Genomic DNA, 72,089 nt, shown 5'->3' with positions numbered 1-72,089 from the left:
AATTGGCTTTGAGTATAAATGCACGAATTTATGGAATCGATTCAAATTAAAGTTAGACAAACCTTGAACGATTGGAGAGGATTCTTGGTGCCTTAGGGCTCAAAAGTGATTGAGAATCGTTCAATGATGCTCAGGGAACGAATTGGGATCAATCAAATGCCTTGAATCTCTTTGTAATAAAGAATTGAAGTTTGAGTTTTCTTGAATTCTCTTGACTCGGGTTAGGGTTCTCTTGAGGCTGCCAAACGTGACCTAGGGATCTGGAAGGCTTGTGTTTATATAGTGGAACAGTTTAGGTTAACAAATTTGAGAGAAATCCACTTGAATCTTTGATTGGTAATTTTGCAAATTTGATTGAAATTTGATTTATATTCTTTCTAATTTTGGCCTTGAATGATCCAATCTCTCTCCATTTACCATGTGCACGCAATTTGATTGAGTTTTGGAGTAAATATAGATTGGATTTGATACCAAACAAATTTCTTTCAAATCTTTTTGATTTTCTTTAATTTTATTGAACTTTTAATGAATAAAAAAATTCTATAAAATTAATTTAAACCAAATAAATTCGTGGCCAATGATTTATGGGCCCCTAATATCATAAGGAAGAAGTTTGGATCTCAAAAATATGGGCCCAATTGCAAAAGGTTTCAAGTTTTCTTCACATTTTCCCTCCAAAATAGTCCAACTTTGACAAGGTCAATTTCTCTCAATTTTTGAGGTATGAGGGTGTTTTAAGACTTTTTGGAAACCTTAGAGAGTCCTCTAACCAGTGTCTTTGGTCTCATATCAAAATTATTTTCCATACTCCTTATATGTCCTTTTGAAAATAATGTCTTTTGGTTGACTTTCGAAAAGGACCTGTAATGTTTTGGTCCATATCTCTCAAATGAAGCATTTTTAGACTTGGCATGTGAGAGACAAAGTTGTAGAGAATCAATTTTCCTTCAAGATGAGCTTTGGATGGAAAATTTTGGATGTTCCATGTGAAAGTTATGGCTGGTCAAAGTTAAGTTGACTTTTCCAATACAAAACCCTAATTTAGAAACTTTTTGATTTGTTGATTTTTGATCTTTCCCTAATGAACCATGATCAATTCTTGATCAAATGGTGAATGATACTTCAATATGAGGATCTTGACAAAAAATCAGGAGTTTTGACTTTACTTTGACCATAGTTGACTTTTAGGTTAACCTAGTCGACTGTTGACTTTTTGAACAATTGAGTGACCAATCTTTTGAGATGAGACTTGATATTTGTCATGGAGATGATGTGAGATATATTGAGCCATATGAGATGCCGTGGAGCCATTGATTCACTGTTTTTCCTTTTAACAAACCAAACCCTAGTTCTCTGATCTTTGCTTAGGAGAGTGTGTCTAGGAGCTTTAGGTATTGATTTGAATTTGAGCAAGAGAAATAGTATGGGCAAATTTTGGGGTATGACAGAGACAAAGAACAATGACAACCACAATAAAAGGCCTTCAGCAATAATAACTAATAAAATAATGAATTAACTTGATAAAAAAGATAAAAGAAGGCGAAAAACACAAAATTTATTTACCCAGTTCAATCAAATGATCTACGTATGAAACATAATTGCATTATTGTAATGTATTATGCTTATTTTGGTTAAAGAAATAATAATGTTCTACTAAAATATCTCTTTTCTTTGTGACTGTAAAAGGTAATGATGAGTCTAGAGTAAAATCGATGAATTTAAAGCCTCAGCACAAAGACTCAAGGGTGCTACCACAAATGTCACAGGAGTATGAATAAAGCATTTAAAACCCATATTACAAAGCACTCACACAAATAAAGTTGGAAAAACTGACCCACCCCTTCTTAGTAGCTAGACACCGACTTCTGTTTCAAAGTTTATTAGTGGTTCGATATCTCAACTCTCTGATGATGGTGATCAACTTGAAGGCATATTAAGCCTCATCAAACTAGAAGATTTAAGGTTCTCATGTAATGCAAAAGTCGAAGATAACGATGACAAAACTTGAAACTTCAAAGTGATGAAAGAGAGAAAGTGTGAAAGCTCGCATGGTTGTGTTTGCTTGAGTGATCGGTGTCTGTAAGAGACAGGGGTATTTCTGTAAATACGAAGGAAAAACCACACACACCTAAAAACCTTGGAGAATCCTTTCTTATTTTGGCAAAACCACCTGAATTCTTTTTAAGGTCTAGTCAATAAGGTAAGGTCTAGCTAATGTTCGGCTCAACCTGAATAATTCTCTGGTGTCTTCTATATAACCCTTATCTTTTAATTTTTGCTATTTACTTTATCACTTTTACTTTTCTGTCGCTTTTTATTCTAATATTAAAACACTAACATATTTTGGTTCTTAAATAAGAAAAACTCAAAATTAATTGCAGACTTGAATACCACAACTCACCCTTTTTCCTGTGCTTGGAATCATTTATCCACCATGACCCACATCAAGAAAAGACCTTTCGAGGTTACCTTCGCGAGCGAAAATCGAAGTGGTCACCGAAATTTTAGTATCTACCTTGACATCTAAAGTATCTTCCTTTGTTTTTCGATTCATGGTGGCTACCATTTCAATTAGTCAAGAAGATAACCTGTTGCAAAAGAATGCGATGACAAAAAACCCAAAGGTAACGATCAATGAAGCCTTAGAGCTATTTCCGAAGATCCTGCGACATCTTACAAAAAGGAAGAAAGTAAGAACTACTGACGGTCTAGATTTTGTAATATCTTACAGAAAGGAAGTTAGCATTACCCACGGTCCAAATTTTCTTAAAAAGATACTCAAGTACTCTAGTCCCCAAAGGTCATCACGATGAAACAAATGGAAAAACATCAAGAGCACGAAGCACATTTAAGGAGCAAGTGCTTCCCCATGACAATGACCGAAAAAAGAAGGAAAGCACGTCAAAGTCCTCACCCTTTAGAGCAGGGGCAAGGTCTTGGAGGGAAACTATTTTGGACCGTCCATAGAACCTAATAACAACGACTTAAATAGAAAAATAACTCACTGAGTCAAACAACTGATAAATGCACTATCCTGGGCAAGAAAGCAGATAATCTCAACCCAAAAATCAATCGATCAAATTCCCGCATCTCACAGATAAATTAGCGAACTGTTATAGTCACCTTACTATATAAAGGGTTAATGCATCATTTCTCAAGTAATTCAAATTTAAATCTCATTCACTTTCCATCGTAATGAAAGCTCGGGTCCACCATTAAAACCCACATTCATCCATCGTTTATTAATTAATTTGAATTCATGCACAAAGCATATATCAAAACATAAATAATTTTATCTTCAAATCACTTTTAACAAAAAAATAAATAAATAAATTTTATACCTTTAATTTATTACTGCAAAAACAAAAGCATAGTCACTTCAGTTTCTTCCTATCCTCATTTTCAATAGAGTTATGCCCAAACTCTAAAGGAGGGTTTCTTCCTATCCTCATTTTCAATGTTTGTTCCCTAAGTTACTTGTCTTCCTCGGTTTTCCGTGTCCTTTCATCGTTTAACAAGTGTTAAATCCAACAATTATTAACACTTAACACAAGGACCAAAACTATTAAAGCCCCATGAAAGCAATTCTAAATGGACCAATAATGTAAAATAGTAACACCCTCTCGCCCAAGTAACACGAAACACATTTAATCTATGCCAACGACACTTACCAAAACTGGATATTTTTCATTCCAACTACTAGGTGTCACCAAATTTGGACAAAGAAAATCGTTATTAAATGCGTTTTCGTTTCATAGCGGCTTCAACTTTATCTGAATGTAAGACAAAATTTTATTGTGCAAGACATGTCAATGTTCTTCCCGGAGACGTGGACAAGGGATGAAAGAAACAAGAGACAAAGAAAGGTGCAGCATATATGTGTGTTGTGGCAGGAAATAGATTCTAGTATTACATGTTAGCTATTTAATTGTTGCGTCTTTGACAGGGAAATGATAATGAGAATGGAATCGCAGGTCAAGTATGAAGAGATATCGTCTTAAATTCTGTTGTCTATTTGTGTGGAGAGTCATTTTAGCTAAAGGAATTCATTATGTAATCTTCACAAAGAGATGTGAAGCTAAGAATAGTCAGCCGACTCAGCCCTAATGAATAATATTTGAACTTTAAATTATTTTATAAATAAAAATTGCATAAATGAGTTAATGAAGGAAATATATATAAAAAAATTAACAAAAATAAGATGAGTGAAACCAAGTCCATCATTATGAAACCATCCTTTGCGCAAATAAAAAAAATATTCTCACCAAATCTCATGTTAAATGTAAAATCTTGCTTGTTATACCATCAATATAATTATTATCTTCACATAAGTGTGAGACCGATTTGGATTCTCGACAGCTAGAATAGTTGCAGCCAATTTTGCAACAGCATAATAATGCAATATTTTATTTTACAAATTTATCAATACTAATTTTATATAAAAAAAATATTGTTTAATATATTTAAATTTCAAAATATTTTTACTAGAATTCAAAATTAAATATTAATTTTAAAATAATAAAATATATTAAGTAAAAAACAACAGTATTTTTTTTTATTAAAAATGTGTTTGGTTGGTACTCGACACATATTAGTATTTTATGATCTCATGCATTTTCAATAAATATTAAGTAAATAATATGAATGAGAAAAATTTAAAAACAGGAAAAATATTTTAATAAAAAGATACTAAATAAAATTGGGTAGCTATAATATATTAATCAATAATTTATTTTTTCTATAAAGCTAATGAGTAAATTTGTAATAAAAATTAAATAACATTATAAATAAATAATATTTAACCAATTACATTTTAAATAAATAATAAAAAAGATAAGAAGAAAAATGAATAAATAAATTAGGAAGAATATTTTAATAAAAATATATTAAATAAAACTGAATAGTTATGATATATTAATCAATAATTTTAATTTTAAAAAATTAGTTATGAATAAATTTGTAAAATAAAAAATTGCATTGCAAATCAATAATATTTTATTAATTCATTATAGGTAATAATAATTAAAGAAATAAAAGATAACTTTAGAATATAAATGATTGGATTTCAAATTCAATAATTTTAACCACTCCAATGGTTATTATGTTGTTGCAAAAATGGCTGCTTATATCCGAGAATTCAAATTTGTGTGAGACATATTTTTCATTTGGATATTGTTCTGGGCCGACCAAGTGCTAAAATGATTAAGACTCAATGCATCTCAAATTCACTCTACTTGATCTAAGGTATAAAATCATTTTACATCCATAGAGCAATGTACATTTTGTGATTTCCACTTTTCACTATACTCATCTTGAATCTTGATCTGACTTGGGCGTTGGAGTGCTAACCATACAGGTCCACCCCGTATCACCATAACGGAGATCAACACCATTGTTTCAAGGTCATCAATTCTTCAATCACATCCATTTCTTGTTCTTGAACGGAACAATGACGCCATATGTGGAAAATAACTTTTGATTTCTGCGATTTCCACGAATTCGCGTTCACTTTCCAACTCCATTATTTGCAACCTTCTCAGATCGCAAAATCAAGAGCGTTCAAAAGAGAACACTGATATATATCGTAGTCGATTCAATCAATCATCATTTCAAATAATATTCATTGGATTTTAGGTCTTTGATTCCCTCTAGAACTCCACAAAGTAACAAAAGAAAGGATCCTATATATAGATCCAGGTCTACACTAGAGACTAAATGCAATTTCCATGAAGATCATGTCGAAAGTTTACGATCCATCTTCCGATCTAATATCACATGCACTTTCCATCGCTAGCGTAGTACTCATCATGCCAATGTCAAAGATACATCGAGTTCATAATTAACGTTGGACACAAATCAATTATCAGGGCACCTTTTGTAGGTACCAAATGATCTCTGACTGGTGGACGAGCCTTCCTCAGATCAAATTAGATGTTTTCCTCATCGCTTTGTCCATTCCTTACTAGGAGGGTCGGCCTGGGGGTATCACATAGGGAATAGAGACGTCCAGAAAGTGTAGAAGTTCCACCGGGGCCGGGGTCCATATGAGGTGGCTCGTAAAAAGAATCCCTTGAGCGGCATCACCCAGCCTAAATAAGCTGACAATCAAATCCTTGTGGTCGGCCCAAAAAAAGTGAACAAGACTCGTCGACTATAAGCTCGGAGAAAAGGCACCCAAGATTTTGGCTGTGCAGAAATTGGTCGGCAACTACTAGATTTTCCACTCAAAAGCAAAGACTAGACAGAAATAACGATCTAAGCCCCAACAAGAGGTCTAGGAGGCAGGTCTCTCAAGGAATTTTGTCCACACCCGACCATTCTCCTGGGTCCAAGGGGAGCTGACCATAAGGCCGAATCTCTTATAGCCATATTACCAGCCACCTGTTGACAACTTAAGGTAAATACCCACTCTGGTGTAAGACAGGAGCCAATATTTTTTGTCCCGGTAGTCAAAATACACATCACCGAGGCATTCAACTAAGGAAGCTCCAGGGCCCTAAAGTTTCAACGGCCGTCCATAAACTATGTCCTCTATGAAGCGGGGCACAGATAAAACAAGATATTGTGATGTCTTGTTCGATCGAAAGAGATACCGTAAAAAAGAGAAGTGCACCCCAAAGGCCTGAGGGAGGTCAAGTACCCAAGACTCTAGACATCTTCCTCCCACAATGGGGTTACTTTTGAAGGTCTATTTATCTTGCCAATCCATTATTTCTTTGTAAGGAATTCAGCTCATTATGAATGTAAATATTCGTACATTTTCCTTTTCTTCTATTGCGTGCTTCCTTGTCTCTCTTTCTTTTATAACACTTAAAGAGAGGGATAGCAAAGACTAAATGCATTTCTGCATATCTGATACGGAATTAAATGCATTCCTCACATGACTGCATACTCGATACATACTAAATGCATTTAAGCATATCTGATACGCATTCCTCGCGTGACTGCGTACCTGATATAGATTAAACATATGTCTGTGTATCTGATACGACTTAAATGCATTCCTCACATGACTTCTAATGTGATACATACTACTTCTGAAGCGGCAAGCAAAAAAGTTTTAAAAATATTTATCAGGAAAATTATCATCTCCACATAAATTAGTGGTACTAAATTGCCATTTGATAAGTCTCGCGTTTATGAATTTGATTTTGAATTAGTTAAATTAAAAATGTATGAACAAGAAAATAAATGTATTCTTTGGAGAGGAGAAACTTATCAAGCATGAATTTAAACTACTCGTCACAAACTTAAACCTATCGATCAAATGCACTGAACCTACAATACTCGTCATTACCATTACGTATCTCTCACATCATCGTTCATATCTGAAGCACCAACGAGACGTATCACAACCGAGGTTATCTCTAATGCAAAGTTGTGAGAATATCCGTATTCTCGCGTCGGCGATCTCTCGCGCGCAACTCGAAAACGGAAGCATTAAGCTCCAATACCTACAATGATTATTAGCTCTAAATCTATCTCTAGAATATAGAAACTAATAGATATTCATCCCTAATCAATATTTGTGAGGTATATATCTATAACAACCCAAATCCAAACATAAAGCAAAAAGATTAAGGGAGACAACAATAACGATTTGTAAAGTAAGTTTTATTCAACACCATGAGCGATAAATATACATATGTTCAGAGAAAATATACAAAAAACCCAACAAAAGAGAAATACACAAAGAGGAAGAGAGATAAACCAAACATCTCGCGGGTTGTCGGCTCAGATTGATGAGAAATTCACCTCTGATCATCCATATGCAAGACCCAATGTTGTTTTCTAAGCTAATCTATCAAAGAATGTTGGGTGATGGAAGTGGGAGCAAAAAATCTCCAAACTATAACCTGAAAATATGTGTTTTTTTCCCCTTTTAATGAGTTTCAAAACCGCCCAGATGGCGCTTAGCGCGCTAAGTCCGCTTAGTCTACTAAATAGAAACTTGAAATCTTATTTTGGCCATAACTTGAGAACCGTAACTCCGATTTGTACCCGGTTCGAAGAATTGGAAAGCTTATTCAATGCTCTATACAAAAATGACTAAATATAAATGAAATTTATGATTTTTATCATATTTGTTTTGAGCTTTATTCGTTGATGAATTGCTCAAAATCGCACGTTTGAAGCGGTGTCTTCGACACTTTATTGCTCATGCTCCAAATACGCATCAATACCTACAAAATCAATAGAAAATTAGCAAACGATACAATATTTATCGAACGATTATTTACACAAAATTCGGGGTTTTATTATAAAAATCACAAGAACAAAGTCAATAAGTGCCACAAAACAATTGCGAAAATAACATTATTTTGGCACTTATCAACTGCGTAGGTGGCGCACCCCCTTAGGATCTCGTTAGTTTAAGGGGGTTAGGGGGTAGATCTCAGAGACGTACACCTCAATCTGAGCCAAGCCTCGGGAGCACGGACGGGGATCCTACCCTTGTGTGGAAAATGATCATCAAGTCACAGTGCAATACAAATATACGACCACAACATTCCGGTTTCGCAGGTCCCAAGCTAATTGCTAAATACAGGGAACAAATGTAGCAACCAAATATTGTGGTTTACATTATCGATGTGCTAAGTCGCCAATCCCAAAGGTATGTTGGAGCACATCAATTACTTAGCTGCAATAAAACATACAACAATTAGGGTTATCGAAGCCAAAGCAGGTGGTATGTTAGCGCCATGTGTTATTCGAGGCAACCTAACTTTGCATTGTAGAGTAAAAGAGAAAGCCTCAAAGTTACAACAGTTCTTGAACAACCAAAATTTTCATCAAAACGATAATGATAAAATGAAGCCAAACACAAAGCTCTGTTGGACTTGAGACTTCACACACAAGAGGGGGGTGAATTGTGTGGTTTGGAAAAACTTGGTTTTGAATTTTTTTGGAAAATTAACTTAAATCAGAGTTTTAAAAACATTTTCAAATATTAAGCAGCGGAAAATAAATAGCATAAAGTAAAAGATAAGGGAAGAAGGAGGACATAGAAAATTATAGAGGTTCGGTCAAAACTAAAGGACCCACTCATCTCCCTAAGACTTGGTCTTGAGAGTTTCCAGTAATACTTGAGAGGTTTTAGTATGAAAGACGATGGATAAGGTTGATCTTCAACCAAATATTACAAGAATGACTATGGTTGATCTCCAACCAAATATTACAAGACGATGGATATAGACGTTTGCATCTTTTCTCCAATAAATTGTTAAGAGTGAACTGGCCATTCTTCCTTCCCACCTGCGAATTGAAGCGGTTAGTCTCCTTTCTACAAACACGGGCCTTGTAGCGGTTATTATTCAAGTTTCAAATATATGAGCTCAGATTTGGTTTAACATGATAACATAATAACCTCTGAGATTTTAACCGGGCTAATCTCAAAAAAAGGAAGATTTTTAATATCGACTAATCTTCAACCAATCTTAGTTTTACCGGCTAATCAAGAATCAAGGAAAATTATCAAAGCTAGATAATCTTTAATTTATATAGGAATTGATCACATAATCCCCAACCAAAGCTTTTATCAGGTTTAGCTTCACATATTTTATCCCTAAATGGATTGTATTCAACCAAGGTGTTTATACAACATTTCTTTGGTGAACTTTACAATTCTACCTTCCATTATTACATTGATATGCTCACTCAGAAAACATTTTTCTCATACAATGATTTGGCTATAACATCTAATGAAAGAAAGTTAAACAAAACTTTAGGGGAGAGAGAGAGAGAGAGAGAGAGAGAGAGAGAGAGAGAGAGAGAGAGAGAGAATGAGACAGGGAAGTGTCAAAACACGTTTATGGATGTTTTGAAATGAGAAATGAGGTTTATATTTATGGGCAAGAGGAATGCCCAAAACAGAATTATCGCTTAATTATTTTAATCGTTGTCTAATCGATTAGCACCTTGGCCTAATCGATTAGATGATAAGAAACAGTCGTTGTTGGTCATTCAAAAAGGAAAGGGGATCTTGCTAGTTGTTGCACATCATTGAGGCACTGTCTAAATAGCTAGGGGCTTAAGTTTGAACTGATCTAATCGATTAGCATAAAGGCCTAATCAATTAGATTGATCAATTATTTCCCTTTAGCAATTCCCGCTGCTCCTAAGTCACCTAACACAACTTAAAGACACTTTTGAAAGTGTCTTCTCTTGGTTAAGGTGTTTGAAAAAAGGATTTACTGTGTGTATGTGCTTATAGCTATATACTTTTACGGAAAAACCATTTTCTTTTACAAAAGGTCACTTACTTACTAACTTAGAAGATTAACTCCTACTACAATCCCTTTGCCAAATATTATCTTATGTGTTAACAATGCTTGAGATCTTTTGAGGCTTTAGATAAATCACTTTGTTTTCCATCTTAAATTCATCACAACCATATACCTTTAATTTGTATCTATACAGGTTTAAGTATTATGCTTGACTTAACATTAGTTGTCTTTATGGTTAACTTTATGATTGACCTTTATTGATGATTTTACAATTATCTTTATAGTTGTCATTATAATTGTCAACATCGTTGTCATCATCAAAACACAATACATTGGTTAAAGATATATTATATGCAAAACAAGGTTCCATAAGCTCAAGGCTAAATAATACCCAAATCAGTAAGGTAAAACCATTTTCATAAGTATTAATAATTGTTACACCCATGATGCAAAAGCCCGAAGAGCATTGTATGAAATAAATAATACAAAGAGAAAAGGAAAAAAATAAGTGGGATCCTCAACCGAGAATAAGGCATCGGGATTGTTGGAACATTATGTCTATATTCCAATATAGGGAGATGAATTAAAAAAAATTCATTAAGTCAAGTCCCACATTGTATGTTAGTTGGAAAAATTCCTTAGTCCCACATCGCTTAGATTATAAATCTTGGCTACTTTATTTCATTATATAAGGAAGTCACTTGTTTCATTTCAAAACACACCAAAAACTTATTTTGAGTTTTTCCTTCCTCATTCTCATAACTCTGCGTCTTTCGAATTGTCGAAGCGCCAACTTCTCCCCCTTTCTTTCTACTTGTTGAATTTTTCGAGTACTTTCTTGAATTCTCCTTAGATAATAATGTTAATTTCTCCTCGTTTGAGTTGAGAAATTATCAAGTCTAATTTTTTCTTGGATTCTCTTTAGAGAATTATTGAAATTTCTCTTGGTTTGAGAAATTACTACGATTGGTCGTTATACCAGATACTAAGATGGTATGTATACCATATTTGAATGGTCTCAGTACCATCTAAGGGTGTATTTCTGGACCGATTATCTACCGTGCAAGTAGTAATCGTATAGTATAGAACTGGGCTGTTTTATCCTGGAGGCGTCGTGGTTATTAAGAGTTGCTTTGCATAATTTGGACAATATCGCGAAATGTCTTAAAGAAAGCGTACCGATCCGCGACTCGACCCGGTAATTTCTTCGGTGGCAAATTTGTTAAAATCGTAATCCAATAATTTTAAGACGTTTCGAATTGCCATGGCTACTGAAGAAATTATTGGCGGATACTTTCTTTGACAAACCGTTCATGTTTGAGAGATGTCACTTCAAATGTTGGCAACAAATGATGATTTTCTTCTTAATGTTGAAAAAGATAGCTAACATTTTGACCGAGGACATTTTGTTGCTCCTTTTGGATCAACCGAACAAAATAACGGTAAGAAATATGAGGATCAAAAGGAACATGTAATAGTGTTGAAGCTGAATCTGTTGCACAGGTTAAAGCGGACAATTTACAGCTTAGGAAAGAAATCACCTTATAGAAAGAATGATTATAACATTCTGAATGGAATCACAAATAATCTGTATGACTATTACAGTAACTGTGATACTTCAAAATATGTTTAAGAGGCTCTGAAAAACAAGTATGACATTGAAGAAGCTGAAGAACAGAAGAATGATTTTAGCAGCTACGTGAAGTACCAGATGGTAGTTGAAAGGTCCATAGAAACTCAAAGTCACGAACTTCAAAAGATTGCTCATAAGGTATGTATTTATAAGAAATTAGAATTTCTTTTATTATTGACAAACTGCCCCTAGTTTGAAAGTTTTTAAGAATTATGTTTTGTTACAAAATAAAATAATTTTTTTTGAGAGACTGATTATTCTCATTAAAGAAGAATATCAGAGACATGATTAAATAGAAAAGTCTTGGTTGTTTTAAACAAAAAAAAAAAAAGAAATTCGGTGTGGTTCTGAAGCCATATTGCAAACCATTAAAGAATTAGAACTGCAATATTGAGAACCGAATTAAGAATGGGAACCCTTCTATGGACCTAGTTGCTCCAATTAGACAACAACCACCACCTCAAAGAAATGACGTTATTTTCCTTTTGTTTCAATTGTGGAAAACTAAGTCATATGGCTAAGAAATGTATCTTGTAATGCTTGAACTTAGTGTAGCCCGTAATGCACGGGTTAACCTGGCTAATGAAAAATTTATTCATATGATCATTGAAATCAACATGGTTGATAGATCTGATTGTTGGTGGATAAACACAGGCGTCTCTCGTCGTGTTTGTTATGATCGTGTTATGTTTAAAACATGCACGAATACTAAAGATAAGAAAGTGTTGTTGGGAGATATCCACACCACTAATGTTGTCGATATTGGAGAAGTGGAACAAGGTCCACCTGTGAAAAGACTTCAATTTTGAAGGATGTCATGTATGCTCTTGAGATTAAAAAGAATCATGTTTATGTTTTTTTTCCTTCTTCTAAATAAGACAAGATTTAGTCAGTTTATTGGGGTAGTTTTGTACACCATCATCAGAAAGAATGATATTTTTGTGAATGAAATTGATAAGTTTTTAAAATTTGTAAAGAATTTTAAAATAATTCAGTAATAATTTGTAGTGATAGGTAATATGTATGATTCTAGTTTATTTAATAATTTTTATAAACATGGAACTGTACATGAAACGAATGCTCCATATTCCCCTAAAATAAATGGTAAAGCAGAAAGAAAGAATATAACTTTTACTGAACTTGTTATTGCAATTATGATGAATTCTGGTGCTGCACCTCACTAGTGGGGGGAATTTTATTGACTGTTTGTTATGTCCTGAATAGAGTTCCCAAGTCAAAAAGTAATATCTATCCTTATGAGATATTAAAGAAAAGACAACCAAACTTGTCTTATTTGAGAACTTGGGGATGTCTAGCTTATGTCAGAATTCTGGCCAAAACGAGTTAAACTCGCTAGTAGAGCATATGAATGTGTACTCATCGGGTATGCAGCAAACAGTAAGGCATATAGGTTTTATGACCTAAATGCAAAAGTGATCATATAATCAAATGATGTTGATTTCTATGAAGACAAATTTCCCTTCAAATCGAGAAATAGTGGGGGCACTCAATCGAGTCACATTCCTGTGATAAGAAGCACAGAAAGCAACAACAATGTAGAAACAAAACTTCGACAAAGTAAAAGAGTAAGAGTTTCTAAATACTATGAGCCTGATTATGCTGCCTATAGTATAGAAGAAGATCTAATAAATCTTCAAGAAGCACTGTCATCTATGGATGCAGACTTATGGCAATAAGCTATTAATGATGAGATAGATTCTCCGGAATCTAACAAGACCTGGCACTTAGTAGACTTGGTTCTTGGTTGCAAACCACTCGGTTGTAAATGGGTTTTGAAAAAGAAACTAAAACCTGATGGAACTATTGATAAATACAAGGCTCGCCTTGTAGCCAAGTGTTTTAGACAACGAGAAAATGTAGATTTCTTCGATACCTTTTCTCTAGTCACTAGAATAACATCCATTAGGGTACTTATTTCAATTGCTGCTATTTATAATTTAATAGTACACCAAATGGATGTTAAAACTGCTTTGTTAAACAGTGACTTAAAAGAAGAAATCTATATGGAACAACTAGAAGGGTTTGTGATCCATGGACAAGAAAATAAGGTCTGTAAGTTAGACAAATCTCTGTATGGATTAGAGCAAGCTCCTAAACAATGGCATGAAAAGTTTGATAACTTAATGATATTTAATGAGTATAAAGTGAATGAAAGTGACAAATGCGTTTATTACAAATCTGATAATCGCATTTGCACTATCATATGTCTATACGTAGACTATCTACTCATATTTGGATCAAACATTCACGCCGTTAATGCTATGAAATCATTGTTGTGCAACAACTTTGATATGAAAGACCTCGGAGAAGCGAGTGCGATTCTTGGCATCAAGATCACAAAATCTGAACGAGGAATTTCTTTGGATCAATCACATTACGTGGAAAAGATCTTAAAGAAATATAAATACTTTGATTGTAAACCTGTATGCACACCATATGATCCAAGTGTGAAACTATTTAAGAACACTGGTGAAAGTGTGAGACAAACTAAATATGCGAGCATCATTGGCAGCCTTTGATATGCCACTGATTGTATTAGACCCGACATTGTATATGTCGTAGGATTGTTAAGCACATTTACGAGTAGACCGAGTAACGAGCACTAATAAGCTATTGAGCGAGTCATGAGATACCTTAAAAGGACCATAGAACTCGGCCTACCTTATCAGAAATTTCTTGTTGTACTTGAAGGATACAGTGATGCAGATTGGAATACCTTGTCAGGTGATTCCAAAGCTAGTAGTGGCTATGTATTCAACATAGTTAGAGGAGCTGTATCTTGGAAATTAAAGAAACAGACTATCCTGGCTCATTCCACGATGGAGTCTGAAATGATAGCATTAGCAAATGCTAGTGAAGAAGCAAGTTGGTTAAGATGCTTGCTAGTTGAGATTCCCTTATGGGAAAAACCAATGCCAGTTGTGTTGATCCACTGCGATAGTACCGCGGCTATTGCAAAAATTGAGAACCGTTATTATAATGGTAAAAGACGTCAAATAAGAAGAAAGCACAACACCTTTAGAGATTGTATCCCTAAAGGAGCTGTAAGAGTGGATCATGTACGCACTGATGAAAACTTAGCAAATCCTTTGACGAAAGGATTAACTAGAGAGAAAGTCCATAATACATCTAAAAAGATGGGACTAATGCCTATACAGAAATGAGTTGCTCATGATGGTAACCCAACCTAAATGACTGGAGATCCCAAGAAATAGGTTCAATGGGTAATAACAAGTTGTGAGTAATATGAGGCGATCATGCTAGAGTAAATAAAAGAAGCATGAATCCTGAAGTAATAAGAGGATGAGATAATAGAAACTCTTAATGAGATCTATACTTTGTATGAGGGAGTACCTAGGCTACATGAGTACTCTTAATAGACTCACCTATGTGATTGTGGAACTGAGGCCGATTCCTATGGAATTTTGAGGCAGAATTCCTAGAGCCTTCACTAAACCGGGATACACGTGCATGGCCATTAAAAGCACGGGCTATTAAGAATACACCTTAAGAAAAGGTTGTGTGCGAGTTTGATGTCTGAGATAGAGTTCAAGACAATAGTGTCACTCTTGTTGAATCGGAATCCTACTGGCTACGCAAAGGTTCAAGTCGTAAACACCTCTGTTTATGCACAATCTTAGAAATGTCTAACGTTATTTCTGAAACACTTTTTTAATTTCAAGTGGGGGATTGTTGGAACATTATGTCTATATTCCAATATAGGGAGATGAATTGAAAAAAAATCATTAAGTCAAGTCCCACATTGTATGTTAGTTGGAAAAATTCCTTAGTCCCACATCGCTTAGATTATAAATCTTGGCTACTTTATTTCATTATATAAGGATGTCACTTGTTTCATTCCAAAACACACCAAAAACTTATTTTGAGTTTTTCCTTCCTCATTCTCATAACTCTGCGTCTTTCGAATTGTCGAAGCGCCAACTTTTCCCCCTTTCTTTCTATTCGTTGAATTTTCCGAGTACTTTCTTGAATTCTCCTTAGAGAATAATGTTAATTTCTCCTCGTTTGAGTTGAGAAATTATCAAGTCTAATTTTTTCTTGGATTCTCTTTAGAGAATTATTGAAATTTCTCTTGGTTTGAGAAATTACTACGACTGGTCGTTATACCAGATACTAAGATGGTATGTATACCATATTTGAATGGTCTCAGTACCATCTGAGGGTGTATTTCTGGACCGATTATCTACCGTGCAAGTAGTAATCGTATAGTATAGAACTGGGCTGTTTTATCCTAGAGGCGTCGTGGTTATTAAGAGCTGCTTTGCATAATTTGGGCAGTACCGCGAAACGTCTGAAAGAAAACGTACCGATCCGCGACTCGACCCGGTAATTTCTTCGGTGGCAAATTTGTTAAAATCGTAATCCAACAGGACAAAACCTGCTCGCTTGCTCTATGACCTGATCACGAACACAGTGCACGCTCTGCATAGTCCATTGAAGGGAACTACCTAGCGTCTTCTTTAGACGAATCAATCCATTTCAATGCCCATTCAACTTTCTTAGCAATGCAAGAAATAGTTTTAGTGACATGAAACAAACGATTCTTCTCAGTTTTACCACCAATATACGTTTCAATAAGGTTACTATACATCTTAGAATGAATATTCTCTATTGCGATCTGGAATCCGTAGAAAGCACATGCTTCTGAAATGATTCTTATGAGAGATCGACTTCTTCTGCTATCTGAAAAAAAGCTTATGCTTTTTTATCATTTCTCAAATTTTATAGTTATTGAATTGGGAACATACAAAAGTGATTTGGGTTTGGTGTTAGGAGTAGTTCTTCTAAAAAAGCATGCATCGTTTATAAATATTGCAATGTTGTTGAAGTTTTTTTTGAGATTTTAATAAAGATTAGTGAATATGATAACGAAGGTAAAGATTAATAAAAGGAAGACGATAAAAAATATGAAAATATATATAATATCATTTCTATATTTTAATTTTTTAAAACTTAATCATAATTGTTAATTAATAATTATTAATTTATTATATAAAAAATTTAAAATCTTTTTTAAATATTTTAAAGCATAATCCTTTATAATATTATTAAATAATATTATAAATATTGATTAATAATATTTTTTTATTTTTTATTCCGATTAATATTACCACAACATTAAAAATTATTTTTTATCCTTTTTATTACTATCACATGTGCAAAAGAGAAGAAGGGGCAAAGAAATCTCAAAAGAAGTAGAGTCGAGGAAAAAAAATTAAATTTAATAATTGCCCATTAAAACACGATAATATTTTTGAGTAAATTAAATATAAATTTAATAATTTCTGAAAAAGGCCCACTGAACTGGGCAAGTAGTTGCGAGAACAACGTGGCAATATTGTTAATAAACACAAGATGGCAGGCTATATGAACAAAAAAGAAAACGGATAACGACAAATAATGATCAATGTGATACACTATCTCTACCTATATTGCGTGCGTCTCTCTCGTCCTCTATAAAAATAGCCACCAGTTATTCCCAAAGAAAACCCCGAATTTCCCATACAAATTCCCCATCAATTTTCTCTCTCATAACCTCCAACTCCAATCCTTCAATGGAACTTGTTTCCGTTCCCTCCTCCCTCCACCGCCGAACCACCTTGTAGTATAGTTTCGAATTCCCTCCCCTCTTTCCGTTTCCTTCTCATCCAAATTCCAATATACACCAAAGAGGAAAGCCGGATGAGGTATTTATTGGAGTTCGTTTCTTGTTGCGCTACGCCGATGATACGCGAGCGGGAAACTTCGGTGCCTGTGGAGGATGACGGTAGGTTGCTGGTTCCGGCGCCGGTAGTTTCTGCTACAGCTTCCACTTCTTCTAACCGTCGGTATCGTAAGAAGCATAAAAAGAGTGGCTCGCAGGATTGGAAGCCTTCGTTGGGACCGATCTCGGAAGATCTCGTTGTTCAGCCGAAAGGTACGGTGGCTTGTGCGGGTTGTGCGGGAAAGGAGGTTAAGAAGAAGACGATTCCCCGTGGTGCTGGTAAGGTGCATCACCGGAGCTACAGCGACAGTTATCACGGGTCAGTTAAAAGAAATAACGTTGAATTTCTTTAATATCTTCATTTTAAAGAAATTTTTAACAAAATTCAAGATTATTACTGTAATCTATTCATGCACATAACAATTTTTTTTCAACGTGAATAGATTATATTATAACTGTGTGATCATTAATTATTTCTGATTTTAATTATAACTATTTATGAAATCATATGATTAGTTGTAATTTAGTCACATTTTTATGCATTTTAAACTAAAAGTATATCAAAATTATATTTGGAAATCTTATGTTAAAAAATGGTGTGACAACTATTAAGAAAGATATAATGGATGAAAGAAAATATGATATGGACCAGTGCATCTTATAATAGTACAAAACACTGGCTATTTTGAAAGTGATTATATAAAAATAAATAAATGAATAAATAAAATATAAGTAGATATATATATTCTTATTGCTTCAACAATGCATTATTTTGCTTATTCATTATGCAGTTGACTTATTATAAGAAATTATACACGAGTTTGTTTCAGCAAAAATTAATAAATAAAAATAACACAAAATTTTTAGTTAATAATATCAAGTTAATGATTAGATCATGTATGAATGAAGATTTGATTAGAAAATAATAATTTCGACAAAATAAAATTTTTAAATTTGATTTGTCATTTGTTAAGTGGAGCATCATTGGTCAATCTAATATTGAATAGTGTTATATGTATGAAAATGAAATAATGTGTAAACTATATGAATGATTTGTTGGAATGTATTTGTCATTAACTGACTTGATTTTTGGTATTAAATTGCAGGCCTATGATTATGCCAGCATTCTCTGCATCGCCATTCATGTTTTGAAATTTTAAATGTGATGTGTAATGTATATATATTAAATGCTAGTAGAGTGTGCTACAGGTAAAAAAAATTGCTAAGGGGCACCCACCTTGACCTTGTAATTAAATTAAAGTAATCATCTATCACTTTTTCTTCTAAATCAACAAATCATTGCATCATAACATTATTTTCAAATTTTCCCATGATAAACCTTTTTTAATAGTATTCCCCTTCTGCAAAATAACAGTATTACAATAACTTCCATTCCAAGAAAAGATGAACGTGTAAAATTAAAACAAAAAATGAAACCAAATTATGGTAAAGTAAAGAAAAATAGACCTATAATTGCAAGTATTCCTCATACTGTAGTGTTATCATCAGTGTCAAAAAAATTTTCCATGTCCGCCTCCATTCCAGTTAGTGTATCATAGAGTGGTTGGTTTAGCGTCTCTGGCAAACAAAATGCAAAAAGACCACCAACGATTCCACATAGAGCGAATAAAGCAAATGGCCATGATCCACCCAAAACGACGATAACGGGGGCCAATATTGCACCCAGTTGTGCTGCCTGTGTAGCACTTCCAAGTGCAGCATTTCTAACAACAGTTGGAAACAACTCTGCGGTGTAAATAAAGAGCAAATTATAAGTCCCTGCCATCCCAAATATTCCTAAAATTCCACATACCATTTTCACTCCTTTCCATATTCCCTTATTTGTCATCAAACTCCCAACAAAACAGAAAAATCCACTGAACCACAATGTCCCTATTGTTAATGGCTTCCTTCCTAACTTATCCAACAACATCGCCGTTATCATGAATGCTGGCATCTCTGCCACTGAGTTGAGTATTACGTTGAGGTAAAGGTTTGTTTCGAGGTTTACTACGTTTAGGCTTAGACCATAGTATACCACTGAGCATAACAAGTTGATGATTATTGCTAAAACCAATCGTGTCCTTGTTATTGGTGAACGGATCACGTCCACGAGAGAGCCTGACACTGCATCTTTGTCATCTGTAGTGCTATGAAACGACGATGATAATGATGATTCTTCGTCGAGTGCGAGAGAAACTTTGTCTGAAAGTTCGTTGCCATTAGAGGTGGCTATATTGGACATGATTTTCATAGCTTCTTGTCATACCCCAATTTTTGACCCTAAGATCACACATCATTTGCATACCAATCATCAATCAAGAAATTTAAACCTAGATCTCTGCTTGCAATGTTGTGCTCAATTCATCTGCAAAGGAATCATCGAGCACCCATGTTTTAGTTTGTGTATATTGTTTTACTAACCAAAATACCAAAAATATTGCCTTGTGCTCTTGTATGTTTGTGTTTTGTAGGTACCAAGTCAAAATACCCATCAAAGGAGCATTTTTCAACATTTTCACTGTGCAAATCGATTTGCATAAGGTGTAAATCGATTTACACAACTGTTTCTGCACTAGATTTGCTTCTGCCATCAGTGCAAATCGATTTGCATAAGACAGCAATCGATTTGCATAACTGTTTTTGCCCCAGATTTTGCCTTTTTTCAGCCATGTAAATAGATTTGCATAATGTGCAAATCGATTGCACCAGCACGAATTTGGAAAAATGAAGGCAAATTTCAGCTTTTTGAAGTGTTGACATCATTTGCAAGCATGGGAAGCATGACTTGGTTCTTACATTTGATTTCCTACATCATCTAATCATGTACCCTCATGTGATTGCATCAAGACCATTGGATTTCATTTTTGGCTCCAAATCACTTTTCCAAGCCTAATTCTATTTTCCAATCCTAACTCCAAGCCACAAAATTTCCCAAGCCTAAGTGCTATAAATTGAGGCACTCCCCTCTTCATTTTTCAAGCTTTGATAGCCAAGAAACTTATTGCAAATTCTCTCCTCACCTCTTCCAAACCCATCACTCAAAGCTCTTTCTCTTCCACACAAATTAGTGAGTCACATCTTGAACCTCACTAATTTAGAGCTAAACCTCAACATAAACACTACTTTTCTTCATCAATTGTGATAGATCAAGGCTTGTGGTTGTGTGTTCTTGAAGAAGATTCAAAGTTTGTGAAAGATTTGGTAAAATTCTAGATCCAATCCATAATTCAAGATGTGATCCATTGTTGTTTATGCTTGATGCACCTTTGGTGCTACATTGATGAGATTTGCTTGCTTAATTGATACATTTTCGTGCACAAATTGATCCAAGATCACAAGGTGTTTGGTTTTATGTTTAAACAAGTTTTCTTCTCTTTATTTGCTGTTTTTTTGAAAACTGTGTTGTGCAAATCGATTTACATCTTGTGCAAATCGATTTACATAACTGAAAACTGCGCAGATTTTGAAAACAGAGTTATGCAAATCGATTTACACTCTGTGCAAATCGATTTACATCTGGGCAGAATGCTTATTTTCGTGGTTTTTGACTTGTTTTTGGTTCTAACTCATCTTCTACTCCATTCTTTTGATATTTTCTTTGAATCACAAGTTAGAGGCCTAATTTCTCTCTAATTTCAATGGACTTAGGGCGTTGATAGGATGAGAATCCAAATCCGCAATATTAAGTGATTGAAATTATGGATGAAAGGAGCTTTTAATGTGGTTCCATCTTTTACTTCTTTTTATTTTGGTCGATGAAAGTCTTAATGCCTTGAGAATTCTTATGGATTCTTGGTAAAGACTAGATCACTCACCTATTTTCTTTTCGTGCGGTATTGCTTTCGGAAAACGATCTACATATCGTTCTTCTCGCATGCATTAGCACATAAAGTTTTGACCGGCCTCGTTGTAGGGTGATTTCTATATAAATCACTTGGCGATCTGCTTAACATAGCGCAATATTTCGTGTCCCGAATAAAAAAAGATCAAATATGGAAGAGAATTGTATGCGGTTGATTTAAGACTTGTGGAGGTTTTTATCGTGTAGTCGCTATGATTTTATCAAGCTTCTGATAAGCCCCATTGACTTTAAATCCGAGTACATCATTCACTCACCATTGATCTCCTACTAACTTTGATAACATACTTGACAAGCTTCAAGATGGTTATCTTTAACATTTAACAACTAACTTTAATTTCCGCACCTTTACTATATCGTTCTTTATATTACCGCTCTTTATATTACCGCTCTTTATATTTTTCGCTTTATCGCTTTACTTTATCATTTCATCATATTTACTTTCTGTCATTTTCTCTTTGTCCACTTGGACCATACTCTATTTTTCTTGCTAAAACACTAATAAATAACCAAAATCTAAAAAATACATAAGGTTCTCTTTGGACTATCAGTTACTATCCCTAGCAATTTGGAGATTCGGACTTATGGACCTAGTACCTTTGGACTCATTCTATTACTATCCTGTGATTGTTCTGTCTGTCTGGCATTGTTCTGTTGTATGTTTATGTGTGCAGGTATTTCCTTGAAAGCCCTTGATGGTTAATTCCAAGGCATTGAGATAAGGATTTTACCCAAAAACAGCCGTTACTCTGCCCAATTTTTGTCAGAATCTTAATGTGCTTAATGAAAAATGGTGCTAAGATAATAAGTTCATCTGGATCCCCAAGTGTTAATGTGTTGGTATTGATAAATCCAAAGGATGGGAAAATTACCTTGGCTCTTAATGTCAAGTGTTGGCTTCTTATTCGGTTAGACCGTTTCTTTCCTTAGCTTTTATTTTATGCATTAGGTTAGCCTCTTCATCTCCTCCCATTCTTAAATTTTCAAAATCTTCTCCCTTTTTCCAAAATATTCTTATGTTTGCAAACCTTTTCAAAACCTTTTTTATAAAAAATATCTTTCGCCCTTAGTGGCTTTTCTTCAAAAGTTTAGACACCGTTAATTGTCGAAACGAGTGGTTATACCCCACGATTTTGAAATTGATTGATAATAACGAGATCTTTTCCGCGTGAGAGAGCTAGTGGCATACTCGTTGATTTTATCCGAGTTGGAGCCCTTCTTTCATTTGCGATGCAAAGAACTTGTTTGTTCTCATGCTCAAAATCAATGGCTGAGTATTTCTCTCTAACGACACCAAAGTGTTTATTCGTTTTTAAAACGTTTTTCCCAAAAGCGGAACTACATTAGCTCTGACTTCTCCATTGCACCGAGGAGGTATGTAGGCACAAGGCTTAACGCTTTGCCGAGCTTATTTTAAAAATAAAACAAACCGTTTTTTAGCACACACACAACACAGATTTTCAAAAAGGTTCCTGTGGAGTACCACAGATATGAGGGGTGCTTTAAACCTTCCCCTCATATAATCAACACCCGTACCTGAGATCTCTTTCTTGTTTTAAAAACAAAACTTTGGGTTTTACGTTCTTTTCCCTTTTCCTTTGAAAAAATAAAGCGCGGTGGCGATTTCAAACGGAATATTGATTCGAGTCAATCCCATGGCTTCGATATCAGATTTTCCCCGCTACAGAAAAATGGCGACTTCACTGGGGACCCAGTTTTAAGTGTGTTAAGCCTATTTTTGTTTATCTGTGTGTTTTGTATTTGTATATATTATTGTGTGCTTTGTTTGTTTATTTTCTTTTTTTTCTTTCTTTTTGGTGCTCGATGGTTCCTCTGTGATGAGATAAAGTTCTAAATCGGACTTTGGTGAGTAACTTGAGATAGGAGGTGGTAAGACCAATAGTCGCATGTCAGGAGCAATCCTTACCATGAGCGTCATATGGTGGAACCCCAATCAGTGGAGGCCTCATGGAAGGTAGTAGAGGTTGTTACGAACCATCGTGATAACGCTATTACTTTCAATAGTGAGTGTCCGTAGAAGCTGAATGGCCTAGAACCCTTTTTAACCAATCTAAGCCTTTTTAGGATGTAGTGCAGAAACAAGATCAAGTACCAATTTGAGCTTGTTGTCATGCGATACTACGCTCAGACGAGGTCTTTTTAGGCATATTATTGGCGCCCATGAGCAATTGTGCGTGCCGGTAATATCCGATAGAAGATTGAAAACTCTGGGAACCTTTGTAGAACCCGATTGGCAGGTACAAACTTCCCTAGATCACTCCTTGTGGGATGGGTAGACCCATGGCTCCATGCTCGTGACGTCGAACCTTTGAACCTGGACTGTATGATTTTGTGTGATTTGATGTGATCTTGTGTGCTCTTGATTGTGATTGGTGCATAAACCATGCATTCATGCATTCATAAAAAATAACATTCACAAATGGTTTTCAAGGAACTTAGAGACATTTTTTGTAAACATAACAGGTACCATGGATCAAAAGAGAAGCATCAAGAAGTACACTTTCAGAAATTCAAGTGCAAAGGAATTGAAAGAGCTAGCAACTTTGGTTCCTAATCTTGACAACTTCAAAAGTCGTTATGGGAAATTGATTTCTATTTTGAAGACTAAAGTGGAAAAAGGGATTCTTGAGACTCTTGTGCAGTTTTATGACCCGGTTTATCATTGTTTCACCTTTCCTGATTATCAGCTTATGCCCACTTTGGAGGAGTATTCTTATTGGATTGGTTTACCGGTTACGGATGACATACCGTTTAGTGGTTTGGAGAAAGAGCCTCAGGTTGATGAGATAGCAGAACTCCTTCATTTAAAAATATCAGATGTAAAAGCAAACATGACCAAAAAAGGAGGAATTTGGGGGTTGACTTCTAAGTTCTTGATTGGAAAGGCTTCTATGTTGGCTAGTAAAGGAAGTATGATTGCTTTTGAGACATTTCTGGCCTTGCTCATCTATGGTTTGATACTCTTTCCCAACATTGACCATTTTGTCGATGTTAATGCTATTCGGATTTTCATGATTGGGAATCCTGTGCCTACTTTGCTTGGGGATACTTATCATTCCATTCACCATAGGAATGATAAGAAAGGTGGACTTATCAATTGTTGCACTCCTTTGCTCTATAAGTGGTTTATTTCTCACTTACCTCAAGCTAAGAGTTTCCTGAACAATCCTGATGGTCTCTCATGGTCTCAGAAAATCATGCCTCTTACTAATGGGAATATCCATTGGTACAATCCTGCTTATGACATTGGTGAGATTATTGATAGTTGTGGAGAATTCCCTAATGTACCTCTTCTTGGTATACAAGGAGGAATTACCTACAACCCCATTCTTGCAAGGCGTCAATTTTGTTACCCCATGAAGGAGCGACCTGCTAGCATCCTTGTGTCAGGAATCTTCTATCTTAATCAAGATGGAAATTCGGATATGAGAAATCGGTTTGTGCGTGCTTGGCACCATGTTGATAGGAAGAGACATTTGGGAACGAAACAATGTGTTGCTCTCAAAGACTACACTGATTGGGTTCAAGCTAGAGCTCATACTTTTCAGATGCCTTATTTACTCGAAGAGCCTTCTCTACCCATTGCTCCACCATTGTCTCTCACTACTCCTGTTGAAAGTAGTGAAGAACATCTAGAGCTCGTGGCTAAGTTGAGAGCGGAAAGAGATGCTTTGGAGTTTGAGAACAAAGAGTTGAAGATACACTTGAAAGAAAAAGATGAAATGCTTGATATCCAAGATGGTTGGTTGATGGAAAAGGAAGATCAGATTCGTCATCAAGAAGAGTTGCTTCAACAACATGGTGAAAAGCGAAAGAGACCACAAGAAGATTCAGTTGCATGGAAAGAAGTTGCTGATAAGCTGCTGGTCGAGAATGCTCATTTGAAAGCCTTTTATGAAGATGAATTGGAGAAGCTCCGTAGGAAGCTGCAGAGAGGAGTTGGATCTTCGTCAGAAGTGTTCCCTTCTAGTTTTTAGCTTTTTCCTTTGTTTTGTAATTTTGGATCTCTGAATCCTTTTGTATGCTTTTCCATGATTAATGAAAGAATATTGTTATGTTTTATGATGTTTTTTACTAATGTTTACAATTAATGTCTTAAAAGTTCCTGGAAAACCAAAATAAAGATCATTTGCATTGCATTTCATGCATCATTCTGCATTTTGGTCCTGCTTCCGAAAGTATTCCCGAGGTCTTATTCAGTGTTCTTCATACAGAATCAAGCTGTCTCACCGGTATAATACTCGAGCTAACTGCAAGAAGAAGATGGAAGGTCTTGAACAAGAGAATCGTGAGCTACGTGAAGAGGTTGTTACTTTGAGATCTGGTGTGGATCGTCTCACTGCTCTGGTTGAGACATTGATGGCTGCTCAGAATCAAACTCAGAATCAGAATCAGGTTCTTCCTCCCAATGCCCAAGCTCAGGGTCAGACCACTGTGATTTCTGACATTGCTGCTACAACCATTCCTGCTATTCCTGTTGGTGCTACTCAGCAACGAATGCCTAATGGATATCCCTGGGGCATGCCTGAAGGTTATTTGTCTGTTCCTGAGATGACTCGCCCGTTGACTCCTGTTATGGTCAACACCTCTCCTATTGTTCATACTGGTCCTTTTGTCCCAGAGCCCATTTATGATGCTGCTCCAAGTGAAATTCATGATAGAATGGATGGTTTCCAAGATCAGTTTGAAGAACTGCAAAAAGAGATGAAAGCCTTGCGTGGGAAAGAACTGTTTGGAAAGAATGTGCATGATCTTTGCCTTGTTCCTAATGTGAAAGTACCTGCTAAGTTCAAGCTTCCTGAATTTGAGAAGTACAAAGGAAACTCCTGTCCTCAGGCGCACCTGGTGATGTATATAAGGAAGATGTCCACTCATACTGATGATCAACGTCTGTTGATCCATTATTTCCAAGACAGTTTGACTGGAGCTGCTTCTAAGTGGTATATGGGCCTTGATAGCACCCATATTCGCACTTTCAATGACTTGGCTGAAGCGTTTGTGAAGCAATACAAATATAATGTGGACATGGCTCCTGATAGGGATCAATTGCGAGCTATGATGCAGAAAGAGAAGGAATCCTTCAAGGAATATGCTCAGAGATGGCGTGAGGTTGCCGCCCAAGTGATTCCTCCGATGGAAGAAAAAGAGATGACTAAGATTTTTCTGAAGACTCTTGGTCCGTTTTATTATGAGAAGATGATTGCTAGTGCTCCTGTAGACTTCACCGAAATGGTGGGTATGGGTGTCAGATTAGAAGAAGCTGTGCGAGAAGGTCGTTTGGTTCGAAATGAAAATTCATCTGGTGGTGCGAAGAAGTACGGTTCTTCATTCCAAAAGAAGAAAGAGTCAGATGCCAATGCTGTTTCTCATGGGAGGAATAGTCGAGTCAGGAATCAATCTCAACAAGTGGCGTCAGTAACTCCTGTTGTGAATTCAGTGCCTGTAGCTCCTGTTAATCAACAACCAGCAAGGCGGAATCCGTATCCTCGAGTTAATGTTGATCCTATTCCTATGACATACACTGAACTGTATCCTGCTCTAATTCATAAGAAGCTGATTCAACCAAGGTCACCACCTCCTGTTCCAGAGAAACTCCCTTGGTGGTACAAGGCTGATGCCACTTGTGCTTTTCATCAGAATGCTCCTGGGCATGATTTGGAAAACTGTTGGCCCCTGAAGAATGAAGTTCAGAGATTGGTCCGTTCTGGAATGCTTTCTTTCCGTGATATTGGTCCAAATGTGAAGAACAATCCGTTGCCAACTCATGAAGCGTCTGCTGTGAATATGGTATATGGATGCCCTGGGAAGTATAAGATTTATCGTGTGGAACACATCAGAGGATCATTGGTAGAGATGCATGCCACTCTGTGTGAATACAGTCATTATGAGCATAATCATACTGCTTGTAGGATTTGTTCAGTCAATCCTCGAGGATGTTATATTGTGAGAAGAGACTTGCAAGAGATGATAGATCAAAGGCTTATTGAGATTCTGAGGGACAGAGATGAAGATGATGTCAATGTGATTGAACCATGCTTTGAAATCCCGGAATGTGTAGAGATTGGTTATTATGGCAAAGCTGTTGTGGAACCTCTTGTGATATGTTTGCCTGGATATGTACCTTATAGTTCTGATAAAGCTGTACCCTACAGATACAATGCCACCATGCTGGAAGCTGGAAAAGAAGTTGAGATTAAGCCTCTGTCTTCTGTTGAGAATATAGCAGATGTCAGTAGAGTGACTAGAAGTGGACGAGTTTTTACTCAACCCCAAACAATTGTGGATGTCCAGAGGAATTCTACTCCAGTGCCTGTGAACAATAATGATGTGACAAAAGTGAATGCTGGGTCATCCTCAGAAAAGGAGATGGATGAGATTTTAAAGCTTATCAAGATGAGTGATTATAAGATCGTGGATCAGCTGCATCGCACTCCGTACAAGATTTCTATAATGGAGCTGCTGGCGAATTCTCCTGCTCATAGGGATTCTCTGATGAAAATACTTGATCAAGCCTTTGTGGATCATGATGTGACGCTGGATCAGTTTAATGGGGTTGTGAGCAATATCACTGCATGTAACAATTTGAGCTTCAGTGATGAAGATTTGCCTGAGGAAGGAAGAAATCATAATTTGGCTTTGCACATCTCTGTCAGTTGCAAAGAGGATTCAATGTCCAATGTGTTGATCGATACTGGATCATCTCTGAATGTCATGCCAAAATCCACTCTTGCCAAGCTGTCTTATGGTGGCACACCAATGAGATTTAGCAATGTGATCGTCAAGGCTTTTGATGGATCGAAGAAATCAGTGGTTGGAGAGGTTGATCTGCCTATTGGTATTGGACCATTTGTCTTCAAGATTACTTTTCAAGTGATGGATATTTTCCCTGCATACAGTTGCCTATTGGGACGCCCGTGGATCCATGAGGCTGGGGCAGTCACTTCAACTCTTCACCAAAAGTTGAAATTTGTGAAAGATGGAAAGATGGTCGTTGTGAATGGAGAACAAGCTTTGCTGATTAGTCATCTCTCTTCGTTCCGTACCATAGAAGCTGATGAAGTGGTCATTGGAACTGCATTCCAAGCCCTGTCTGTTAATGATGAATTCAAAAAGGATGAAGCTTCCATTGCCTCCTTCAAAGATGCTCAACTGGTGGTTCAGAATGGACATTCAGGAGTCTGGGGACAAGTGGTGAGTCTACAAGAGAACAAGAATAGAGCTGGCCTGGGATTTTCTGCCTCAGACAAGTCTGTGATGAAGTCTGAATCTGCTTTTCGTCCTTATCAAGAGATGTTTCATAGTGCTGGGTTTCTACATCCGACTCTTCCAGAGGTGAACGCTATTGTTGAAGATGAACCAGAGCCAGAAGTGCCAAGCTTTGTGACCCATGGAAAGATGATTAAGAACTGGATCACCATTGACATTCCTGAGTGTACTCATGTCTCAAAGTAATTTGCTTTTATGTTTTTCAAAATCCTTTCATTCTGCCCAAGATGAAAGTGAAGTTGTTGGGGCTGTTTTCTGTTTGTTTTAAACATTAAAATCATCAATAAAAGTCATTTTGTTTCTGCATATAAATGCTTTTTATCTTTTTGCTTTTTCTGGAAAGTGGTAACACAAAAAACCTTAAAAAATGTTTTCATTTTCATAATCTGCACGATTACATGTTGCATATATCTTTCCTTTTCCTGAAATAATAATCACTTGTGCAGATTAATCAATAAAACCGTTGAAAGTAATGACCCTGCGCCCTCTCCTAACTTCGAGTGTCCTGTGTATGAGGCGGAAGAAGAGAGTGATGAATGTATTCCTGATGAGATTTCCCGACTGCTTGAGCACGAGGAAGACACCATTCAGCCGTATAAAGAGCCATTAGAAGTCATCAACTTGGGTTCTGAAGAGGATAAAAAGGAAGTCAAGATTGGGGCACTGCTTGGTCAAGATGTTAAGAAGAGGATGGTAGAGCTTCTTAAAGAGTATGTTGACATTTTTGCATGGTCCTACCAAGATATGCCTGGGTTGGACACAGATATTGTGGAGCATCGTTTGCCGTTGAAACCTGAATGTCCTCCTGTCAAGCAAAAGTTAAGGAGAAGTCATCCTGATATGGCAGAAAAGATTAAGAATGAGGTCTTGAAACAGATAGATGCAGGTTTCCTTGTCACTTCTGTATATCCTCAATGGATTGCCAATATCGTGCCCGTTCCGAAGAAAGACGGAAAAGTTCGCATGTGTGTGGATTACAGAGATTTGAATAAAGCCAGTCCGAAAGATGATTTTCCTCTACCTCACATTGATATGTTGGTAGATAGCACTGCAAAGTTTGAAGTTTTCTCCTTTATGGATGGTTTTTCAGGATATAACCAGATTAAGATGGCACCTGAAGACATGGAAAAAACAACTTTTATCACGCCATGGGGGACATTCTGTTACAAAGTGATGCCTTTTGGGTTGAAGAATGCTGGTGCGACATATCAGAGGGCCATGACTACTCTTTTTCATGATATGATGCACAAAGAAATTGAGGTTTATGTGGATGACATGATTGCCAAGTCCCAATCAGAGGAGGGGCACATGGAGGATCTTTTAAAGTTGTTTCAGCGTTTGAGAAAGTATCGTCTCCGCTTAAATCCAAACAAATGCACTTTTGGTGTCCGTTCTGGAAAGTTATTGGGTTTTGTTGTCAGTCAGAGAGGAATTGAAGTAGATCCTGATAAAGTCAAAGCAATTCAGGAAATGCCAGCACCAAAGACTGAAAAACAAGTGAGAGGTTTCCTCGGACGTCTGAATTATATCTCCAGGTTCATTTCCAATATGACTGCTACCTGTGAGCCGATTTTCAAGCTTTTAAAGAAAAATCAGGGATGTGTGTGGAATGAAGATTGTCAGAAAGCTTTTGACAACATCAAAGAATATCTGCTTGAACCTCCCATTTTGCTCCCTCCAGTTGAGGGAAGACCTCTAATTATGTACCTCACAGTGCTTGAAAACTCAATGGGATGTGTGTTGGGTCAGCATGACGAGTCTGGTCGAAAAGAGTATGCAATATACTACCTTAGCAAAAAGTTTACCGAGTGCGAAACAAGATACTCGCTGCTTGAGAAAACTTGCTGTGCTTTGGTGTGGGCTGCTCGCCGACTAAGACAGTATATGTTGAACCACACCACCCTATTGATCTCCAAAATGGATCCAATTAAGTATGTATTTGAGAAACCTGCATTAACTGGAAGGATTGCTCGCTGGCAAATGTTGCTATCAGAATATGATATTGAATATCGAGCTCAGAAAGCTGTGAAAGGAAGTGTGTTGGCAGAGTACCTCGCTCACCAACCAATTGATGAGCATCAGTCTATCAAGATGGACTTCCCAGATGAAGATATAATGTATTTGAGATCTCAAGATTGGGATGAACCATTGCCAGAAGAAGGGCCGGATCCTGAATCCAAATGGGGTTTGATTTTTGATGGAGCTTCTAATATTCATGGCCATGGAATTGGCGCCATTATCATCACTCCACATGGATCACATGTTCCTTTTACTGCAAGGATATGTTTTGACTGTACAAACAATATTGCTGAGTATGAAGCTTGCATCATGGGACTTGAAGAGGCCATTAATCTGAGAATTAAGATTCTTGATGTTTATGGAGACTCTGCGCTTGTGATTAATCAGATTAAAGGAGAATGGGAAACTCGTCATCCTGGTTTAATTCCTTACAAAGATTACGCCAGAAGGCTATTGACATTCTTCAACAAAGTTGAATTCCACCACATCCCTCGAGATGAGAATCAGATGGCTGATGCATTAGCCACATTGTCTTCCATGTACAAAGTGAATTTCCATAATGAGGAACCTCAGATTACAATCAGGCGTCTTGATAGACCTGCTCATGTATTTGTAGTTGAGGAAGCAACAGATGAAAAGCCTTGGTATTTCGATATTAAGCACTTCCTTCAGACTCAAGAGTACCCACTTGGGGCATCAAATAAAGACAAGAAAACTTTGAGGAGATTGGCTGGTAGTTTCTTCATCAATGCTGATGTTTTGTATAAAAGAAATTATGACATGGTTTTGCTCAGATGCGTGGATAGACACGAAGCAGACATGTTGATGCATGAAATTCATGAAGGTTCTTTTGGTACCCATGCCAATGGACATTCGATGGCTAAAAAGATGCTTAGAGCAGGTTACTATTGGTTGACAATGGAATCTGATTGCTACAAGTTTGTAAAGAAGTGTCACAAATGTCAAGTGTATGCTGACAAGATTCATGTGCCTCCGACACTTCTCAATGTTATTTCCTCTCCATGGCCTTTCTCTATGTGGGGTATTGATATGATTGGCATGATTGAACCCAAGGCTTCGAATGGACATCGATTCATCCTGGTAGCAATCGATTACTTCACCAAGTGGGTAGAAGCTGCTTCATATGCTAATGTAACAAAGCAAGTTGTGGTCAGATTTATCAAGAACAACATCATCTGCAGATACGGTGTACCGAGCAAGATCATTACTGATAATGGCTCGAATCTGAACAATAGCATGATGAGAGAATTGTGTGAAAGCTTCAAGATTGAACATCACAACTCTTCGCCTTATAGGCCAAAGATGAATGGAGCTGTTGAAGCAGCAAATAAGAACATTAAGAAAATAGTGCAAAAGATGGTTGTCACGTACAAGGACTGGCATGAGATGCTCCCATTTGCTTTGCATGGGTACCGTACATCTGTCCGTACTTCAACAGGGGCAACTCCCTTTTCTTTGGTTTATGGTATGGAAGCAGTGCTCCCTATTGAGGTTGAGATTCCATCATTGAGAGTTTTAATGGAAACCAAGTTATCTGAGGCTGAATGGTGTCAGAGTAGGTTTGATCAATTGAATTTGATAGAAGAAAAGAGAATGACGGCTTTATGCCATGGTCAGTTATATCAGAAAAGAATGAAGAAAGCATTTGATAAGAAGGTTCGACCTCGTGTATTCAGAGAAGGCGACCTCGTGCTCAAAAGGATCTTGTCTTTCACCTCTGATTCAAGGGGCAAGTGGACTCCTAATTTTGAAGGACCATATGTTGTTAAGAAAGCCTTCTCTGGCGGTGCATTAATTCTTGCAACTATGGATGGAGAGGAGCTCCCACGTCCCGTGAATGCTGATGTAGTCAAGAAATACTTCGCCTAAATAATAAAAGAACAGCTCGCTAAGTTGAAAACCCGAAAGGGCGGCTTAGGCAAAAAAGAGCGTCTCGGTGGATTGAAAACCCGAAAGGGCGGTCCAGGCAAAAATTAGAGACATAAACAGAATAAAATACCCGGTGGACTGAAAACCCGAAAGGGCGGTCCAGGCAAAAGTTAGGGATTCATGGCAAGTAACTACATCAGACAAGACTTGATCATCAGCAGTCATCTGTTTATCATGAAGAAGTCCAACACTTTTCAACGGAAGCCTTTGCTCAGGAATTCCCAGTTGAGAGAGAGGATGGGGTCATTACATTTCAATGTACCTTTTCCATAAAATTACCACTTTCCAAACTTTGTATTAATCCATGGGGTCTTGCCTTTTGCAGGCTACCATTCTATTAAGAAAGTTTGAGCCTTTACCTTTTCATTTGGCAATCTTATTTCTTCCATATCTCTCAAAATGTCATTTATTGTTGATAGTAATTTTTGAAACAAAGAGAAAATTGATTTCAACAAAATCCTTTTGAAAATTATAAAAGAATTTTTACTTTGATTCATGAGTGCATTACAAGGAATGGATATGTTGATGTATTCATATGCAGAAGAACGTATTACACTCAATATACCTTTGGCCTGGTTCGAGTTTGGTTTAGAACTCAACTACGGTGTTCTCTCAGCTTCAATGTTCCCTAGTGTTGGGTATCATATATTTTTGAAGCCATCAAAAGATTGATAGCAGTTTCTGCTCTGGTGTTCAGTTTGGGACATGCTTGATTATGTCATCTTTGTACACCATCTCTTTTATATCATCAGTGGTACGGTGGTATGCCTTCTTCATACCTTCAGTGGAACGTGGGTATGTGTTATCGTCAGTGGTACGTCGATATACATCTCTTTCTACCTCCAGTGGGACGTTGGTAGTTCACCTCCAGTGGAACGTTGGTGTATTTTGTTATCTTCATCGTCAGTGGTACGTCGATGTATATCTCTTTCTACCTCCAGTGGGACGTTGGTAGTTCACCTCCAGTGGAACGTTGGTGTATTTTGTTATCTTCATCGTCAGTGGTACGTCGATGTATATCTCTTTCTACCTCCAGTGGGACGTTGGTAGTTCACCTCCAGTGGAACGTTGGTGTATTTTGTTATCTTCATCGTCAGTGGTACGTCGATGTATATCTCTTTCTACCTCCAGTGGGACGTTGGTAGTTCACCTCCAGTGGAACGTTGGTGTATTTTGTTATCTTCATCGTCAGTGGTACGTCGATGTATATCTCTTTCTACCTCCAGTGGGACGTTGGTAGTTCACCTCCAGTGGAACGTTGGTGTATTTTGTTATCTTCATCGTCAGTGGTACGTCGATGTATATCTCTTTCTACCTCCAGTGGGACGTTGGTAGTTCACCTCCAGTGGAACGTTGGTGTATTTTGTTATCTTCATCGTCAGTGGTACGTCGATGTATATCTCTTTCTACCTCCAGTGGGACGTTGGTAGTTCACCTCCAGTGGAACGTTGGTGTATTTTGTTATCTTCATCGTCAGTGGTACGTCGATGTATATCTCTTTCTACCTCCAGTGGGACGTTGGTAGTTCACCTCCAGTGGAACGTTGGTGTATTTTGTTATCTTCATCGTCAGTGGTACGTCGATGTACATCTCCTTCTACCTCCAGTGGGACGTTGGTAGTTCACCTTCAGTGGAACGTGGGTATGTGTTATCATCAGTGGTACGGTGGTATATCTCTTTTCATGACATCAGTGGTACGGTAGTGTATTTCTCTTCAATGCCTCCATTGGAACGTTGGTATGTGTTATCGTCAGTGGTACGGCGGTACATCTCTTTATCAGTGGTACGATGATCTGATTTCTGTTAACAGATGATGGGTATTCAGATGCATACTTTCTCATCCCCAGTGAAAGAGGATGACCCCTTTTCTCATCCCCAGTAAAAGAGGATGCTATAACCTCTCTGACGCGAAATGTTTTCCCCAGAGAAGTTTCTGTTCCCCACTAAAGTTCTGTCTCCAACAAAGTCTTGCCTTCCCCAGAGGAGTTCCTACTTGCAAGACATTTGTTTCCCCAGCGGAGTTATATCAAGACATTTGTTTTCCCCAGTGGATCACCTGTTACTCCCCAGTGTTGTCAAGCTTTATTATCATCACATGCATTCATTGACATTGCATTGCATCTTAGGCTCAAAAATTGTGCTTTATATATTTAAGTCTCTTCGATTTTTGTCAAAACGAAGATTTCCAATCATCGTATCTCCAAATCGAAGAAACTTAAATAGGGGCATCTGTCATACCCCAATTTTTGACCCTAAGATCACACATCATTTGCATACCAATCATCAATCAAGAAATTTAAACCTAGATCTCTGCTTGCAATGTTGTGCTCAATTCATCTGCAAAGGAATCATCGAGCACCCATGTTTTAGTTTGTGTATATTGTTTTACTAACCAAAATACCAAAAATATTGCCTTGTGCTCTTGTATGTTTGTGTTTTGTAGGTACCAAGTCAAAATACCCATCAAAGGAGCATTTTTCAACATTTTCACTGTGCAAATCGATTTGCATAAGGTGTAAATCGATTTACACAACTGTTTCTGCACTAGATTTGCTTCTGCCATCAGTGCAAATCGATTTGCATAAGACAGCAATCGATTTGCATAACTGTTTTTGCCCCAGATTTTGCCTTTTTTCAGCCATGTAAATAGATTTGCATAATGTGCAAATCGATTGCACCAGCACGAATTTGGAAAAATGAAGGCAAATTTCAGCTTTTTGAAGTGTTGACATCATTTGCAAGCATGGGAAGCATGACTTGGTTCTTACATTTGATTTCCTACATCATCTAATCATGTACCCTCATGTGATTGCATCAAGACCATTGGATTTCATTTTTGGCTCCAAATCACTTTTCCAAGCCTAATTCTATTTTCCAATCCTAACTCCAAGCCACAAAATTTCCCAAGCCTAAGTGCTATAAATTGAGGCACTCCCCTCTTCATTTTTCAAGCTTTGATAGCCAAGAAACTTATTGCAAATTCTCTCCTCACCTCTTCCAAACCCATCACTCAAAGCTCTTTCTCTTCCACACAAATTAGTGAGTCACATCTTGAACCTCACTAATTTAGAGCTAAACCTCAACATAAACACTACTTTTCTTCATCAATTGTGATAGATCAAGGCTTGTGGTTGTGTGTTCTTGAAGAAGATTCAAAGTTTGTGAAAGATTTGGTAAAATTCTAGATCCAATCCATAATTCAAGATGTGATCCATTGTTGTTTATGCTTGATGCACCTTTGGTGCTACATTGATGAGATTTGCTTGCTTAATTGATACATTTTCGTGCACAAATTGATCCAAGATCACAAGGTGTTTGGTTTTATGTTTAAACAAGTTTTCTTCTCTTTATTTGCTGTTTTTTTGAAAACTGTGTTGTGCAAATCGATTTACATCTTGTGCAAATCGATTTACATAACTGAAAACTGCGCAGATTTTGAAAACAGAGTTATGCAAATCGATTTACACTCTGTGCAAATCGATTTACATCTGGGCAGAATGCTTATTTTCGTGGTTTTTGACTTGTTTTTGGTTCTAACTCATCTTCTACTCCATTCTTTTGATATTTTCTTTGAATCACAAGTTAGAGGCCTAATTTCTCTCTAATTTCAATGGACTTAGGGCGTTGATAGGATGAGAATCCAAATCCGCAATATTAAGTGATTGAAATTATGGATGAAAGGAGCTTTTAATGTGGTTCCATCTTTTACTTCTTTTTATTTTGGTCGATGAAAGTCTTAATGCCTTGAGAATTCTTATGGATTCTTGGTAAAGACTAGATCACTCACCTATTTTCTTTTCGTGCGGTATTGCTTTCGGAAAACGATCTACATATCGTTCTTCTCGCATGCATTAGCACATAAAGTTTTGACCGGCCTCGTTGTAGGGTGATTTCTATATAAATCACTTGGCGATCTGCTTAACATAGCGCAATATTTCGTGTCCCGAATAAAAAAAGATCAAATATGGAAGAGAATTGTATGCGGTTGATTTAAGACTTGTGGAGGTTTTTATCGTGTAGTCGCTATGATTTTATCAAGCTTCTGATAAGCCCCATTGACTTTAAATCCGAGTACATCATTCACTCACCATTGATCTCCTACTAACTTTGATAACATACTTGACAAGCTTCAAGATGGTTATCTTTAACATTTAACAACTAACTTTAATTTCCGCACCTTTACTATATCGTTCTTTATATTACCGCTCTTTATATTACCGCTCTTTATATTTTTCGCTTTATCGCTTTACTTTATCATTTCATCATATTTACTTTCTGTCATTTTCTCTTTGTCCACTTGGACCATACTCTATTTTTCTTGCTAAAACACTAATAAATAACCAAAATCTAAAAAATACATAAGGTTCTCTTTGGACTATCAGTTACTATCCCTAGCAATTTGGAGATTCGGACTTATGGACCTAGTACCTTTGGACTCATTCTATTACTATCCTGTGATTGTTCTGTCTGTCTGGCATTGTTCTGTTGTATGTTTATGTGTGCAGGTATTTCCTTGAAAGCCCTTGATGGTTAATTCCAAGGCATTGAGATAAGGATTTTACCCAAAAACAGCCGTTACTCTGCCCAATTTTTGTCAGAATCTTAATGTGCTTAATGAAAAATGGTGCTAAGATAATAAGTTCATCTGGATCCCCAAGTGTTAATGTGTTGGTATTGATAAATCCAAAGGATGGGAAAATTACCTTGGCTCTTAATGTCAAGTGTTGGCTTCTTATTCGGTTAGACCGTTTCTTTCCTTAGCTTTTATTTTATGCATTAGGTTAGCCTCTTCATCTCCTCCCATTCTTAAATTTTCAAAATCTTCTCCCTTTTTCCAAAATATTCTTATGTTTGCAAACCTTTTCAAAACCTTTTTTATAAAAAATATCTTTCGCCCTTAGTGGCTTTTCTTCAAAAGTTTAGACACCGTTAATTGTCGAAACGAGTGGTTATACCCCACGATTTTGAAATTGATTGATAATAACGAGATCTTTTCCGCGTGAGAGAGCTAGTGGCATACTCGTTGATTTTATCCGAGTTGGAGCCCTTCTTTCATTTGCGATGCAAAGAACTTGTTTGTTCTCATGCTCAAAATCAATGGCTGAGTATTTCTCTCTAACGACACCAAAGTGTTTATTCGTTTTTAAAACGTTTTTCCCAAAAGCGGAACTACATTAGCTCTGACTTCTCCATTGCACCGAGGAGGTATGTAGGCACAAGGCTTAACGCTTTGCCGAGCTTATTTTAAAAATAAAACAAACCGTTTTTTAGCACACACACAACACAGATTTTCAAAAAGGTTCCTGTGGAGTACCACAGATATGAGGGGTGCTTTAAACCTTCCCCTCATATAATCAACACCCGTACCTGAGATCTCTTTCTTGTTTTAAAAACAAAACTTTGGGTTTTACGTTCTTTTCCCTTTTCCTTTGAAAAAATAAAGCGCGGTGGCGATTTCAAACGGAATATTGATTCGAGTCAATCCCATGGCTTCGATATCAGATTTTCCCCGCTACACTTCTTTGACTCGTCCTCGAATAAGGTACCACCGAGGAGATTCAGAGATGAAAGGGAGGACGAAGACGAGGAATAAGAGGGAGGGAATAGAGGAGACTATGTATAGGTCACGCCATGTTGGGAAGATGTATGCTATGCCAGAGAGAACGGCGATGCCTGTGGAGAAGAAGTAGAAGGTGGACATACCAGCTCCGCCACGCATTGTGGAACCAATGGGCTCTGTGGCGAGGACGAAGGCGCAGAGGCCGACACCGCCTGTGCTGCAACCGGTGAGGAAGCGGAGGATGAAGTAAGCAATGTAGTTGGGGGAAAATGCAGTTAAGGTGCCAAAGATGCTGTTTAGGATACAAACAACTATGAGAGATCCTTTTCTTCCAAGAAATGAATCTGAGAGGTGACCAAATAATCCAGCACCTGCAAAAGGTTAACAGAATACTTCAAATTAAAATTTGAGATGATGTTATAACTCAGCTTCAAAATGTGTAAAAAACACTTGCACTTAAAGTACCATCTTGGCCAATTCAATTACCAGATTTAAATAATTACACTAATGAATCAAAGAAAACAAAGTACTAACAAAATCATTGTGCCCACATCAGCCTTTAAAAAGGCCTAAAGCCAAGAAGTAAAAAACAGAAAACTCCACTACAGAATCATAGCAGCCCCAGTCTCCAATTTCAAAGAGTTTCTAATCCACCACTCCTCTATAAGACCATACTTTCTCAAGGATACCAAAACCATATAAATATGGTCGCCTGCCCACCTTAAAAATATCCCAAACTGACAAAGTTTACAAATAGTACAAAAGCATATATAAGACAGTCCAATGAGGATTACAGCCAACCCAATCACCTGAATATGGCATACCAAATCTCAAAAACGATATTACAAGTGAAGAAAAGATGTTGTGTACTCTCAACATGACCAACACACAATGAACACTCCTTGACTCTAATTGGGAAACTGCATTTCTACAAAACATATTTGTTTTCGAAGAAATGTAATCTAGAAAAACTTGTCATGCAAAAACACACTCTTTTCAAGGACACCCTACTTTTACATATTGGTTGAAAGAACAGTTGATTAAAAATTATTGATCATGGAAAATTTCACACTATCCTGTAACCATATTTCGCAGCAAGAATCTTCTTCAACATATCATCCCTTGTGACGAGTTTTCATTTCCACTTAGTCGAGTACAAACACACGCAAGTAGTATAGTCAGTGTTTTTATTAGGACCGAGGCCAAGGTGAAATCGGCCTATTAACCTACTTGTTGGTGGATCTGTATCATGGTTAACTGAGACTAGTCTCATCACAAGTGAAACATCGTGTAAACTTTAAAGGGGAAGAAAATAGTGATAAAGGTGCCGTCATGACAAGAACGTCACGAAGATGTCATCGAAAAAGAAGGTTCTAGGATGTGAAGAGCAGGCGTAAACCTGCCCTAAAAACACTATATCCGAGCATAAAAGTAAAGACTAGACTTTTGGATCACATAATGAGTCATATTTCGCCATCTAACAATGTGAACTGTCTTGATCGAAACTACAAATGAAGGTCAACAGAAACCCTAACAGAATTTCTATAAAAAGGGACGACATATGTGAAATCAGGTTTACACTCAAAACAACCTAAAACATTTTTCATCTTACCTCAATCAACAATTGACTTAGGCGTTGAGTGTTTTTATAAATATCAAACCCTTTTTTTCTTTTCTAACACCTCACCAAACCAGAAAAGAATCTGCTAGTCTAAAAGATCATTTGACATAGTTATATTATCTTATTTTCACCATAGCCCTAGAATATTTTAGTCTGGAGAGATCAAGTATTACACTAAAAAAGAAACAATCCTACAAAATCAGGGGTGAAACATAAATAAAATAACGAGCAAAACAAACTACAACAACAAAACACTCAGTTGAAACCCAGAATCAAAGGTTGAAGTTGGTATTTGTGTCATTGAGGTTTGTTTGAAGTCCCGCATTACGTGTGGGTTTCCAGACTGTTGATTGTATAAATATTTGAGGGCAACCTCACCCTTTGAGTTAACTTTTGGGGTTGAGATCCAAATATGAAGTTGGTATTTGTGTTGTTGGAGTTTGTTGAAAGTCCCACATTGCTTAGGTTCTTGAGTTGTTGATTGTATAAATACGCGAGGGCAACCTCACTCATTGAGCTAGTTTTTGAGAGATGAGATCCAAACATATTTAACATGGTATCAGAGTCGTGTTAATGATGGTAATATGGGCATTTAACCCGGGTCCACCCTAGGCGTAAGGGTGGGTGTTGAAGTTGGTATTTGTGCTGTTGAAGTTTGTTTCAAGTCCTACATTGCTTAGGATTGAAGTTGGTATTTGTGCTGTTGAAGTTTGTTTCAAGTCCTACATTGCTTAGGATTCTAGACTGTTGATTGTATAAATATGTGAGGACAACCTCACCTTTAAGTTAGCTTTTGGAGTTAAGATCCAAACATATTTAACACCAAAGATAGTCATACCAACTTGAAATAAAAAAGTAAAGAAGATATTGCCTCAAAACAACAAGTTGATGGAAGATTGAAAACATATTCTTAGGCTCCAGAGAAAAACGTTGGTCATACAAAACATCCCTATATGATTAAGCACGAGAGTCAGTCCTTCTCTAAACCCAATTTTTTTTCTTTCAAAAAAGGCACATAATATGACTCATCCCATGATATCATGACATGTAATAAGAAGACCTAGCAACTAAAACTTGAGTTAGGATCCTCTCCATTTTATTTTTCCATTTATCCTCTCCATTACTATAGTTTTGAAGACATTTGTAGTGTATAAAAAATAAATTGACCCATCAAATGTCACAGTATTACATTTTTAATCTCAAAACTTTCGTAATGCTCAAAATGGAGAAGACGGGAAAGGGAGAGGATCTTGACTACTAAGACTTACCCTCACCAATAGAGAGATTGGAGAGAAGCTTATATGCTGACATCAACGAATAGTCACCCTCTTTATGTACCTTCCAAGCCCAAGTGTCCCCAAACTTGTGTAACCCTACCATCCATGGTACACACCAAATTACTAGGTATCTCTTCATCCCAAACCAACAAAACTACACAACCATTTAAAATATTAAACTCACACCCTTCTACCCACAACCCCCTCAAACCAACCAACTGAGCCTACTGCTTAGTTATAATAAAAAATCTCCTAAAAGACACGCCAATAAGGGATCAATACTTCCACACATCCTTCCAAAAACAAGTTCTCATACCATTCTCAAGCATCTTGTTAGTTCCGTTTGCAAACCAATATGTATCCTCCTCATCTTTGGACCTAACCAACAAGACATATTTCTACCACGAAGATGCACCCTCTGAATCCCCTAAGCCGACCACCACTTGGCGAAGAGACGGTGAAAGAATCATACCAAGTAGAAATAATACCGAGAACCCTACACTGCCACTTATCAAGAAGTTTAAGGGTATCTAGCCTTAAGTTTCTAACCCCTAAGTCACACTTTAGACTTACACACATCATCCCATTTAATTTAGGCCCCTTAGCCTTTCTTCGGTCCCTCCCTAAAGAAAATGCCTAGAAATCCAACAATCTTCCTCCAAACAGAGATTAATATCTTTATGAAAGAGAGGAAAAATAAGGATATCACTCATGACCAAATTAAGAAGCACTATCTTCCCACCCAGGCTAACAAACTTATTTTTTCACAAATCAATCCTCTTGGAAGTGAACTTAAGAAAAGGCTCCCAAGTCTCTTCCCTTCTTAGATTAGCATCCATCGGAAGACCTAAGTAGTTGAAAGGAAGATAGTCAACTTTGCAATTAAGAAAACTCTCTGTCAACTTAAGAAAAGAGTCCTCTACATTGATATCAAATACTCAACTCTTTGAAAAATTCACCGAAGCCAGTTCGAAGCTTCTAAGAATCAAACTAATGTCCCATAGATTCTTATCAACCGAAGTCTTCCCCAAAATAACATTATCATCTACATACTAGAAAAGTGACACTACGAGACCCTCAAACCCCACTTTAAATCAGAAGAACACCACAATCGATACCACCCTTCTCAGCATGGCACTAAGGTTTTCTACAACTAAAAGAAAATGAAAGGGCGCTAAAGGATCACCTTTCTTGAGTCACACTAAATATTGATCTCCTTCATTGAACACTTGTTAACTAGGACCAAGTGATCCTACTCGAGAAGATACAAACTCTAATCCACACTCTCAATCGTACATCAAACCCAAATCTTCTCAACATGTAATTCAGGAAACACCAACTCACCGAATCATAAGCCTTCTTAAAATCCACCTTAAAAATTAAACAATCACACTTGAAGCTCTTAGATGAATCATAATCTCATTCAAAGCCGCCATCTCGCCCGTCAGCCGCCTACATTTAAGGAAGGTCGATTGAGATCAGGAGACAAGCTTCCTCATAAACCACATCTAATATGAAACCCTTTATCCCACAACTTGTAGAGAGACCAAAGAAGTTAGATGGCATGAAATCTCCCAAGACAAAGGGAGAATCCACCTTAGGATAAAAGTCACAAAGTAGGACGCCAAGCTCCTCAGTAAGACATCATTCTCAAAAAATTAATCATACATAATTGCCACTTCTTCCTTGAACAAATCCCATAACATCTCAAAGAAGGAAAAATTGAAACTATCCGGACCTAGACTCTTATTACTCCATATCCCAACCATAGTCAAATCAACTTCCAATGGTGTAAACCTAACCGAGAGATCTCATCTTCACTGACCGAGATACAAGGAAGACTAACCCCTTTTAAGCTAGAGTGTAAGAATTGTGCATGTAAAAAGTTTTATACTTTGACTCTGTTTTACAAGACATTTTTTGAGCTTATATCTTATATCTTATAAGTTCATATGAAAATAAAAGATCTATTTGACAAGAGTGTTTTCACCACGAGCTTATTATTTATTTTACTAGCTTATAGTTTATAACTTATCATTTTTTGTTTTTTTCCCTTATTATTTTAAATAAAACTCACTAATATCTTTTATAATTTATTTTAATTTTAAATAAAACAATTATATATTAAAAGTCTTTTATGTCATTTTGATTTATCAACTAATTGAACTGCTAATTTTATCAAACACTTTAATTAGCTTATTCGCTATAAGTAATCAGTCATCAGCTATAAGCTATAAGTTATCATTCATTAGTCATGAGTCATAAGCTATAAACTATCAGTTAACTTATCAATACTAATGTAACACCCTAAACTCCGCACATAATTATCAAAAAATTTAATTAAATAAACACAACCACTTAGTGTGTCACACACTATCAATGAAGCACGGAGACGATACAAGTATCAGATACGACACGTATCCGATACGGCGATACGTCACTAATTGAAAAATGCATGATACGATAAGTTGAAGATACATATATAAAAACTATAATTAAACATTTAGTTAAATGATAGTTTAACAAAACTATATTCATAAGACAATTTTTAACATTACTATATTAATTAAAAACATTAAATTTAAGATATTGGAATAGTATCAATGTCATCTCTTTCTACATCTCATAGGTAAATAGAGCAGCTTCCAATTCATCAAGGTGTAGAAGAAGAAAAAAAAATTGAAATAAAAGAAATGGTGCAAGCATCGTGTCATTCTTAGTCAAAAACATCTCATCATAAATATTATTAATAAATAATAATTAATACTGTATGAATTAAATTTTAAATATTACTAGTAATCATAAGAAGAACTTACGTGAATTAAAACCAATTTTGAAAAATGGTAGAATTAATTAGGATATAAAGAGAATGAATGGGAATGAAGACTCATTAATAGGGTAATAAAGGATGATTAAAAAGAAGAATCTGTTGAAAAAATAAAGAGTCACGTATTTAGGGAGTATCGGAGGCGTATCGCCGCCGTATCAGAATTTTTTTTATTTTTTAAATAAATAAATTCGGATACTCCTCCGATATGTATCGGGGCCGTATCGGAACGTATCGGCGTATCGGGACGTATCAGATACGATTCGGCAGGATTTTTGAAGTATTCGTGCTTCATTGCACACTATCAAACATGATTTGCTCCGTATTACGGGTTACAACAAAATATTTTAATGCATATATTTGTATTTAGAATGTTTACACGACATTCAATACTCATCTGAACTGTACCTAAGACCATTTACAATGGAGGTGTTGAAAAAATTATTCAATAGTTGAATGTCTACAATGGTTTGTTGAATGAGGTGTTTAATGTGATGTGGATTAATTGGTGTTGAAAAGATTCAACATGTTGAATGAGAAAAAAGTGGGGCCACATGCAACACTTTACACAATTTTATTGGTTGTTGTGATTATTTAGATTTTATTTTCTTTTAATCATTTAAAATTAATTATTTCATAGTAAATAAATTTTTTATTTATTTTTATTTTTATCAAAATTCATTATTTTTTTTTTCTCTATAAATAGAGACTTGGTTCATTTGATTTGGACTCATAAAAAAAAATTCACTTTTAATTGATAATAGATATTAATATATAATCATAAAAACAAAACTTTAAAAGAAAATAAGAATATGATGTGGGGTAGGGTGTTGAATTTTATTAAACAAAACCATTGTAGTGAAAAAAAATTGAATAGGTGTTGAATTATTAGGTGGAAGAGAGAGAAGATGATATGGAAGATAAAAAGTGAAAAAGTAGGGTGTTGAATAATGTAACCATTGTACATAGTCTAAGATGTATACACAACATCCAACTCATTTGATATCTTTGCAGCAGAATCATAATTAAAACAATGAAAAAACACATATAACACTCATTGCATTTAGTCTCATAAACTCCACTTCAACTTTTATAACATAAACAAAACGGGTTATATTATCCAACTCTAAATACTTTGAGATCTCACGAAATAAAACCAGAAAAAGTCCAACAAAACAAAACCAAACAAATAAAAAGCAAACGTTCTCAACCTGATGTTACATGATTAGGGCAAGACCCTATTAATAAAACGATAAACTAATGAAAGTCAGTCAAGATCTACTTTCCACTTACGACAACTATTTTTACTAAAGAGAGCCTTTCCCCTACAACCTTCCTTGAACACGATTTTAACGATAATTAATAAAATGTTAAATATTTTTAAAATTGAACCGTTAATGATTTTCATTTGTATTTTTAGAGTGTGAAAATTTCCCTTTTTAAAAAATTTCCTTAGTTGAAATTTTTAGTATTTTAAAGGTTTTATTATCCATTAGTATAATGTATTCTCAGATATTAAAGTAATATTGCCAGACTAAAATCTTAATCCTAAGAATCTTTGTAGTGCATGAATGACACATGGTTATTATAAATTAAGAGTGCTAAAACTTATCCTCAAACCTTTTTCTACTTTATTCCTACTGCACCACTCAATATTAATAAGATATAAATATAAATAAAAGAGAGAACTAACCAAACATACAGCCAGCGAAAAACACGGCTTGAACCATGCCAACCTTATACTTATCACCACAAACCAAACCCCATTCCGCGACAGTCGAGGAAGCCACACCCTCCACCCATTCCCACGAACCCGGTTCAAATCTACACACACTCTTAGCTGCCGGGTCACAACCCAAACCGGCAACCCCATCGAGACACCTCCACTCCGGTTCACGGTCCGCAAATATCATGATCATGGTATGGAAAGCTTCCAACGCCCACGCCAGACTCGTCATTAAGAAATGCGTCAACTGCCACCACCCAAACTCCCCGCAGTAAGTCTGAAGCATTTCGTCGATGCATATTTTCTCCGGTAGGGATTCGTCATCCGGCGGCAAGAGCGGAGACTGGAACTCCTTCTCCACGGTGGTTGAAATAGAGGGCAACGTGGTTGGCATTTTTTGTGCCAAAATATCGAAACTCGTGTTTGTGGTTGTGTTGTGATTAATGTGTGAGTTTTGTTTAGGTTTCACAAAGAGGGAGATAATCTATCTTTGAAAATTGTAATCACTACATTTGAATCTCACGAGACGATTGGTTTACAGAGTTAAATAAAATAAAATGAGGGATAGGGTCAAATATGGAATATTTTCAAATGCATTGAATTGAAAATCATCCACAATCTTTGTCTTAAATATTTAACCTTTTTTAAAATAATAATGGTATTTTTCTGTAAAAATGTTTTATCAGTAAGACAAAATTATTCCCCGATTGTTGAGGGGTGATGCATGTGTTCGGTGCAACGTGCTTACATTGCATGTACTCTTAAAATAATGTTCAGTTTGATTGGGTCTTAGTTAGGGATGGCAACGGATACTCATGGGTACGGATACTAGTCTCCCGCTATCCATCTATTTAATAAAAATGATATCTATACCATATCCGTCCCATATCCGTGTGGATATCTGCCGGATGGGTATCCGTGATATTTTAAATATCTGCGGGTATTTACGGATACCCATGGATATCTTTTTTAATTGAAATTTACTAATTTTTTATATATTGAATAGAAAATTTATCTTTTTATTAATAGAAAAGTATGTGTTATATGCATTTACTATATTAAATTCAAAAGTATCTTATAATGAATATTTATGTAGAATGTAAGAAAATGTTTAAATTAAGAATATTTAAGTATACTAATTGATATTAAAAAGATATTCAAATATACTAATTTTAAAAAGATATTTAAGTAATTTTAATCACTATTAAAGGATATGGATACCCGCGAGTATGGATACCATGAAATCCATATCCGTACCCGTAAGTAAACGGGTAACTAAATATCCGTTTATAATACCTGTGGATACCCGTTAAGCTATCCAACCCGTGCCCGTGACGGATTTTATACGCGGATATCTAAGGGTATGGGTTTTTTTGCCATCCCTAGTCTTAGCTAAGATAAAAGCAGTACTAAATTATAGGTGAATTCTTATCTACCCATCATAAAAAGTTGGATAGAGTTGTTCTTAGAGTAAAATATATTGAAAACAATCAAAAAATATATTATTTAATAATTAATTAAATAATAAAATTAAATGTTATAATGTGATTGGTGAGAGGTACACTACTCAACTTTTTATGATGACAGAGAAATCATTTTTTAAATTAATTGCCAACCTAGATGTTTTAAGATTCATCTTTGTACCTTTTGATTTTTCTTACAAATGTTATAAATTAACATTTAAAAATAAATATAAATGTTATATTATTAGTGGGGATGTGTTGATGTGCATAAGGTATATTCTTATGCACGGTGCATAAATACTCAAATGTTGTTTATATTACTCAAAGTATTATATTTATTACTTTAAATAATATATAGATTACTCAAAATAGTATAAATATTACTCAGAATAATGAATATATTACTCAAAATAGTTAAAATTTGATATTACTCAGAATGATATAAATATTACTCAGAATAGTGTACTCATTACTCACAATTAATAATTACTCACAATTAATAGATGTGTACAAATAATGCATATATTATTCATGGATTATGATATTATTACTCGTTACTAACTAAAATGTTACTCGGAATAATTTAAATATTACTTGTACGAGACTTATGCACCGTGCATAGGGGTGGAAATAGGCTAGGCTAGGCTAGGCTTTAGAAGGCCTGAGCCTGGCCTACGATAAACTTAGAAGGCCTAAGCCTGGCCTAAGGCCTATCATAGGCTCGGTTTTTTGGCCTGGCCTGGCCTTTTTAAAAGCCTGGCCTGGCCTGAAAGCCTATTTAAAAAGCCTGTATCTCATTAAAGTTTTTAATTAATTTATATAATTTAAGAAGTCTTGTAGGTCGACCTATATATACATATATAAGTGGACCTATTTAGCATTTGTTATATATATATATATAAGGTAGTCTAGTTAGCTTTTTTTTCTCTAATATATATACATACATGGACCAACTTATTTAACATATCTTTAATATATATATATATATATATATATATATATATATATATATATATATATATATATATATATAGATATATATATGTGAAAATATAGGCCGGCCTCTAAGACTTCATAGGCTTTTTTTAGTAGCCTAAGCCTGGTCTATTTAATGAAATAGACTTTTAAAAAAGCCTAAGCCTGGCCTATTTATTAAATAGGTCTGGCCTGGCCTAGGCCTATGTAGGCTGGGCCGTAGGCCCCTGTAGGCCGGCCTGGCCGTGCATAAGGATATACCTTATGCACATCAACCTGACCCTTATTAGTGGGTATAATGATGAAGGATATTTTATATTACAATAAATTTTGCAATTTGTCCGGAGCTAAGTCCCGCACAAACTACATAAACCCCTCACTAAATTGCAAATTGCGAGGGGACAGGTCTCCTCGCAAATTGCAAATTGCGAGGGTAGCCCCTCGCTATTTTGCTTGGTGGTTAAACTCTCACAAATTGCAGAACACAGATGACACGCAAGCGTAAATCGAATGTAGTAGTGCAGTTGGCGCAGAGGAGCAGTGTTGTGTCAGTCATTTTGTTTGAGGCTTTCCCCCTCGCAAACTGTATACGTTATATATATATATATATATATATATATATATATAACAATTAATATAAATAATATTATAATTTTAAAATGATATAAATTTATAATTTATAATTTATTAAAATACAAATACTAATTTAAAACTTAAAATTAAATTCTAAATAATTAACATAAACTCCATATATATATATATAATATTAAACTACAACTACTAATTAAAGTTCATTCAACTTAAAATCCGTAAATATTCAAGATATTTTAAAAAACTTCATACAAGCTCAAACATTCTCTTCCTATTCCTCTTCAACAACTCCTCCATATCCACCATCTGAATTTTGTGAAACAAAAAATTGATCAATTATTTATGCCCGCTCATTTGCAATCCGCATAGCTTCTTGATACTCAAGTGTTTGCCTCCTTATTTCTTCCCGCAACTCTATTTCTCTTCTCCTCATTTCTTCTTGCATCTCTATTTATTTTCTCACCATTTCTTTTATTTCTGCATTTCTTGTTGCTAATTCAGGTGTTGCCTCGGTATTCTCCAAATTTCTCACAATTTCAAGCATTTCAACGGTTAATATTTGTGGATTTGATAATCCTTCTTCATCAGCAAGTCTCATTCTAAAATACCTATCGTGTCGCTTGATAGTTTTGACATACCCTCCAGCACCATACACTCTCCTATTTTTCTTCTTTCCGCCAGAAACATCATGCCAAATACGAAAAACCCACACTAGGGTCAACAGGATATCTCGATGGCGGTTCAGGTATTTCAGGATGCTCTGACAACCAAAGAGAAAGTCGTCTATCAAACTCCTCCTGTAAAAATAAAATAGTTAAATGTTATAATGATTAAATAAGTTAGGTACATGAAAGAAAGAAATAAAATAATTTAATATAAAAAAAAACTTAATTGAGTGATTTTTGAGCGCTCATCAACAAACTCTCCATTTCTCATGAGATGAGTCTCAGTATGGAGCACATTAAGAAGTAGAGGTACCGAACTCTGCACGCTATTTAAATGAAAAATAAATAAAAATAAATTAATTATGAATAATCTAAAATCTAAATAATAAATTAATAAATAAATTTACCACCCTTCGTGCAACTTCAGCAACACTAATACTGCCTGCTGCGTAGTTGCAACCGTCAACTTCAGATGCTATATTTTTTTCCTTTTCAGATGTCTCTAAAAAGGCTTCATAAAACCAATAGGCAATAAGCTTTTAAAATAAGTCTTCTCCTATCCATCATGGACGTGTTCCTTTTTTTTCCATTCTAAGTCTAACATTTCTCATGGTGTCAGAAAATCGGGCAGCACATTTTATGTGAAAAAGTTCTTTAATTTGGACTTCATCTCTAATATCCCAACAACACTTCTTCTACATTGTATGAATTCAAAAAATATTAAATAAAGTATAATCATGAATATCTCAATAAATATGTAAGAAATGCTTAAATGAGTAAGTTAATTAATTATACCTGAAATGCCATAAACAAATATTTCCTATCATTATCAAGTACTGCACCATAAGTCGGCCATTATTTTTTATACTTCTCCTTAATAATGTCTGTTATGGTCGATGCTGACTGATGTGATGGCAACATTTCAATTTGACTTTGCAGTCAATAGACTCACACACATTGATAGTCTAGAGTCAGAAGACCCCTCAAACAATGGTATATTTATTTCTTTCAACAACTGATAAAACTTTTGGGCTTTCTCATTCGAGAGCTCTTCTGCATCAAAGTCTTGAGGTTCATCATAAGCCACATTCACCCCTAATGCGTCACTCACCATATCCTCGACTAAATTAAATTGTTCCTAGCATTGCATATGCGTTGGACTCCCTGGGGAATATTTATTTATATCTGGTCCAATTTGTGTTTGGCTGCTAGAAGCCTCTCAATTTATCTCTGGCATTTTTTCTTCATTAGCTGTCCAAACACAATAATTTGGCCTAAAATCCACTTTCTACAAGTGACGTTTCACTCCATAAGGGTCACTAATAATATTTCTGCAACCACGCTTTAAACACGAACACCTTACCCCTCCTTCGCTTTGACAACAATCGTGAGCAAACACAAATGAGATAAATCCGACAACTCCTTCCATAAAATGCAGTGTCAAGTCCACGTCTTTCATAAAATACATCCACCTATGATAGAATTGGTAACATTCCATAGTGCACATGTACAACATTGTTCATGTTTAATTTTATTAAATAAAAGAGGGAGTGATCTATCGACAAATTTTAAAATTTTTGTCAATAACATCATATAACTAATTATACATTTGATAATATTTAATACATTATATTTACTCTAATTATAAACGTTTTTGCATACAATTTATCAACCTTATTTTAATAACGTTTTTAAATATTTTTAGCCATACTTTCTAATATATTTTTAACCAAACAATAAATCTACCGATTTCTTCTAACTAAACATATTTTTTAAATATGATGATTAATCATGCAAATATACTTTTTAGAGATATTTTTCTTAAACGAGCATATAATTATATTTACCAAATTATACCTTCTAAAAATATTTTTTTATCTTTTCTAAAAAAACTACATCTATATATATATATATATATATATATATATATATATATATATATATATATATATATATATATATATATATATATATATATATATATATATATATATATATATATATATATATATATATATATATATATATATATATATATATATATATATATTACTCTTTTTTATAAACTAAATATATTATACTGGTTTTATAATAATAAATTTATTTTTACATACTAAACAAACTAAACATATATATTATTTGATATACTAAACGTATATTTTTAATAATAATGTTATTTTAAACAAATTATAATAAACTAATATTTTTTCTAATTAAACCTGTTTTTATTACTAATACACTTAAAAATTCTAATTAAATTTTATATAATAAACAGTTTTTATTTATATATAAATATTATATACTTTTTTAAAAATATATTTACTTAAATACTAACTAAATTTTATATAATATAGTGTTTTTAAATATATATATATATATATATATATATATATATATATATATATATATATATATATATATATATATATATATATATATATATATATATATATATAAATTAAATACTTTTTTAAATAAATTTACTTCTTGTTTTCTAAATAAAAAAATACTGTTTTATTGATACAAATAAAAATACTAAATATTTTTTAAGTATATCTTACTTATTTTTTTCTAAATAATATTCTGATTTTATATAAATACATAACTATATTTTAAAACTGAAAATGAAAATAAGTATATTATTATAAATCTAAATACTATTAGAATATACTGTTTTTACTATAAAAAATTACTAATATAATAAATAAATTTGTTCTAAATAAACATGTAATATTCTACATATTATGCTGTTTTTATAAATACTCTTAAAAATACTTACTAAATTTTATATAATATACTGTTTTTAAATATATATATATATATATATATATATATATATATATATATATATATATATATATATATATATATATATATATATATATATATTCTCTCTCTCCTCCATTATTAAAATAAATAATGCAAGAGAGAGAGAGAGAAAATATTGACAAATAATCTATACAATTTATTTTAAAATCTAATGATTCAGATTCATTCTCATGTTCTCACATAAGAATGTCATTCTCACATGATACGTTATATATATATATATATATATATATATATATATATATATATATATATATATATATATATATATAAGTAGGAGGAATTTTTAAATAAGAGATATGAGTATTCAATGCTAATCATTGGATTAATCAAGAGAGAGAAATAATAATTATATTAATATTTTAATAAATAATTTATTTCTCTCTCTTGATTAATCCAATGGTTAGCATTAAATCCTCTTATCTCTTATTTAAACACCCTCTTACTTGATACATTCCCTATATATACTATTGTCTTACCCGTGCGTTCGCACGGGTACCCGTCTGTCTTGGCATTGGGTTTTAGGGCACTTTAATAAAATAGGGAAAATGAATATATATGTGTAAGTTCATATAATAAGGTAAAATATTTTAAATAGGTTAAAAATACATGTTGGACCTTATAGTTGGTTAATATATCTAAGTTAATAGGACATTAACGTTTACTGGGCCTTAGATGTCTAGCCTTGGTGCAGAAAACCTATTTTTATTGTTAGACCTAATATGTTAATAGGCCCACAAAAGAATCCTATTATTGTTATTGTTACATAACGTTGGCATTTAAAATTAAAGTAACGTTGGATTCATAACTCTTCAACGTGTTGGCAATCAAAGAGTCTGTCTTTGGCATTGTTGGTGTAAGAAACGCAGGGTTGGGTGATAAGTGTGAAGAACAAAATGTCGCAGCCAAGAAGGTATGTGCATGTGTTACTGTTTATGTTGTTTGAAGAGTTTATCATAAGATATTCATCCATTTAGAGGTCGCAATGTTGTTTTGATTCCAGTTCACCCGATCGGTTGGAGTTGCAAACTCCATGGAAGCGGCTCACAGTTGAGAGGATACTGAGTGGGTCACATGAGAATGAGGATGTTATGGAGGAATGGAAGAAACAACATGAAAGATTGAATCGTGTCGAAGATGCCGGTAAAGTTTCTGTAGAGGCTGCCAGGGTTGTTGAAAATAAAGGGTAATCTTATAGTTTAATTTTTTTTTTGTATTGAATTCCATTTAACCTCCACAAAATTGAATGTGTTTCCGGAATAATGAGTTACAACTTAGTTTAATAAATAGTTTGTATGTTATTATGTTGAAGGGATGATGGAGATGGGAATGAATACATAATGATATCTTCTGATAGTGAGAGGTAAAGTTTATTTATAAGTGATAGGGAATATATTATAGTTATAGGTATATTGATGCTGTTGTGTTGGCATTGTGCTGTAAATGTGGTCTTAATTTCAGGGAAATGAGTCCTATACAGGAAGAGTTCGAAGAAGCGTTCTGGACTCGTGAAGTTCATGATGTAAAGAAGTTTTGCTCAAATGTTATGGTAAGCAGTGTTCAAAGTCTATAGTTGTTGGCACATTGGTGTTATACACAGAAGTAATGTAACTGATATTGTATGTCAATGAGTGCAGCATATTCCTGCAGAAATAGTAGAGAAATGTGGGCTTGCTGGAATGTCAGAGATTACCCTCAATGATGTGGACAACGGGTACCCATATGAGTGCAATGTGAAGAAGAGGCCAAAAAAAATGAAACATATTTGTATGGAGAATGGTTTGACTATGTAAGGGCAGCTGAATTGAAAGAAGGTGATAAAGTGCACTTTGTGATTTATTACCCGCCAGTGTTAGATATTATGGTAACAGTGGAGCGCAGTGGTGATCGTTGATAGAGTTGTTGGTTAGGCAATGTTTGTGGTGGATGTATAGGGCCGTTTTTTAGCAGTTTGGTTTGTATGGGATTTATCGTTTTGTTTTTTTTTTTGTAATGGTGGATGTGAACCAAGATTAACAATTATGGCACTATGTATGGTTTTAAATTAAATATTATCAATTTTGGTTGTAAGTTTCATGGAATGTGCCAAATCTGCCATGGTTTTTATGCAAAATTGATTACCATTCTGTTTTAAAATTAAGTATTGTTTATTATAAGTATTGAACAGGATATCTATCAAACTTGATCAGAATAGGGTACCTAATTTCATTATTGTTGGTATAAGTAGGGGTATGGCTCCTGTAAATGGTAGGCTATTAAATCTAATTGGTAAACACACAACAATGGACATATGAATAGTTGAAAATTCAATTTAATAGTATATGTTAAAGAGTAGTACGATAATATTAAATGGTTATAAAATAGTTGTAATGTGTTATATTATATTGGGATGTGAAAGATCAATTGGGTTATGGGCAGTTAATGTTTTTCGTGAGGAATATAAATAAAACGAAAACTGTTTTGAAGTGATGTAAATGCAAAGAAGACTAATTGAACAATTGCATTGAATTCTATTGGACGGTGGAAAAGTTGCAGGTATGTGAAGAGTCCATTTAGAGTGTTATATAAGTAATGCGTAGGAAGTTTGAAAGCACTAAAAACTGAAGCATTCATCATTACTCTGGAACCAACAGTGTAAGCTGCGAATTTCTGAAAAGATGGAAGGAAGAGTTGATCAAGCAATGAGAGGTAAAGGTAAACATATCATTTGAAAGTTTGCTCTGTTACATTTTGAATTTAAAAGTTATATATGGTTGCATGCAGGCGAAGAAAACTCGGTGAACCAATGGCTGTGGGGAAAGCTGTCACTTCTGATAACTCTGTGTATGTTTGAATTAGCTTATGTTGAGTATACGTTTTATGCTTGAATTTAGAATGTTTTATAACACATTTATTTATTGACCATGTTGTTTGTTTGTATAATGTTCCAGATTCCATGAACCGGTTGTTGAGGATTTTAGTTGCCATGCAGAGCAGCCTGCTAAGTTACAATATTGTATCTGGAAGCAAGATGTGGCCAACGGGAAGATGGCTCAGTCATGTCTTCTTGTAAGTTATTATTCGTTTTAAGCTTATTGTCTTTCCCTATCAGTTAATGGGATGATCTAATGTTGTTTTATATCAATATTGCAGGAAATTCCTGAGCATGTTGTGGCAAGTCGCTGGCTCCATGGAGCAAGGTTTGTAGATTTGGTTGACTGGGAAAGGGAAGTCAAGTATGAATGTGAAGTTCATCATACCGAAAAGGGTCATATGTTCTTAGGGCGTGGTTGGTACAAATTTGCCAAGGAAAGGTGCCTGCTTGATGGAGACTCTATGGGCTTCAGCGTTAAGGATCCCATCAGCAAGGAGATACTTGTAACAATGTTGAAAAATTGAAAATGATGTAAAAGTTTGTTATAAGTATCTAACTCTTTAACTTTTTGTAATTCTCTGGTGGACTTAGGTCCACCTTTATATTAATATATAAGATTTCGGTATTTAGATGTTATGCTATATATATATATATATTATTTCTGTTACTTGCATTGCTAATATGCTGTTAGTAATATATATTACTGCTGTTACTTGCAATACTAATATGCCGTTAGTAATATATATTACCGCTGTTACAGATTTACTGTGATTAATTTTTAAAACTTAGACATTGTTAAAAACTTCTTTATACACAACATTTGTAGTTTTCTCCCTGAATTTCTTTTCTTCATCATGTATCAGTATTTTGATTCCCTTTTTTGTTGTTACTCTTGACAATGCGACATAAATCTGGCCATGTGTGAATACATCTTTCGGTAAGTACAAACCAACGTTATCCAATGATTGTCCCTGTGATTTGTTGATTGTCATAGAATAGGAAACTATAATAGGGAACTGTCTCCTATTCAGTTTGAATGGCCATGGTGATTGGGATGGTGACATGTCCATTCGAGGTATGTAAACCAAATTTCCCAAACCTTTACCACCCATTATTGAAGCCTCGAGTACATGGGCTGCCATCTTTGTTATACACAGCCTTGTGCCGTTACACAAACCTTCAGCTTGATCTATATTTCTCATGAGCATTATAGGTGTCCCAACCTTTAGCTTTAAGTGATGGTTTGGCAACCCTGATGTTCGGAGGGAACTTAGAAATTCTGGCGTGAGGATATCAACTACTGCTGGGTCATGAATCTCAGACTTGTCAACTGAATTTGCGCTGTAGTAGTCACGAATCTCTCCTGCATTGTTGACTGAACAGAATTAGTAAAAGCAAAAATTAGATTAATATAATCCATTAAATTATATATTTTTGTTGCTTAACCTGGCATCAAGTTAAGTATATGGTCATTGATCTGATCAACAATCTCCAGTGTAGAGGCAAGTATCGCTCGACTTTTAAGGTAATCAACACATTGGAAATTATTTATGAAATCAGGGTATGTGGTATTGACAATGGCCACAATTGGATCATCGAATTCTGTTATCAGAATATCAGGTGGTATGTTGATTTCGGCGGTGCCGTCATTAGGCTCAGATATTCGGCCCTCTCCTATTCTTAAAAGCCAATTTGAAAACTGTGCTATCTCATTTTTCTCAGTCTGTGTTGATCCTGTTCGTAGCCGCATGTTTCTTGTCAATGTTAATACCTCAACTGAATGCCATATGTAAGATGCATTTATGGCACAGTGTACAATATCGGAATGACTGCCTCTGGGGACGACAGGTAAAATCTGTCTGAAATCGCCCCCGAAAACAACAACCTTTCCACCGAATACATCAGTTGAATTTTTGTCTGCACTCATAATATCTTTCAAAGTTCTGTCAAGCGATTCTATTGCATACTTATGCGCCATTGGTGCCTCATCCCATATTATAAGCTTTGTCTGTCGTAACATGTCTGCAACATCATCGTTGAATTCAACCTTGCAAGTAGAATTGTCCATAGTTGGTACCGGTATCCTGAACTTTGAATGTGCAGTTCTACCTCCTGGAAGTAACAATGATGCTATACCGTTATTTGCAACAGTTAAACATATATCGTGTTTTGATCTTAAAGCAGCTGCGAGTGTTCTCCACATATATGTTTTTCCGGTACCACCATAACCATGAAGGAAGAAAACGGCAGGTTTCTGAGACTCCACAGCGTGGATGATTTTTTCATAAATACCTCTTTGCTCATCTTAGGAACATAATATTGATGGTAGAACAGTGTTAAAATAATTGATTCATAGAATTTCAAAGCGTAAAATAAAATGAATTTAATTGATGCAATAGTTACCTGTAAGAGCAGCAAACAGATTTTCAAATTCTGAGTTCATTGATGCTGTATCATAATTACGCTCATCATATATGAGCCTGTTTCCCAACTGTTCAAGAACATAAGCATCCGGATATGGAATAGGACTAAAATCCTTTAGTGTCCTTCTATTTGCTTGAAGCAGTTTCTCAATTTCTATTAAAGTCAAATTTTGTAACTCTTCTTGTGTGAGGACCAATTCTGCATTGATATGAGAAATTGAGTTATAATACTGTTGGTAAGTCATCTGTAGGTTGTTATTAAGAAATTGTTTTGTTTGCTATTTTATTATGTCTAACAAACCTGGATTTGCAGCCAATGCTCTTTGTGTATGTAAGACACCATCAGATAATAGGAGCCAAGTTTGTTCCCAAACATGTCCAGGGCGATTAACAGCACCAGACAAAAGCATGATAACAAACAGTTTTCGAAGAAAATGACCAGTCCCCCAATGACTTGCCTCCTTTATAGCAGCTATGTATTCTTTTTCGTCTTCAAGAAATCCCATTGCAAAGCATGCATCTCTGAATGTATCATACTGAATGTTATCCACGGTCCTGATTTCCTCATATGTTGTTGGTCCTTTTGCCACCGTCAACATCATGCGCAGGTAAAACAGTTCACCAGTTGTTGGCGGAACCCATATGAGACGTCCAATGGTGAAGCCTTTTTTCCGCGGTTTCCATTCTCTTTGTTTTTTGTGATAAACAAACTTTGAGACAAATTGACCATAAGTTAATGTTTGTGCCTCTTCATATTTAGCATTTGCCACCAGCCATGCAGTAAACATTGATTCAGTCACACTTGCAGTTTCCAGCACATTTTTCATGCGTGCATAATCTGTATAGTATATAGGTTTCTCCCCAACCAAATGATAGAACATACGTTCCACAACTGGTTTTCTGCCATGAATATTGTAAGAGTAAATGCGCCAGCATGCTTCACTGGGAGAGACATACCTGCAGTCGAGATATTGTTGGATTTCATCAACAGGTTGATTGTTATTTGTTGAAACTGCTGCTGTTATTCTTTCATAGCCTTTATTGATATATTTGAAAAGATATTTTATGGAAGTACTCTGATTACACCATTCCATGTTTATATGTGCCTGGTATTTCATAAGAAATCTGGTGTTATATGGAACCACATGTCTGTTGTCCAAGGTGATACCATTTTTTTCAATAGTGAAGGTTTTTGATCTTCTCCTATACAGCGGATATCCCTCTGCATCAACAATAGTGTGTTCAATAAACTTTTTGGGATAGTATTTAGAACATCGTCCATTCTTCATACATTGTGAGGTCACGCGCGCAAGGCCACAGGGTCCATGCATCATATGTGCCTTAACCAATTTGTATAAATTGGGATGAATAGTCGGGTCAGGAATTTCAGCAGAAATGATCTTGTCTATGTCAGATGGTGTTGGGTATTTGCTCTGAGGGTGTAGGAATATCAAGATGTGAGCATGTGGCAATCCGCGCTTTTGGAATTCAATGGTGTACATATCTATTAAATTGAAAGTTAGTTTGATGTAATATTTTGGTACTACACAGACACATGATTGAAAAGTAGTATAATTAAATGAAACAACTTACATGCAATCACTTTTCCAACGACATGGTGTTTTGTAATATCATCCATGAGGGTATCAAACTTTATTTTGAAAACTTTTGAAATGATATCTGGCCTATCATGGGGTTGTAGACCTGTGCCTGCCAATGCTCTTTTAATTTCAGGCCAATTTGGGTTGCAGGTAAAAGTAACAAATAAATCAGGGAATCCCAATCGACTTGAAATGGTCATACCGTCAAAATATAGTTGATCCATATATCTCTTGCTACCAACAAATGTTGATGGCAGAACAACTCGTTTTCCTCGCTTTTGGTGTTCATTTCTTGTATCGCCATCAGTTTGAGCGGCCAAATTATTATATTTGCCCACTCTTAATTTCGATTGATTATCTCTCAACCAATTCAGTCGTTCGGATTCCATCATAGCATAGCCGTCGACTAAGAATTGTTGAAATAGGCGTCTTGAGTAAAGTAGTGTTCTTGCCTCTTTGCGACGTTGTTGTAACCGGTAAGAAAACCAATCCTTAATGCTTTGACGGTTTCTCCTAGTGACCTCAGTTTCATGGCGATATCTGTGCATTATATTTTTCCTGTAACCATCTTCCCCATAAGGAAATATAAGAGGATACTGATAAGCCAAATATGCTGGGTGAAACTCATCTATTCGTTGCAAACCACCATTGCGGCGCTGAATTAAGATGTCCCTTTTATCAGCAGAATCAATGTCTCCCACAATGAGTGCAGCCACTTCTGAGACAGTAGGTTTGTTGTAAACACGGCCATCTTCGGATCTATCAGAAATAAGCCTGAGTTTTAAATCTGTGAAAGAATTTATCCTTAAAACATCCCTTGCCATTCTAAAAGCTTTGGCATGAACATTGTGCTCATCTAACATCATCTTGAGCTTTTTGACAACCGGTCGCTCGATGCCTTTGTTGTCCCTGTTTATTTTTCGCAGCCATGAATAAATAGTTTAACAAAATATTTTTATAAAACAATTGTGTAATTATGTCTGAGCATGCTTACTTGAAACATTTTATTCTGTGTTCAACTTCATTGTCCGTGTCATAGATGTATAATTGAGCATATTGCGGAGGTTGCCCTGTTTCTGGCAACAGTGTACCAATTCGATGACAGGTCTGACCCTGCAGTCTCAAAGTAGGGGGTCCTCCTCTTTTAGAGTATGTTGTGTCGAACTTCATTCCAGGGGAAGTGAATGAGAACATTGCGTTGTATGTTCGTATGTTAGCCTGGTAGTTTTTACTATCTGAATATGTTTTATTAAATAAAAGATCTTGCAACACCTGTGGAGGTTGTTCAAGGAACGGAAGAACAATTTTTCCTCCACGGCAACAACGATAAAAGCGAGGAGTTGCTGTAATTTTGTGTCTATTCACTTTTTATTGGTACCACATACATGCTTGGCAGTGTGCGCATTCATAACTTTGGTCGCCAATATCGTAATATTCTGAAAGAAGAAAGCACAATACTGAATATGTCTATTAACAGAAGAAGTGTACATCATTTGGTTATCAGTGTATGATATGGAAATACCTTGAAGATGGGCCTCCTGTAATTGTGTCGGGTCTGAATCTTCGTCAGAGTCGGAACTATTAGAAGAATTTAAATTATTGTCAGAGTTGGAGTCATCATTGTCTTGATAATGAGATTCAACAGACATATTATGATTTGAGGTAGATGGATGATCCATGGACTGACTTGACATATTATAATTTGAAGTAGATGCATGATCCATGTTCTGACTTTGACTAACAATGTTGTTTGTATTTTGAACCCTACTAACTTCAGTATTGAACAAATTTCTCAATCTTTTTCTGTTATCCAAGATTATTTTCCTTCTCTTTCTAGCCATAGCCGTTTCAATAGTGGTTTCATATGTTACAGAGGATGTAAAATTATGATTTAAATGGGAAGTGAGGTTGCTTGATCTGACACGGTTTCGATAATCCCTCTTTGCTTTAAGAATAAGCTTTCTCCTCTTTCTTGCAATGGATGTTTGAGGAGCAGTGTTTTTAACAACATCTGTTTCCATCACAAACACAAAAGTAGGATGAATAATAATACTACAAATAAGATTGATTTGTATAGATTTATGCACACAATATGAGATGTATAGTATGCTACTTCATGGTTTTGAATACTAAAAGTTTACAGTTTCTAATTGAAGGGGAATTGGTGGGTTCAAATGTCATGAATGCAGTGTTGATTTTAATTTTTCTTTCAAACTTGAATATATATGAAGTTGGAACTGAATATGAATAGAATGATGGTTATAGATTTAAATTACCACTTATCCCTCCCTTATAACTGTTGTGTGTGTTAAATGTATTTAATTTAATCTATACAGGTTATTTATAATATTTTATTTGATGGATGTGTTACTATTTTAAAAAGACTTTAAGTCAAAACTAATATTATAAGTAAATAGAAACTGAACAGTTAACCCACTTTCTGCATGTACCAAGTACTTGTTTCCTATTGCACTGAATAGAAGTTTAGCATTGCAACTGCCTGCGGTTAGGGTTTCGACAATGGCATCTTCACACGGTGGTCCTTCTGTGCGGATTCCCTCTGATGATGAAAATGATTTCAGGTATGAGTAGATAATTTTATTTCACCTTTGCTTTGCTGTACAAAATAGGGTATATTGGTATACAAAATATGGTAGTGTGGTAATAACAGTTAACAGCATTTAGTGATGGGTGTAGTATCAATATAGCTTAATGTTGTATTATGTGTGGTATTTGTCAAGAAATCAAATGTGACTGAATGATTATTGTTGGTTTTTATTGTTGGATTGTATATCCCGTCGTTGCTCGGCATATGACTATTGCTTAGTAAAGAATGCTTCATATGCGGTTTGTTTTTAATCCATATTTGATGTTGGAACAGCGATGATCAGGCAATGGAAATCATAGAAGATTTGGTAAAGGAAACAGGGTACGATCCTAAGGTGGAAAGAAAACGCAGGAATAAACAGCGCAATGTCACCCTTGGTCGTGTTGTGTCGAATGTTGATGTTGTCGCACAAAATAGCGCAAGTGTTAAAAGCAATCCCAATGCAGGACCTATAAAGATAAAAGAGGAATCAACAGACATTGACACAAATGAAATCAAAGTTTCTGAAGTTGGTGAACCAAGTGGATCAAAAGAGGGTAAGAAACAAAAGGGTAAAGTGGTGAAAAAAGCAAAGGTGGGTACAGACATTACTGTAGACAGTTCTACAGGGGCTCAAATTTTTTTCTGGAACACCCATGTTACAAATGCTAAATCTACACAACAGAATGTAATGGTAAGGAGATATTTGAATATGAGCATCATGTTATTGAAAATGTAAATAGTATATATTGTTAATAGTTACCTTATTTCCTGTATGCAGCATTTACCTAAGGAAATCGCCAAAAGATGCCTCTGTCGCTTTCAAGATGAAATCAACCTGCTGGATGTGAGGACAAAGAACATTGTTACCTGTCAGGTTCACAAAGCTAACAGAAAAGGAATACCCCAGCCATATGAAAAGTACATGGCCCTGGGATGGTACGAATTCACCAAATCTCTTAACCTGCGTAATGGGGATACAATAGCGTGGAGTATGCTGCGATTCTCTCCGTATATCTATGTGAAGGTTGAAAGACAATGAAGAAACTGCTGCTATTTGCAAACCGTGTACTATACCTGAATTTTAATGGTTATATTATATGTTGGGAATGTTATTTTGGTACATTGTGTTATATATATTCTGCTACATGTTATTTTGTAAGCACTTTATCCAAAATGGGAACACAGTAATATTGTGACCATTAGAAGATCTAATATATAATCGTTTTCGGGACAAATTTTTAAGTTCTCCTATTATATTCTATTAATCCGCTCTGATATGCTGTTAGTTAAAATGAAATCTGTCCCATAATGTTGTATCAACATTATACTAAGATTAGACATAAAATTATTTATTGATAGTTAACATAGTCAAATGTTAAAAGTTCCGGTGTTTGTTTGTGAGGCACAATCCATGTTTTAGTTTACAATGTAATGACAGAAAGCTTAGATTTTGCTAATCCAAACAAACCGTTCTTTGCGACATCATTATTGTAACTACATGCAGTAGAATATTCATTAGTATATTTCGGTCAATTTCGTACTTTCTATTGTAAGGTTTATATCTTCGAAATAATAAAAAAGCAGCACCCCGTTATAAGAGGTATAGTTAAAATGGAATGTTTGATATATGATCAAAAAGAATCAAAATAATTAATAATAGTATATATAATATGTAGTTGAATTTGAATCATTTGAATATAATAAGCCACACAAACCATTGATAATTCTTAAATCAAATTGAACATAACAGAAGCACATAGCCAGTATTCATGCACTAATTATTACAGAAAATGAAATCACACACATGATTAAAAGCAAAGGAAACTAACCATTCAGTTTTTATAACAAACACCTAAGCAAAACACACACAAAATAAAAATAGATCTAATCAATCTTCTCCATTTTAATTATCTTCTTCAGCTTGTTTGATGACAGTTCTCCATCATGTAATCCGTCCAAATCAATGGATTCAGTTGATGCAGCAGGAAGATGCCTCTTACCACCAGGTGTGACAGCATCAGGCTTGTGCTCAGATGTAATTTCCAGGTCCTGCAATGCCACGATGAAGACTATTAGTTAGGAATATTGATATAAATGTAAGTAGGTAAGTGTTAGGAATATTGATATAAATGTAAGTAGGTAAGTGTGTTGCAGTGAGACTTACTGTAACCAATTCACAGTCTTCATTGGCATCTGTTTTAGCCTCATCAACACTCTCTTTAATCTATATATTGTTAAACACAATTTTCAATATAACATAATCACAGGAAAAGTAAAAAAATGCATACACAGTTTAAAATTTCTACCTCCAGAGTCTCAGGTACGACAGTTTGGATTGGAATAGGTTCCTTGAGAATTTACCAAAGAAAAACAAAATCAGGCAAAAAATTGTTATAATATGAAGTCCTCTCTTATAAAACAAATGTCAGTTTATTAGAGCTGACCTCATCTGTTCCTCATTTTTCCTTAAGTTGCTGGATAATAGGATCATTTTCTATAATCATAACGACGGAACAGTTCTTCCAGCGTGGATGCCACTTAACCTTCATAGCCATTTCCAACTTCAACAACTGATCAAGTGCTAACGGAAAGTCCAATGGATCAGTAATTCCAGCCTATTTAAACAACTGGCCATATTAGTGTACACAGAGTATTGGAAAGTACATTCTAATTCGTCTGCACAATATAAATATAACCTGAATCATAGTGTTACGAAGTTGCGATGCAGATAAACCCAACAGCATTTCACATTCTCTGTTTCAGAAGACAAAATTGCAGCTTTTGCCCCCGTGAGTAACCTCAATCTCAATCTTATACCTGAACATCATAAGAAGTCGTTCCGTTAAAAAAGCCGACAACATAGAAACATCACAAACATGACAGAAACAACATCTATTAGGTGAGAACAACTAAAGCCTAAGGACTTCAGCCATGGTTTCATGACCAGCTTCACACTCAAAGGGGGGGCTGTCCCCATGCGCTATAGATTGACACATATGACAGGCACGATAGTACCATCCAAACGGAGATGCTACTAATAATTTTGTTGTAGCGACAGTAGCACAAAATGTAACCTGGACAAATAGCCGCCAAAATCAGAAACATGTGACACACTAAACAATGAGGTTATAATTATGATAATATAGGAAAATAGAAAGACATACATCCGTAAGTTGAATAATCTCAGCAATAGGAAAAACAACAGCCTTTGAGAACAATTTTTGCACAGGAGTGAGCTGTTGATTTTCAGAACTTTGGGAGGAATATTGGGAATTCCCTCCAAGTTGTTCAGACAGGGTTACCCTGCTCTCCTCAGGCATTCTGCAGAGCATGGATCATTATCAAATTCATACATGAAAAAAATAATTTCACAAAATGGATGACACTATCAACATACCTATCAATAAAGTCTTTCATGACAGGAAAATCAGCATCAACACATAAAAGGGTCACATTGTAGGTGTTTGTCACAGACAGAGGATACTTTCCTGCAAATTCAAATTATACCTTGTCAATATATTTATCACAGATTTTGTAGTTTTAATATTAATTTAAAAAATAAGTCATGGAATAACCTTCTTCCTTCACTTTGGCATACTGAAGCAACACAACTGTAGGGAGTGATGCAGCAACCCTAACTTTGTTAAACTTGATGAACTGATCCGCGTATGATTCCCACGGAGTACAGTTCAACATGTTGTTGCTAAACCATGATCACAACACATTAAGATATATAACATGATTCATATATCAGGCAGTCTAATGTATAAAAAAAACAAACCTGTGGTCACGCAACATCATGCTAATTTGCTGCTTCTTTGCACCCGACTCAGTCTGTGCATAACCAATACTATCCACCATTGCAACGACATCTGAAATAAATTTATTAATTTCACACGGCTAAAATGCATCAAAACATGAGATAATAAAACAGCCAAAAACCATACTCACGAATCAGAACATGTTTGTCAAACCTCCCTGTTATGATGTCGGAAAAACTTGTAAATAAAATCGATTTCGGGGGTATCTCATGTTTGTCTTCATCAAGAACAGACGTTCCACCAGTAAACTTTATCATATATTTGTGTCCCGATGCCCTGAACGCCAGAACATAAGGCACCACCTTAAAATTAGATACAGTATAAGTATGCCTTAATAAGCATTTTTCGGTGAACACCGACACATGCGGTGCTGGAACAACAGCATGAATATCATCTCCCTGCAGCAGAAACCAAAAAATGATTCAAACTATACAAACATAGGTAAATGATAAACATACTGAAACATAAACAGGGTAATCACCAATTTGTCAACAAAGATCATTTCAAAATGTTTCTTGTTGTTGGAGACAACATTCCATCTGTGGTGAATCCTAACAACAATCTTCCAAAGCTCTTTTCCATCATTGATCTCTGCTATTCTCTCAACAGGCCTTGACATGATAATGCAAATTCACACTGCACTGAATGATAACCGCAGAAGTTAGCAAGCATGGAAAGAGAAGAATGAAATCACTGATAAATAGGCAAGCCATTTAAACAGGTAATTACTGCAATTGTGCAGTTTGGAACGTGGATAGGCACACAATAATGGACCTTACATAACTGCAACAGCATGAGAAGCTGGGAGGGTGAGACTCCCACAGCAATAACTGCCGCAGCCCACCATGCAGATGAATGATAAAAAATTCAGTATTAACTGCCAAAGCTGATGTGGATTAACCATGGAACAGATGCTGATGTGGATAGCCTAAGAAAGTCTCAAATGGTAGACTTTTCTTATATGATATATATATATATATATATATATATATATATATATATATATATATATATATACTTATTGTTTTCTAAATAAAAATTATACTGTATTTATTAATACAACTAAAAATACTAAATATTATTTAAGTATATTTTACTTCTTGTTTTCTATATAACTAATATTTTGTTTTTTTATAACTATATATTTTTTTAGAGTTTATAAAAATACTGTGTATAGTATCAATAAATATATTTTTTTTGTTATTTAAAAAATAAATGAAATAAATGATTTAGTGTATTTTACTCAAAAACAAAAAAAAAAACTAAAATGTTTTTATAAAAAAACACTTAAGTATATTGTTATATATACTTAAATAAAAAAATACATAAAACAAACAGACTAAGAGCAAACAAATATATATTGTCAGTTTACAGGAGCTGCAAACCGGCTCTAGTGACAAGGATGTTAGCGTTTATAAGGAAGGAGGGGGTGAGTCAGCGATTGAGGGTTCCCAGATCCCAAATTCAGAAGATCCTGGTGGGACCAGCAATATGAGGCGTTCAGGAGGACGCGTGGCAGGGAAGAAGAATAATAGGAACAAGACTCGATTTAAAAGTATTAATAGTCTTGTTGGGCCGAAGAAGAGGAAATCAGTCAGGTCCAATTTTGTTGACGAGAGTCTGGAGGGACCTATCGCTTGTAGAAACGGCCCAACTAACAAAGCTCATCCCACAGGGTCGGATCCTATTTCCCAATTCTCTTTGGACTATGTTCCTTCCAGAATTCTCAACGTCAATTACATAGGGGAACAATCAGAGGAATCTGACATCGGCAGATGCAACCGGAGGATCTCTGATTTTCTTTGTCACGGCGGTGGTAGTGAAAAACTAAGTTTATGTATCAGTAAGCTTGGCGTGTGTGTTCCGCAGCAAGCGGAGGAGGAAGTCTTGGAATGTATTGGCTCGGTTTCAAAGAAAGGTGTGCAGGTGCAAGAGAATAAGCAATCATGATCATTGGGTCCTTTAATATTAGAGGGGGATGCAGCTTAGTTAAGCGAAGAAGAATCCATCAAATTATTTGTAAAGGGAAGGCGGATGTGTTCCTGATGCAGGAAACAAAGTTGAAAACGTGTTCTGACTCTACCGCGAAGAGCTTCTGGCGGGTTGCAGGTGTAGATTACTCTGTGTGCGACTCAGTAGGTATGTCTGGAGGCTTAATTATTCTTTGGAATTCTGTAAAACTTGAAGTTATTTGTAGCTTTAGGGGAATAGGCTTCCTGGGAATTAAGGTGCTGTGGCAGGATAGACTTTTTTACATATGTAATGTTTATTCTTCGTGCGATCTTTCTCTGAAACGCGAGTTATGGAGAAATCTGCTTGAGTTGAAAGAAAAACACATAGATGGTGAATGGATTTTTGGCGGAGATTTCAATTCCGTGAAGATGGGAGGGGAAAGGAAGGGTTTGTCTGCAGGTGGTAGTCATGTAGAGTGGGGTGAATTTTCCGGTTTTATTAACGATTTAGGGTTGGAGGATGTCCCATGTAAAGGTAAAAAGTTCAGCTGGTTCAACAATGACGGTAGGTCGAAGAGTCGGTTAGACCATTTCTTAGTGCCTAGCAATATTATCAACTAGTGGGGAGTTGTTGGACAAGAAATTGGAGAGAGAGATATATCGGATCATTGTCCTATATGGATAGTGGCGGATAAATCGGATTGGGGTCCAAAACCGTTCAAGTTTACAAACGAATGGTTTCAACACAAGGATTTTATAGGTTACGTTGAGAGAGAATGGAATGCTATGGAAGTATATGGGCGTGGAGATTTTGTGTTGAAAGAGAAATTGAGTCTCCTTAAAAACAAATTGCGTTGGTGGAATACTAACGTTTTCGGGAAGATTGATCTAGAGATGGAGGAGGGGGTTAAGGAGATTAACGCGTTAGATAATCATTGTTCGGATGAGGAGGTAGATCCGGGGGATAGAAGGAGGGCGAATAGGATGTTTTGGACGAATCTTAAAATTAGGGAGAATATGTTAATTCAAAAGGAAAAAATAAAGTGGATAAACGATGGAGATGAGAATAGTAGGTACTTTCATGCGATTATGAAGAGGGGGTTGAGGCGCAATTTCCTTGGTCATATTTTTACGGATAGAGGGATCCTTAGTAAGATGGAGGAGGTAAAAGAGGAGATTTTTGATCATTTCAAGTCTAAATTCAAGGAAAGTGTGGAGCCTAAACCGGTTTTAGAGGGGGATATCTTTTACAAACTTAGCTTTGGAGATATGAATAGTCTCGAACTACCTTTTGAGGAAAGTGAAATAAAAGAGGCGGTGAGGAGTTGTGAAGGGAGCAAAAGCCCGGGACCGGATGGGTATTCAATTCTCTTCTTTAAGAAGTGTTGGGATCTTTTAAAGCCGAAGCTCATTTCTTGTTTTAAGGAATTACATTCGGCGTCCAAGTTGTCCAAATCTATAACCTCTTCGTTCTTGGCATTGATCCCTAAGTCTAATAATCCGTTAGGCTTAGACGATTATAGGCCGATTTGTTTGGTGAGTAGTATACATAAGATCATTTCTAAAGTGTTAGCGGGAAGAATTAAGAAGGTGATCGGGAAGGTGGTTTCTAGTAGCCAAAGTGCCTTCGTCCCTGGGAGACAATTGCTTGATGGGGTGATGGTGGCGAATGAACTAGTGGATTATGCAACAAAGGAAAAGAAGGAAGTATTGTTATTTAAAGTGGATTTTGAGAAAGCCTACAATAAGGTCAATTGGGAGTTTCTTAGAGCAATGATGATTAGAATGGGGTTCGGTGAAGTTTGGATTAAATGGATGAATGCCATAGTGTTTACGAGTCATATGTCGGTGTTGGTAAATGGGAGCCCCACAAAGGATTTTAAGGTGGAGAGGGGTTTGAGGCAAGGCGACCCTATCTCTCCTTTTCTTTTTGTTATAGTTGCGGAAGGTTTGAAGGGTTTAGTGAATAAAGCGGTGGACAATGGAGATTATGCGGGGTTTTGGATCAAGAGAAGGTGTTTTTTAGATGTTCTCCAATTTGCAGACGACACTATCTTGATCGGAGATGGAAGTTGGGCTCACTTGTGGGCTATTAAGTCGGTCTTGAGAGCCTTCGAATTGATATCCGGCTTAGGCATTAACTTCCATAAAAGCAAATTAATAGGGATTAATATTAGTGATAACCTTTTGGAGATAGCCATTAATTTTCTTGGTTGTTGAAGGGAAGGAAAGGAATTCATCTTCCTCGGCATTCCTATAGGAAGTAATCCTAGAAGGATCATCACTTGGAAACCATTAGTGGAGAAAGTAAAAAAGAGATTAGTGAGTTGGAAAGGAAGGTTCCTTAGCTTGGGCGGTAGAATAACTCTTATTAAGGCGGTGCTTAGTAGTCTTGCAATCTTCTATCTTTCATTCTACAAGGCTCCAAAGAAAGTTATTCGGGATCTAAATCGTATTCAAAGCAATTTTTTGTGGGGAGGGTAGGAAAACAAAAAGTGCATTCATTGGGTTAGTTGGGATTCGATTTGCCTTCCTACCGAGAAGGGAGGGTTGGGGATTAAAAGATTGGATGATTTTAACACCGCTCTCTTGCTTAAGTGGAAATGGAGGATTCTAGACAAACCGAAAGCTTTGTGGTTTGGAGTTTTGAAAGCTCGGTATGGGGATATTAGTCTTGATGTTGTTCATGTGAGTGGTAAAGGAAAGGGGGACAAAGTGAAGTCTTATTGGTGGAGAGATATTTTGTCGCTAGAACCGGACAACTTTTTTATTTCTAACTGTTTGTTTTCTGCAGGTAATGGAGGTTCTATCTCTTTTTGGTATTCTAATTGGACTAACAGGGGTCCACTTAAGGATCGACTCCCTCGTCTGTTTCTTCTATCAGCCTTAAAGGATGTTTCTGTTGCGCTTATGGGCTGGAGGACAAGCGGAGGATGGAGGTGGAGAGATCTCGAAATCTCGCGGTCTTCGTCGAATGGTAGCCAGAATTCTGTGCTGCTGCCAGAAGTTGTTGTTCCGCCGCAGCTGACTCAGCTGACTTCTCAAGCCAGCATGGACCGGATTCTGCTTCCAGCTTCGAGGAAATTAGGCATTCAGCATTTTGTACAGGCTACGGAAGACAACAGTTCTGTTCCGGCCTTAATGGAACAGCTGCTGCTTGAGCTAGATAGTGTTATGTTCACAAATTCAGGGGCGGACAGTGTTTTTTGGAAACCGGAAAAGGAGGGTTTTTTCACGGTAAGAAGCTGTTATAAGTCTCTCACCTTGAGGCATGTCCCGTTTGGACCGGTAGGAGAATTTGATATTGCGTTATCTTTAGTTTGGAAGATGGATGTGCTAATGAAATCTAAGGCTTTTGGTTGGCGTAGTTTCCTTAGTAGACTTCCGACAAAAGGAGCACTTGTTAGAAAAGGTATTATTCCTAACTCCAATTCTTTTTGTGCTTTTTGTCGTGGCACCATGGAGGACCCGGTCCACTTATTGGTGTCTTGTTATTGCGTTGATTTGATTTGGAGGGAAATGGCCGAGTGGTTCGGTTTTGATAACTACAAAGCGGTGGATATTAAGGAAAGCTTTATGAGGTGGTTCAATTACGGAAGGAGAGTTGGTCTTAGAAAGGGAAAAGAGGGAGTCGTATGGTTGGCGGTGGTGTGGCATATTTGGTTGGTCAGGAACGGTATTGTGTTTAAAGGTGATACTTGGAACATCTCCGATATCGTTTGGGGTGCTAAAGCCATGGTGTGGCGTTGGTCTTTTGTAGAGAAAAATATACATCCCAATTGTAATTTTTACGAATTTAGTAGGGATCCCCTATTCTTTTTGTCGTAATGCTCAATTGGAGTATATTTTTCTTTGTCCGGTACACATTCCGGGCTTTTTGTATCTTGCTTTGAGAACTTGGGTTCTCTTGATCAATATAATCCTTGCCTATTAAAAAAAAACAAATATACTTGTAACCATAATAAATCTACTACATATAAATATATTACATAAATAAAAAATTTACAAACTTCATAGTGTGTACCTAAATGATGAATAATTTTACTGCAATTTTTGAAGCTTTCCTCCAAAATCTTGCTCCTCTATGATTTAAATGGTACATCAAAAATAAAAAGTATATAAATTAGAATATAAATTAAATTGGTGAATAAAATCAATACATAAATAAATCTGTGAGTTAATTAATATATAAATTTACCTGCAAAATAAATGATTTTGGTTGAAAGGAAGAAGAGAGAGGAAGAAGTGGAAACAAGGCAGAGAGCAAGAAGTGAAAAATAAATTTGTGTTTGAAAGGATTTGTGTTGAGTTTTGAAACATAAATGAAATAAATATAAAGAAGTAGTTGGAGCGGTTCCGTTGGAAATAAATTCTGTAGGACCAGGCGACGGGGCTCCCTTCGCAAAGGCAACTATGACATTGCGCATGGGATAGCCCCTCGCAAATTGCATTATTAGGAAATGGAGACTACGTGCGCAGTCTGCCAAGTGCAGGTGATGTGATTAATGCTGGCCAATTAGCATGGGGTCAGCCCCTTGCAAAAATCGCTTTGCATATTGCTTAAAGTCTCCCCTCGCAATGTTCTACTTTT

The 72,089-nt window shown here is 35.6% G+C and overlaps 4 protein-coding genes across 4 annotated transcripts; 1 reads left to right on the top strand and 3 right to left on the bottom strand.

Moving 5' to 3' along the window:
• The first annotated feature begins 17,332 nt into the window (after positions 1 to 17,332).
• LOC131602446 (uncharacterized) lies at positions 17,333 to 18,901 on the top strand. The gene is made up of 2 exons (XM_058874565.1): positions 17,333 to 17,924; positions 18,712 to 18,901. Exons 1-2 carry the CDS (start codon positions 17,584 to 17,586, stop codon positions 18,755 to 18,757), a joined length of 387 nt encoding a protein of 128 aa, XP_058730548.1. The 5' UTR covers positions 17,333 to 17,583; the 3' UTR covers positions 18,758 to 18,901.
• A 190-nt stretch (positions 18,902 to 19,091) lies between these two features.
• LOC131605401 (organic cation/carnitine transporter 4-like) lies at positions 19,092 to 19,850 on the bottom strand. Its single transcript, XM_058877759.1, has one exon. The coding sequence runs from the start codon at positions 19,848 to 19,850 to the stop codon at positions 19,092 to 19,094; it is 759 nt and encodes a 252-aa protein (XP_058733742.1).
• A 25,729-nt stretch (positions 19,851 to 45,579) lies between these two features.
• LOC131602445 (organic cation/carnitine transporter 4-like) lies at positions 45,580 to 46,298 on the bottom strand. The gene has a single exon (XM_058874562.1). The coding sequence runs from the start codon at positions 46,126 to 46,128 to the stop codon at positions 45,697 to 45,699; it is 432 nt and encodes a 143-aa protein (XP_058730545.1). The 5' UTR covers positions 46,129 to 46,298; the 3' UTR covers positions 45,580 to 45,696.
• Positions 46,299 to 55,663: 9,365 nt separating this feature from the next.
• LOC131605400 (uncharacterized) lies at positions 55,664 to 61,156 on the bottom strand. The gene is made up of 9 exons (XM_058877758.1): positions 60,658 to 61,156; positions 60,521 to 60,571; positions 60,130 to 60,478; positions 59,128 to 60,044; positions 57,836 to 59,038; positions 57,515 to 57,733; positions 56,558 to 57,415; positions 56,002 to 56,486; positions 55,664 to 55,708 (listed from the first exon to the last, which is right to left on the bottom strand). The coding sequence occupies exons 1-9, from the start codon at positions 61,154 to 61,156 to the stop codon at positions 55,664 to 55,666; spliced, it is 4,626 nt and encodes a 1,541-aa protein (XP_058733741.1).
• Positions 61,157 to 72,089: the final 10,933 nt, after the last annotated feature.

The sequence above is a fragment of the Vicia villosa genome, linkage group LG5, assembly GCF_029867415.1.
Source record: "Vicia villosa cultivar HV-30 ecotype Madison, WI linkage group LG5, Vvil1.0, whole genome shotgun sequence".
In the NCBI taxonomy this organism is placed as follows: domain Eukaryota; kingdom Viridiplantae; phylum Streptophyta; class Magnoliopsida; order Fabales; family Fabaceae; genus Vicia; species Vicia villosa.
This window is presented reverse-complemented; position numbering and strand designations above follow the sequence as displayed.

Excerpts from the sequence above, each read along its gene's own strand:
- LOC131602446 (XM_058874565.1), top strand. The coding sequence starts at position 17,584 with ATGAGGTATTTATTGGAGTTCGTTTCTTGTTGCGCTACGCCGATGATA. Across the intron at positions 17,925-18,711 it reads TACAGCGACAGTTATCACGG|GCCTATGATTATGCCAGCAT; the intron begins GTCAGTTAAAAG and ends ATTAAATTGCAG.
- LOC131605401 (XM_058877759.1), bottom strand. The coding sequence starts at position 19,850 with ATGTCCAATATAGCCACCTCTAATGGCAACGAACTTTCAGACAAAGTT.
- LOC131602445 (XM_058874562.1), bottom strand. The coding sequence starts at position 46,128 with ATGCCAACCACGTTGCCCTCTATTTCAACCACCGTGGAGAAGGAGTTC.
- LOC131605400 (XM_058877758.1), bottom strand. The coding sequence starts at position 61,156 with ATGGAAACAGATGTTGTTAAAAACACTGCTCCTCAAACATCCATTGCA. Across the intron at positions 60,479-60,520 it reads ATGCGCACACTGCCAAGCAT|CAACTCCTCGCTTTTATCGT; the intron begins GTATGTGGTACC and ends ACAAAATTACAG. Across the intron at positions 56,487-56,557 it reads TATACTTAACTTGATGCCAG|TCAACAATGCAGGAGAGATT; the intron begins GTTAAGCAACAA and ends AATTCTGTTCAG.